We start from the raw sequence: 72,089 nt of genomic DNA, 5'->3' as shown, positions 1-72,089 counted from the left end.
GTTGTGAATTCAAGTAAAATGAAATCCTTGACAACTTCAACGTTTTGTCCTCTGATCATGATGTCGCTTATTGGTCTAGTTGTGAGGATTTTTGTTTTCTTTATGTTGAGGTGTAATCCATACTGCAGGCTGTGGTCTTTGATCTCCATCAGTAAGTGCTTCAAGTCCTCTTCACTTTCAGCAAGTAAGTTTGTGTCATTTGCATAATACAGGTTTTTAATGAGTCTTCTTCCAATCCTGATACCCATTCTTCTTCATACAGTCCACCTTCTTGGATTATTTGCTCAACATGCAGATCGAATAGGTATGGTAAAAGGATACAACTCTGACGCACACCTTTCCTGACTTTAAACCATGCAGTATCCCCCTGTTCTGTTTGAACAACTGCCTCTTGATCCATGTACAGATTCCTCATGAGCAAAATTAAGTGTTCTGGAATTCCCATTCTCCCCAATGTTATCCATAATTTGTTATGATCCACACAGTGGAATGCCTTTGTATCGTCAATAAAGCACAGTAAACATCCTCCTGATATTCTCTGCTTTCAACCAAGATCCATCTGACATTAGCAATGATATCCCTGGTTCCACATCCTCTTCTGAATCCAGCTTGAATTTCTGGCAGTTCCCTGTCAATGTACTGCTGCAGCCACTTTCGAGTGAACTTCAGCCAAATTTTACTTGTGTGTGATATTAATGATGTTGTTTGATAATTTCCACATTTGGTTGGATCATCTTTGTTTGGAACAGGCATAAATACGGATCTCTTCCAGTCAGTTGGTCAGGTAGCTGTCTTCCAAATTTCTTGGCATAGACAAGTGACCACTTCCAGCGCTGCATTCGGTTGTTGAAACATCTCAATTAGCATTCTATCAATTCCTGGAGCCTTGTTTTCTGCCAGTGCCTTCAGTGCAGCTTGGAATTCTTCCTTCGGTACCGTTGGTCCCTGATCATATGTTACCTCCTGAAATGGTTGAATGTCGACCAGTTCTTTTTGATATAGTGACTCTCTGTATTCCTTCCATCTTTTTTTTGATGCTTACTGCATTGTTTAATATTTTCCCCACAGACTCCTTCAGTATTGCAACTCAAGTCTTGAATGTTTTCTTCAGTTCTTTCAGCTTGAGAAATGCTGAGCATGTTCTTTCCTTTTGGCCTTCTATCTCCAGCTCTTTGCACATGTCACCAGTGCAGTGTGTGTGTGTGCGTGTGTGCGTGTGTATATATACATATATATATATACACACACATACATACATACATATGTACGTAGATGTATCCAGAGAGAGAGATTTATCTCCCGGAGATGGCTTACATAGTTGTAGGGGTTGGCAAGTCCCAAGCCCGTGGATCATGTGTCAGGCTGGAGGCTTCTCATGACTTAGTAGCTGCAGGACTGATGAACCCAAGATCTGGAGGTCAGACGGCAGGCCTCTGGCTCACAGGCTGTAGAGGCTGATGAATCCCAAGATTGGCAGTTAAGCTGCTAGCTCAAGTCCCAAGAACTGGAGTCAGATGATGATGAGCCTGATGTAGGATCCAGAGTGACAGAAAGTCTTGCTAGAACATCTATTTATGTACCAGAGGCAGGCCACACCCCCAAGGGAACTTCCTTTCAACTGATTGGCTGTTCATAGCAGAGCTCATCATGGAGTTGATTACATTATTCCATAACTGACAAATTATATCATAACTACCAAACTACATCATAACTGCCAAACCAATGAGAAACATGGCCCAACCAAGTTGACACACAACCTTAACCATCACAGATGGTTAGGGGAAGAGTCCTGTCTGAGAAGATACCATTTGAACAAGGGCCTCAATGTAAAGTGAGTGGCACATATCAGTGTTCAATAAATGTTAGCTAGTATTGTTAATATTAGTACTTGGTACTTTATAATTATTAAACAGGTAGACATAATGTAGAAAATGTAGCTTAAATCCAGCCTCTGTGACTAAACAATTTGTGATCTTCCCTGAGTCCCCTGTAGAATGAGGATGGCAACCAAAACCAGAATGATCGATAGTCCTGATTAGACCAGGACTGGGAGGTTTCCTAGTATGCCAGACTTTCAGTGCTAAACCTAGGCCTTGTCTAGGCACACCAGATCCAACCAGTCACCCTGACAAAGTTGCCTCACAAAGCTGCTGACGGGGTGGATGAGATGGCCCAAGTAGACAGCCCCACCTCACAAGGCACCTGACACACAGTAGGTGCCCAAGGAGTAGTCATTGAGTCTGAATGAAGTAGAGGTTTCTCTGAGGTGCCTTGGGATTTGTCCCATATGCCTGCTGGGTTGGTCTATTTGTTTTCTGACCCCAGGCTAACAGAGGGCACTGTAGTGCTCAGAAGAGCCCTCCATTTTGTTTTGGAGGAGGGCTGCCATTGTTGCTTACCCATTCATCTGTTGATGGACCCTGGAGTTGTTTCCATTTTTTGGATATTATAAATAATGTTGCAAGACCTTTTGATATTTTTAATGAGAACCCATTATATTTATAGGTTAAATAAGGGAGAATTGACATCTTCATAATAGTACTTTTTCCTGTCCAAGAATAGGGAATGTTTTTCTACTAATTAAGACCTCTTTCATGCTAAGGGAAGTTCCATTCTCTGGGTTTTTATTGTTTATTTGTCATATTTTGATTTCTGTTTTTAATAATGAATTATTTCATTCATGTAAAAGAAAATAATAAGATGAACAATTGTGTACCCCACTACCCATGGAGGCCCCTTGGAGGCTCTTCCTGGGCATCCAGCTCTACCTCCTGCCTCCACCCCAGTGGACCACACCCCTGAATACTGTGTTTATAATTTCCTTGTCTTTCTTAGTAATTTTATACACCTCTATTTAATACTGTATTGTTTACTTTTGCTTATTTTTTAAACTTCATAGAAATAAAATCTTATCCTATGCTTTCTTCTAAATTTTCTTTCTTTATTCAACATCAGGTCAGTAAGCAGCTGTCGTTCATTTCTTTCATTTTCACAACAGCAGTGTATTACATTGTGTGACTGTACCAGATACTTTTCACTTGGGTCAATTTGGTGGGTATTAACAGTAGCTCCTTGCTTTAAACTAGCATTTCCCTGTTTACTGAGGTTGGACATCTTTTCAAATATTTATTGGTCATTGTGGCCTTTTCTGTGAAATGTCTTTTTTCAAGTTGTCCATTAAAAAAATTATTTGTTTTGTATTTATTGATTTGTAAGGGTCTTAAAATATTCTGGGTAGTAATCTTTCCTAAGTAGATGAGGCTGGTATCTTCATCCACTTTCAGCCGTATTTTTTGGTTTCCTTATAGTATACTTTGGTGGGGAAAGTTTATTATTTTAATCTAGTCAGATTATCACTCTGTTCCTTTATGGCTTGGACTTTTGTTTCATTGAAGAAATCCTTCCTTACCCTGATGTCGTACAGATTTTCTTCTATAGCACACGTTCTTAACCACTTTCATGTCATGGGCCTTTCGCATGTTTATACATGTATTTTAAATGCATAAAATATAATTAATTGGATTACAAAGAAAACCAATTACGCTGACATACAGTTATCCAAATGTTAAAAAAAAATTGTGGTATACAGTATAACAAATGTGCTTCTTTTTAATGCATTAAATAACAAAATTTAGTGGAAAATCTTATATTCAAAAAACTCATTGCCGTCAAGTCAATTACAACTCATAGTGAGCTGCTGTAATTTCCAAGTAGTGAATAGTGTAAACAATATTTTGAGATACCTGCAGCAACTGAAATGTGATACAAAATGACTGTAGTTTTATTAGTTACAAAATCATGGGTACTGCCAAAGCTACTGTGGTCTGTTGCCTATGCTCATAATTGAATATCTAAATTTTAGAAAATAATAATGACTAATTTTCTTTTATCCACGTTCATGAACCTACTAAATTCTATACACTCACCCACTGGGGAGTCTGTAGAACCCAGGTAGACTCCCTGGGTTCTACAGACTCCCCAGTGGGTGAGTGTATAGAATTCTCTGTAATTTTTTTTTTAATTTAAAAGTATTATCTTTCACATTTTGTCTTTAATCTGGAATTTATTTCTTTCTACACTATATAACTTTATGGAATCTGTAAACCAGTTTTATTTATATCTTTCAAACAAAATTTTGTATATACATTTTTTTCCAGGAAAGGCTTGTACATCTTTTGTTAGATCTATCTCTAGGTTTGTTTTCTCTCTTTCTCTCTCCTCACCCCACTCCCCCCCACCCCGGTCCTTTGTCTATCTACTTAGCTATCTATCTACTTTTTGGTGTTGCAATTAGAAATTGTGGGGTTTTTTTAAATTATATTTTCTAAATTTTGTTGCAATTGCTTTTGAACATTGATCTTTTATCCCTCAATCTTACTAAAACCCTGTTATTAATTCTAATAATTTGTAGATTCCTTGGGATACTTTCTGTGAAAATAATCACAGCACCTACAAATAATGCCTATTTGCTTCTTTGAGTCAAATCCTCATCTCTTTTATTTATTTTTCTTGCTTTACTGCTCTGGCTAGTACCTTCATTACCGTGGTGAATAAAAGGGGTGGTAGTGGACATCTTTGTCTTACTCTTGGTTTTTAAGGAAATACGTTTTAACTTTTCACTTTTAAGTATGGTCTTTGCTATGGGCTTTTGGTAGATACTCTGTGCTGGCTGATTAAATTTCTATTTGAAGCTTGCCAACTTTGCTTTTAAATCACAAGCGGGTATTGTTGGGTTTTTTTTTTTTTAAGGTGATAGATACCAGAGCTTGAGTGTATGTTGATGGAAAACATCCACTATGGAGGAGTGAAATGAGGATTCAAGAGAGAGAGAACACTGAAATCTAAACACTGAAATCCTTCAGAGGCTGAAGGTAAATTTTTATGTATTTCTAAATATATATAAAGTACTTACCGTAATGCTCAGTGTGTTTGCTTCCCATTGCTGCTGCAAAAAATTACCCCAAACACAGTGCCAACAACTTAGTTATCTTTCAGCTTTGGAGGTTGAAAGTCTAAAATAAGTCTTACAGGACTCAAATCTAGGCTCAGCAGGGCTGGTTCTCTCTGGAACCTCCAGGGGAGAATCTGTTTCTCGTCTTTTCCAGCTTGTAGAAGTTGCCAATAATCCTTGGCCTTGGTGCCTTCCTCCATCTTCAAAGCCAGCAACATAGCATCTTCAAACCTTTCTCCTTCTACTGGCACATCGCCTTCCCTTTCATAAGAACCCTTGTGATTACATGATTGGGTCCACCTGAATAACCCAAGGTTATCTCCCCATTTCAAGATTCTTAACATCACATTGGCAAAGTCCCTTTTGCCGTATAAGGTAACATTCACAGGTTCCAGGGATTAAGACATGGACATCTTTGGGGAGCCATCATTCTGCCTGTCACACTCACCAAATATTAGATTGAACCATATATGTCATTGTGTATGTCAAAAGAGGTTGTATTTGGCAATTTCACATGCTCAATATATAGGAGTTGCTATTAATACTAGTAACAAAAGGGGGAGCTGATTTGGCTAATAATCTACTTGCTCCAGGCCTGTCATGGAAACCCTGGTGGCATAGTGGTTAAGCGCTACAGCTGCTAACCAAAAGATCTGCGGTTCGAACCCACCAGGTGCTCCTTGGAAACTCTATTGGGCAGCTCTACTCTGTCCTATAGGGTTGCTATGAGTCGGAATCGACTTGACAGCAGTGGGTTTTGTGGGTCCAGGCCTGTCTACGTTGTCTTAGGAACAATGCGTTGGGCAATTCCCAGCTGATCATATGGGTAGCAGAGCCTTGAGTCTTTAGTACTCCCTGTACCATTGCCCCTGAATCATGGGGTGATGCCCTCCCCCAAGGCCCCTTGCCCCCACCCCAGGTCTTGGAAGAAGTCTGCTGAAAGACTGCAGAAAAAACAAAGCTCTTCCCATAGAATAAGGGAATCCCTCTGCCCAGCTGTAAAGCTCTTTTCTCCACAGCAGCACAAACATTTTCTTGAGGAAAGGTGGTTCTGGAAGCCTTTTTTCTGTGTATGTATGTGAGGCTGTGATGAAGCCTGTGTAGTGTCAACTGAGCAATACTGGAACCCGAGGCCAAAGGAAAAACCAGGAACAGTTAAGCACTCAGATGATAACTGAAAGGTTGGCAGTTCGAACCTACCCAGCACCTTCATGGGAGAAAGACCTGGAGATCTACTCCTATAAAGATTATAGCCAAGAAAACCCTATGGGGCAATTCTGTTCTGTCACATGGGGTCGCTATGAGTTGAAATCCACTTGATTGCACCCAACAACAACAACAACAGCAACATTGATCCTCTCTTTATTTAAAATTTTGTTATTTTGTCCACCATGAATTTTGATTCTTTAAAATATTGCATTAAACTATAGTTCATCTTTTTCTTTTTTTATGCTTTAAGTAAAAGTTTACAAATTAATCAGTCTCTCATATAAAAATTTGTATACACCTTGCTGTGTACTCCTAGTTGTTACCCCACAATGAGACAGCATACTCCTTCTCTCTACCCTGTATTCCTCGTGTCCATTCAACCAGCTTCTGTCCCCCTCTGCCTTCTTATCTCACCTCCAGACAGGAGCTGCCCACATAGCCTCATGTGTATACTTGAGCCAAGAAGCTCATTCCTCATCAGTATCGTTTTCTCTCCCTTAGTCCAGTCCGATCCTTGCCTGAAGAGTTGGCTTTGGGAATGGTTCCAGTCTCGGGCCAACAGAAGGTCTGGGGACCATGACATCCGGGGTCCCTCTAATCTCAGTCAGACCATTAAGTCTGGTCAAACTATAGTTTATCTTGATTACTGAGCTTCTTGGCACTCTATACATTTTGCCCCCAAGGCGTCACTTGCCTCGCCCTAAGGCCAACCCTGGTCTGTGGGTTTATATTTGTAGAAATTTTATCTGGTAGTTTTGAATGAACGCTCCGAGCACAAGTTCAAACTTTATCTGTAGAGAAAAGCACAAGACGGTTACTCAGGATTTACCGAGATAAACAGGAAAGGAAAATCTACCCCCAGCCTCTAAAATCCACGTTGCCCAAGCGACTCTCTTTGCTGCCAATTGCCTTCTCCAAGTGAGAAAGAATAAACTAATTTCATAGCCATTCAGTCCAATAAATCTCATTGTCCTACCTCCACCTCCAGTGATAAGAGACAGGAACAGTTCGTTTTCCATTGCTAAGCAACGAGGAAAACAGCACACGGCATCTGTGCCCGGCCTCACCGGCTGATAGGGATCTGTGTCTAAAGTTCTTGTTTGCATGTTGAAGTCAACAATAATTGCAGTTCTCTATTAGTGTTCATTAAGATGGTTTATGGCTGGGTTAGCTCCAGTCTCCATTCAGAGGTCTGAATGTGTTGTCCTCCTTGGGAAAGAAATATTTAGCCATAAAACCTCTGTACTGATTTACTCAACTCATTTCCCCTGGATGGGCTGGGAAACTATGGTCACCATCCGCCGTTCCCTAACCACGGAGAACAAGGCCTTTGTTGAAGGTTCTGGAAGAGTAGGGTGGAGTGCAGGGCAGGGAGGAAGGCTCTGCTCTCCTTGAGCTGGCTTCCTTCCACTCCATGCTGAAAGTAGGCCAGTGGAGCAGAAGTCTATTATGTGGACGAGGCCTCGCTATTCACTGGGGCAGAGAGCACTACTCTATGTTCCCAGCTCCAGCACTAGTCTGGGAAGGCCTTTCCTCCATGGCCTCAGTGCCAGAAAGAGGCATTACCCAGGGACATGATGAGTTCCTGCCGGCCTGGCTGGGGAATGGCTCAAACAGTGGTCTCAGTGTCATGGCAGAAAGTTCCAGCCTGCTTGAAAGAGCCGCCCTTGGATGCCATTTCCCAGGTGTTGACTCACCCCGGGAGGCTGAAAGGCTGCCAGTCTCGGCTGCGGAGCAGGCCTGGCAGCTTTACGTAACTTCCCCTTTATCCCCAGTTCTCAGGGGCTAGGTCTTCTCTGAAAATAAAACCACACAACAGCCTAAAGTGATTGATAAGGATGTTGTTCTCCTTTTTAGATCTCCTTCCAAAATGTCCTTCCACTCTCAGCACCTTCCCTAGCAAAGAGTGGTGCCTGGCAGTCATCATCTTTTCTCTTCTACAAAAAACTACACTGGTGGGGATTTCTTAAGGCCAAGTTGGATAACAAGCCTGCTTGCGCCCCCTCGTGTACATAGGAGCCAAAGACTGTTCAAAGTTGTGTCTGGATGAGGCTGGGCCACGCAAGTGAGACTGTAGAAATTCATCTGAGTGACTGGGGCAAAAAAAAGAAAAGAAAAAAAAAAAGCCAAACCGTTGCCGTGGACTTGATTCTGACTCATGGCAACCCCATGTGTGTCAGAGCAGAACTGTGCTCCATAGAGTTTTCATGTCTGTGACCTTTTGGAAGCAAATCGCCAGGCCTTTCTTCCAAGGCCCCTCGGGGGGGGTTCAAGCCAGCAGCCTTTTGGTCAGTAGCGCAGCACTTAACCATTTGTGCCACTGATGGGTTCCAGTGATTGGGGCAGGAGAATCTGGATCAGGTAACAGGAAACCATGCTTAGACTCCTGACCCTGGGAATTGCTCTTCTTGAATCCTGGCTCCCGTTTGCTTCTGGTTCTAATTGCTCCTTCCCTGCTCACCATGGAGCAAGAGGCTATTTGTGCCTCTTTCATTGAGGAACAGTGAAGGCCAAGTTGTCAAAATACTTTAACCTCACTGAGAAGCGATAAAGCGACCTGGTCTTGTGGCCAATATATGCAGAAGCCTAATCACTGTAAACCGAGCAACTCTGAAAGTCCAACACCGTTTGTTTTGCTACTTTTGTTAAAATGTGTAGTATCTTCTGTTGGGTACAGAGACACCCTAGGGCAGTCTGTACCTAGATTCAGAGGCTTTACCAATTGTGGAAGGTGAAGAAGATGTGAACAGCAAGTTCCTTGCATCCTGGTGATTCCATAGGTCTTTCCCTCTCCATCTTCTTTCTGAAAAGCAGGCAAGAAAGAGTTCAGGCAAGTGTAAATATGAATCTGTTGTCAGGGTAAGTCAAGGCAGGATGAGGTAGGCTTCAAGAGCCATGGAAATCTTTAAGAGAAGAATTGACAGCCACCTGCTTAGAATAACTGGGAAGTTTACTCTCCTAAAAGCTTGGAATTTCGATCAACTGGTCACCTAAAGCATTTTTCCAGGTTGACTATTTTGATTAAAGAGTCAAGAGCAGGGATGGCAAATAGATTTCATATATCATACCAATTTTAGTTAACTGAAGGGCCTGACGCATTGTATTCAGCGTGTCCCTGGAGGCTCAGTTGGGGGAAAAGTATCACGATTGATTAGTGATGTCTGCCTTGAGCACAGAACAGAGGGGTAGTGGTACACATATCAACCAGGCAAAAAGATCCGAAAGTTTATTATATGTAAGAAAGCTAAGCCATTGTGCCTTTGGTGCGGTTGTTGGTTGTTCTTGTATTCAGGGATCACACTGATGGTGTGGTCTTTCCAACTCCCTGTTTGAGGATACAAGGAGCTTGCTGCTCTCATATACTCCTTCCTTCATTTTTAGAACCTCTCAGATGACCCGAAGGCTATAGAACAACAACAGGATGGAAGTGAGCATGAATCTGATTCTCAGCTCTCCTGGGATTATGGGTTAACGGCTCAATCCTCAAGCACTAATTGAGCATTGTCTATATGCCCAGTAGGCTAGTACCTGCCATATGAGTGTGCAGAGAAAGAGAGGGGGGCACCAAAAAATCTCTAAGTTTACACTCTCCTTACTTACTGGACCCATAGAGGCAATTAGAGAACAACATTGTTGCCTACACACCATGATCTCATGAGAAACAGAAAAGGGAAAAGTGGGCAGAAAGTAAAGTAGCCAGAGTTGGCCTCTGGCTGACCTCGTAGACCCTCACGGAGCCATGGGTCAGAAGGAGGAGAGCTATTAAGGGTCTGGCTCAGCTTCCAGAGCAGTGCACCAGGTGCTCAGAGCTTCCCAGGCTGCCATAGAGCACCAAGGAGGCCCAGTGTGCTGCCTCCAATGTGTCCCTCAGATGGCCCACTTCTCCTCATCACTGCTGCCTCCATTCCTGTCCCAGCTTCTTCACCTCTCCCTGGACAATCACTGGTCTCCTACCGTCTCTCCCTGCATATCTCCCCGTGCTATGGATTTGTGTCCTCCAAAATATATGTTGAAATTCTAACCCCTGAACCTGTAAATGTGACCCTATTGGGAAATAGGGGTTTCCTGTTTTTATGTTAATGAGGCCATACCAGAGCATGGTGGGTCCTAAACCTAGTCACATCTGAATTAAAATAAAAGAGCGGAATAGACACAGAGGCACACACAGGGGGAAGACATCATACCAAGAGAGACACACACGGCAGATGCATCCATGAGCCCGGGAACGCCATGGATTGCTGGAAACCATTAGAAGCTGAAGGATCCCTGGTGGTGAAGTGGTTAAGCCCTCGGCTGCTAACCAAAAGGTGGTGGTTCGAACCCACCAGGTGCTCCGAGCGGGAAAGATGTGGCAGTGTGCTTCCATAAAGGTTTACAGCCTTAGAAACCCTATGTGAAGTTCTACCCTGTCCTGTAGGGTCACTATGAGTCAGAATCAACTCCACGGCCATGGGGTCCTTTTGGCTTATTAGGAGCTGATTTAGACAAGGAAGCACCTCCCCATAGAGCCATGCCCTGAATTTGGACTTCAAGCCTCTTGAACGGTGACAGAATACATTTCTGTTCTTTAAAGCCACCTGCTTGTGGTATCTTTTGTTACGGCAGTGCTAGGAAACTACAAAGCCCCACCCCTCAGCCCACCCTCTCCTCTGCAGTCCCCTCTCCAAACAGCAGTCGAAAGCTTCATCTATTTGTACACAATTATGACTCCAACAGCCATGCTTAACTCTTCCCGGGGCATCCTGTTTTTCTCCTAAATCTTGCACTGTGCAGTCAAGCTTCCCCTTCTAGTTCACCTTGCCCCATAACCCTCTCCCGTTTACTCTTTACCCTTCAGCCACACTGGCCTTTATGCGGTCCTTCAAAGTAAATGCTCTTCCTGTTTCAGGGCCCTTGTGTAGACTGCTTTTGCCTACATAACTCACCCTCCCTCGCCTTTACTTGTTTGCTTTGCTAACACCCACCACCCACTCCTCCATCTCTCAGCTTGAATGTCATCTCCCCAGGGAGCCCAGGCTAGTTTAGGTCCCACTTGTTACAGGCTCACACAGCCCCTTATCAACCCCCATGGAAGCAGCAGTCACAAAATCAAACTACACATTGTATTGTGCAAATCTGCTGCAAAAGTCCTCTTTAAAGTGTTAAAAAGCCAAGATGTCACTTTAAGGACTAAGGTTCGCCTGACCTAAGCCATAGTATTTTCAATCAACTCATATGCATGCAAAAGCTGAATAAAGAATTGATGCCTTTGAATTATGGTGTTGATGAAGAATATTGAATATACCACAGACTGCTGGAAGAATGAACAAATCCATCTTGGAAGTACAGCCAGAAAGCTCCTTAGAAGCGAGGATGACAAGACTTCATCTCTCATCCTTTGGACAAGTTATCAAGAAGGACCAGTCCCTGGAGAAGGACATCATGCTTGGTAAAGTAGAGGGTCAGCGAAAAAGAGAAAGGCCCTCAACCACATGGATTGACACAGTGGCTGCAACAATCGGCTCAAACATAACAATAATTGCTGGGATGGTGCAGGACCAGGCACTGTTTTGTTCTGGTGCACATAGGGTCGCTATGAATTGGAAAAGACTCGATGGCACCCAACAACAACCACAACAGCACCTTATGCCCTCTGTGGGGGCATCTATCAGAATTGTAACTAGGTATTTGTGTAATTGTTTGCACGTCTATTCTCTGCAACAGTGTGAGCTCCAAGAGAGGAGGTCTGAGACTCTCTTATTTGCTGCTGTGTCTTAAGGACTTAGCACAGCCCCTGGTATGGTTCCTGGCATGTAGCAGATGCCTACATAGTTATTGAATAAATGAATAAATAGAGGGAGAGAGGGGCATGTGCATGAATGGATGGATCTTTCTGAGATTAGAGTTCATTTTTTGTAGATCATGAAAAAGATAAAGCGTGTGGATTCGACATGATCAGATATGATCAGGCATGAGTGAGGAAGCGGGGAGATCCTCCCTTGTTTCTCTCAACTGCTGGTAACCTCAGGAGCTTCTTAGCTTGAAGATGAATTGTCACATGGCTGTCTTTCTTCTGCCTGTCTCTCTGTGCTTCTCCTCTTTTATAGGGCACCACTATGATTGGATAAAGACACACCCTACTCCAGTATGACCTCATTTTAACTGATAACATCTTCAAAGGTTCTATTTCCAAACGAGGCCACATTCACAGATACAGATTAGGACTTCAACCTGTCCTTTGGGGGGACACAATTCAGCCCATAATAAACAGGAAGAACAGAAGGCTTGGAGATGCAATATCTGGTACTCTCCCTGCAGGACTGTGTGTGGACAAGGGTCCATCCTTTCCAGAAGCCACACTCCAAGCTCCCACATGACCGTATAAGCTGCTCCCTGGCACAGTGCTCATCAGTCCTGGGAAATAAGCTCTGTGAGGGGCGAGAAGGGCCACTTCTGCCCCATGACCACTGTGTCCCTGTCCATAGCACAGTGCCAGGGCCCTAGATACTAAGGAAAATAGGTTTGCTGATGAGGAATAAACTCACAAAAGAAGTTTCATGAATGTAGATATGGACTGAATCTCAGTCAGAACTTTTTGACCACTGTTATGCCATCCAGTCGACTGCAATTCATAGTGACCCTATAGGACAGATTAGAACTGCCCCATAGGGTTTCCAAGCAGATCACCAGGTCTTTTCTCCCACAGAGCTGCTGGTGGGTTCGAACTGCTGACTTTTGGTTAGCAGTCGAGCCACCACTGTGGCACCATTGTGACACTACAGTTCCTTTCTGATCATTAGAACTGCCCCATGATGGAATGGGCTATCTGGAAAAGTACCAGGCAGGTCAGCAGTTCATCAGCATAAGTTCTGGGTAGATTGGGGCAGCACTCAAGTATTTGGTGGTGGGAGGCAGAATCGCCAAGATGTTGGGTCCATGGGCTTTGGAGCTGGACAAATCTAAGTATGGGTCCTGACTTCAACACTTACCCCAGTGAGACTTTAGGCAATTTGCAAAATAGGGGTAATAATCTAGCCTTGGTTTGAGCTCTCGTGGTTGAACACTTGGCTACTAGCTGAAAGGATGGTGGTTTGAATCCACCCAGTGGTGCTTTGGAGGAAAGTCTGGTGATCTACTTCGAAAAGATCACAGCCATTGAAAACCCTGTGGAACACGGTTCTACTCTGAAACACATGGTCTCGTCATGAGTTGGAATCAACTCGATGACCGTTGGCTTTCAAAGACAATCTCTGAGACAATAACATAGGTGCATGTAGTTTATTTGGGAGGTGATCCAGGACACAGGAGGGAAACAGCAGGGAGAATGAGACAGGGAAGGAGGAAAAGACAATAAAGGGGCGATATTAAGCTGGTTGAGGTCCCTGGATGGTGCAAACAGTTAACACACTAGGCTGTTAATGGAAAGGTTCGAGGTTCGAGTCCACCTAGAGGCACCTCAGAAGAAAGCCTGGTGATCTACTTCTGAAAAGTCAGCCATTGGAAACCCTATGGAACAGCTCTACTCCAACACACATGGGGTTGCCATGAGTCAGTGTCAACTTGGCAACTGGTTCTTTATTAAACTGGTTACTGCCTGGTAAATGGGGCTCAAGTGGGGAGTCTCAGCAAAAGTGCATGGAAGGTGCCTCGAAACTGTCTTTCTGAAGGGTGAAGGTTGAAACCGTCTGCTGCCTTCCATGCCCAGTGTTTCAGGCAAACTACCCTGCACTTCCGGCTGCACCTATTTGTGGGATAAGCCCCCATCCCACTTCCCTCCCAAATCAGAGAGAACTGGAGGTGGAGAACTGTCCATCACAGCCTTGGCAGAAATCAGAGGTGGGCGGAGGGGATGGGGCCTGGGGCACTAAAAGTGTCTGCCTCATATATTTCCATGGTTAGTAGAATGGAATGAGAGCTCCACAAGAGAGGGGCTTGTCAAGACCGTTGTCACTCAAACAATGTATTCTGAATTAATACATAAAGATTAAATAAAAGAATACTCTAAATGTCTTAGCACAGTACCTGAAAATAAAGTGCCGCATACAGCTGTTATTATTGTTATTATTGCTATTATTTTCTTTTTAATTAATAGGTGATGATACTTTCAAGAGGAACAGGAATCGTCTGGATTTGTAACGCTGGGCTAGTATATTCGCTGGGAGGGCTCACTGTTTTGCAGAAGGTTGAAACAGTTCTGGCCTTGACCTGCAGAATGAAAACTCTAGATGAGTGAGGCAGCCTTTCTGACATCTGGGCACGCTGGAATTCCTTGTTTGGCTGTTAGTGCAACCACTACCTTTAATACTCTCTGACATGTGGTCTAATAGTTCTCAGAGTTAAACGGATAGTTTTCAAGCAGGAACAATGGAACTGTGTCTGGGTGAATACCTGGTAACCCCAGATATCCTAAAGGGGTGGCTTAACTGGATGACTTATGAAAAAAAAATGTGCAAAAGTTGTGTAAACACCTCCATGTCTTTGAGCTCAAACCCATTAAAAGTACAAAAAGTACCTCCCTGCCCCCCAAAATCAAACAAAACCAAACTGGTTGCCATGGAGTCAATTACGACTCATGGCAACCCTGTATGTTACAAGATGGAACTGCCCCATAGGGTTTTCTTGGCTGTAATCTTTATGGAAGCAGATTACCAAGCCTTTTTTTTTTTCTTCCATGGTGCCACTGAGGGTGGGGGGAAACACTGCCATTGAGTTGATTCTGACTCATAGTGACTCCATAGGGTTTTCAAGGCTGTAAATCTCTCCAGAAGCAGACTGCCGCTTCTTTCTCCCTCAGAGCTGCTGGTGGTTTCGAACTGCCTATCCTTCTGTTCCCCCACATGTCTGTCAGTTTGTCGTACTGTGGGGGCTTGTGTATTGTTGTGATGCTGGAAGCTATGCCATTGGTATTCAGATACCAGCAGGGTCACCCATGGCAGACAGGTTTCAGCTGAGCTTCCAGACTAAGACAGACTAGGAAGAAGGACCCAGCTGTCTACTTCTGAAAAGCATTAGCCAGTGGAAACCTTATGAATAGCAGCAGAACATTGTCTGATATAGTGCCGGAAGATGAGCCCTCCAGGTTGGAAGGCACTCAAAATATGATTGGGGAAGAGCTGCTTCCTCAAAGTAGAGCTGACCTTAATGACATGGGTGGAGTCACGTTTAGAGAATTTCATTTGCTGATGTGGCATGACTCAAAATGAGAAAAAACAGCTGTAAGCATCCATTAATAATACTAACGTGGAATGTACGAAGATAAATCTAGGAAAATCGGAAATCATCAGAAATGAAATGGAACACAAGAACATCAAAATCCTAGGCCTTAGTGAGCTGAAATGGACTGGTATTGGCTAAAGACCAGAGGAGTCGTGGAATGATATCAAGCTCATCATATATGGAGAAAGCAAAAGGTCATTAAAAAGACGGGAAAGAAAGAAAAGACCAAAATGAATGTCAGAAGAGACTCTGAAACTTTCTCTTGAACGTCAAGTAGCTAAAGCAAAATGAAAAATGATGAAGTAAAAGAGCTCAACAGAAGATTTCAAAGTGTGGCTCAAGAAGACAAAGTATTATAATGACATGCACAAAGGCCTGGAGATAGAAAACCAAGAGGGAAGAACCCGCTCGGCATTTCTCAAGCTGAAAGAACGGAAGAAAAAATTCAAGTCTTGAGTTGCATTAGTGAAGGATTCTATGGGGGAAAATATTAAACCACACAGGAAGCATCAAAAGAAGATGGAAGGAATACACAGTCATACCAAAAAGAATTGGTTGACATTCAAACACTTCAGGAGGTGGCATATGACCAGGAATCGACGGTACTGAAGGAAGAAGTCCAAGCTGCTCTGAAGGCACTGGGGAAAACAAGGCTCTAAGAACTGATGGAATATCAAATGAGATGTTTCAACAAACAATTGCAGTGCAGGAAGTGCTCACTAGTCTATGCCAAGAAATTCGGAAGACAGCTACTTGGCTGACCGACTGGAAGAGATCCATATTTATGCCTATTCCCAAGAAAGGTGATCCAACAGAATGTGGAGATTATCAAACAATATCATTAATATCACACATAAGAAAATTTTGCTGAAGATCATTCAAAAGTGGCTGCAGCAGTATATCCACAGGGAAATGCCAGAAATTCAGGCCAGATTCAGAAGAGGACGTGGAACCAGGGATATCGTTGCTGATGTCAGATGGATCCTGGCTGAAAGCAGAGAATAGCAGAAAGATGTTTACCTGTGTTTCATTGTCTACGGAAAGGCATTCGACTGTGCGGATCATAACAAATTATGGATAACATTGCAAAGAGTGGGAATTCCAGAACACTTAATTGTGCTTATAAGGAACCTATACACAGATCAAGAGGCAGTCGTTCGGACAGAACAAGGGGATACTTGTTCAGGAAAGGTGCGCATCAGGGTTGTATCCTTTCACCATAGCTATTCAGTCTCTATGCTGAGCAAATAGTACGAGAAGCTGGACTCTATAAAGAAGAACGGGGCATCAGGATTGGAGGACGGCTCATTAACCTGCATTATGCAGATGATACAACCTTGCTTGCTGAAAGTGAAGAGGACTTGAAGCACTTACTGGCGAAGATCAAAGATCACAACCTTGAGTATGGATTACACCTCAACATAAAGAAAACAAAGATCCTCACAACTGGACCAATGAGCAACATCGTGATAAATGGAGAAAAGATTGAAGTTGTCAAGGATTTCATTTTACTTGGATCTATAATCAACACCCATTAAAGCAGATAGTCGACAATCAAAAGACACATTGCATTGGGCAAATCTGCTTCAAAAAACCTCTTAAAGTGTTGAAAAGCAAAGATATCACCATGAAGACTAAAGGCTCGCCTGACCTAAGCCATGGTGTTTTCAATAGCCTCATTTGCATGTGAAAGCTGGACAATAAATAACAAAGACCGAAGAAGAATTGACATCTTTGAATTGTGGTGTTGGCAAAGCTGTCTTGGAAGAAGTACAACCAGAATGCTCCTTAGAAGCAAGAATGGCAAGACTACATCTCACATACTTTTGACATGTTGTCAGGAGGGATCAGTCCCTGGAGAAAGACATCATACTTGGTAAAGTAGAGTGTCAGCAAAAAAGAGCAAGGCCCTCAACAAGATAGATTGACACAGTGGCTGCAACAATGGGCTCAAGCATAAGAACGATTGTGAGAGTGCAGGACCAGGCAGTGTTTTGTTCTGTTGTAGTTAGGGTTGCTATGAGTCGGAACCCACTCAACGGCACCTAACAAGAACAACTTTCCAGTTAGCAGTTGAGAGCAAAGTGTTTGCGCCGTCTGGCTCAAATATTTCTCATTCTGTAGATCTCTGTTTTGAAGCCTCCAGGATGATTTCAACTGTGTTAACCATCGTGCACCTCCTGAATGAAGGCAGAGCCCCACGGCAGAAAGAGACGGGTGAGGAGTGAGAGGAACTTATTTTCATACTAGAGAAGGCCCGTAGTGTAGAGCTGCTTTTTGAAATCCTCGGTCTTGATCTGGATTTGTTCAGGAAAGGAAATCTCTTCTCTATCCTAAGTAGACTGCCTCAGGGAAGAATGCAGGTGATACTCTGGGGGCCCCAGGTGTCAGGGATATGATGGAGAGAGAAAACAAAAAGCGATGGCTTAGACTGAATCCCATGGGACCACCCAATGGCAGCTGGGCATGGCTTCCTGCACCATAATTCCCAGGCTACAGGGATGGCGGCTTGGGCTTGGGTGTGAGCCCGTCCTAGCAGGCACTTTCTGGTTCCTGTCACTGTCCAGCTACTGGTTTCATACTGCACATGTTGATACCCTGTGGATGTTGATACCCAACAGAATGGCTACTCTGGAGACAAAAGTTTCTAATTTTCAGGCATTTGACATTCTCCTAACCTGGAGAGGGGTGCCAGGACCCAGCCGTCTTTTCTCTGTGAAATAGGTGGACATCCTTCTGCTGACCAAAACTAATGCACCTGGCTCACACTGGCAAAGGCAACAAAAAAAAGTATTTAAAAATATATCGGCATGATTTGCCCTGTCGATACTAACGCACTCGGGAAGCTGAAGGTGGCTCCCAGAACGGCTGTGTCTGGTCTAGCATTCAAATATTTAGTGACTGAGTAATTACTGTAATAATTAATTTCCGTTGCTTAATCCAGCAATCAGACATGTCACTTTACACATGGGAAAACGTTGGCCCCTGTAGAGTGCGTGATGTGTGTGTAAAACACACTGCAGCAATTGCTATTTAGTTAAGATTTGGATAACGGTTTGTGAAATAAATAAGATCCTTTTAATTTGGTTGATAGTCACAGATTTGGGAGGAAAGAAAAAGGTGAATAAACAGAAGCAAAAATAAAAAAACCCAAACCTTCAAAAGCTACTCGTGTGAATACTTGTACAAAATAGGATTTGATCAATTGATAAATTGTAGCTTTTGAAATGACAACTTAAACCAAAAACCAAACCCAGCCATTGAGTCGGTTCTGACTCACAGCGACCCTATACAACAGAGTAGAACTGCCTCATAGGGTTTTCAGGGGTGTAAACCTTTACGGAAGCAGACTGCCACATCTTTCTCCCTCGGAGAAGCTGGGAAGTACGAACCACCGATCTTACGGTTAGCAGCCAAACACTTTAAGCACTGCACCACCAGGGCTCCCTTAGTGGCAACTTAAAAGAGGGTAATTTTACTCTAATCCTGCCCTGGGCTTTCTAGAGTCATGCTGACCAATACTATGTAATTTAAAATTTTCTAGTAGTCACAGTAGAAAAAAAGTAAAAAAAGAAGTGAAATTATTTTTGATGAAAAATTGTATTTAATCCAATATATCTTAAATATCATTTCAACATGTAATCAATAGAAGAATATTAGCAAGATATCTTACACTTTTTTTTCATACTAAGTCTTTGAAATCTGATGTATATTTTGTGCTTACAGCTCATCTCAATTCAGTTAAAAATTCAGTTCCTCGGTCTCACTAGCCACGTTTCAAATGATCAGTATCCGCGTGTGGCTTTGTTGTTTTTAGTTGCCGTCAAGTTGGCTCCAACTCATGGCGCCCTTATGTGTAACAGAACAAAAGCCTTGCCCAGTCCTGTGCCATTGTCAGGATCCTTGGTATGTTCAAGTCCATTGCTGTGCCTGTTATGTGTATCTATCTTTTTGAGGGTTTCCCTCATTATTGCTGATCCTCTACCAAACATCATGCCCTTTTCTAGGGATTAGTCTTTTCCTGATAACGTATCCAAAGTAAGCAAGCCAAAGCCTTGCCATTCTCGCTTCTAAGGAGCATTCTGGTTGCACTTCTTCTAAGACTGACTTGTTGGTTCTTCTGGCACTCCACAGTATATTTGATATTCTTCACGCATACCACAATTTGAATGCCTCAGTTATTTTTCTGTCTTTCTTTTTCATTGTCCAGTTTTCATATGCATATTAGGCGATTGAAAAGACCATGGCTTGAGTCAGGTGCACCTTAGTAATCAAAGTGACATCTTTGCTTTTTAAAACTTTAAAGCTTCCCAATGCACATCTGGCTAGACTGTTCATATGGGACAACAGAGGGCTATAGGATACTGGACAGATTCACCTCTATGAAGCCATCACTTAAATGGATGAAGCCATCACTTAAATGGATGATAACATTGTCATAAAGGAAATAGACAATGTTGTTTTAAATGTTGAAGGATGATCTGATTTAATTTAAGCATATACTGGGCACCTTGACACTGAGAGTTCCTCCCTGGGACCATCTTTCTCATCCTTAAATCCCCCTTTTGCATTCATTTTTTTGTGATGGTTTTTACCTTCCTGGGGTGGAATACATTATAGGGATCTAATAAGTATCGAGTGAATACCTAGACCCATGCAGTGGGTGATACAGAGACCGATTGGAGATTGACTCTGAACTCAAGGAATTTGTCATGAGGAAGAAGAGACCACATCAAAACACAGCGATGGAAGGATACCACCAGACAGTCTAGAGTATGATATCAGGTTAAAATATATATATATATGGTTAAATACCAATGTGAAAGTGGACAGAAGTAGAAAGCTCAATGCTGGTTGTATTTACCAGGGATAATTTCTAGGAAAGAGGGGTCCTTAAAGGCTAAGTTGGGTTTGGGCAGGCCTAGAAGAAAGGCATTTGGGGAAGAAGAAATGCACCACAGGAGCACCGATGGACATCTTCCTTCCTCCATATTTAAGCCCAGATTGATGCCTACAGTTGCCTTACTCTATTTGAGGCTAACCAAAGATTGGAGCTGCTGTACTTCAAGGACAATCAGATTTGTCTGATTCTCTTAAAGCCTCCATTTCCACCCTTTGCCCCCTGAGATTTCCTTTCTTCACCCCCTGTGATAGTCATTACTGTGGCCTTTACCTTGGGTTTACCTTCTGAGCAGATGGTGGAAATGCACTTCCTGGACCCCTTGTGGTTGGGTTTGGCCATGTGACTAGCTCTGGCCAATGAACTGCGAGTAGAAGTGAAATGAATGCCTCCAGGGCCAGAGCATTTAATTGCCAGCGCGGGCTCCACCAGAGCTCTCTTTCAGGAACGGTATTGAGACAGGGACTGTTCCATCAGCCAAGACCCGACAATGATTCAAGCCCATCTGCTGACTTATAATAGGTATGTCATGGGAGATTTCAAACCATCTTCATGGTTTGAAATCTCATCCCAGAGATGTTGTTACCATGATTTGAGATTATCCTGACCAATATAGCCCCTCCATCATGACAGGGTACAGTCTTCTTGGTGTTCCAGTAAGTTTGAAAGAGGGGCCAAGAGAGTAATATCTCTCAAAAGGCATTTAGAAACTCTGAAATTCCCTGACCCCTCTTTCAAGAGATATCTCCTCTATGGTCACCAAAGATGTTAGGGGCCCCTTTTGGGAAACTAAGGTTTAGGGTTAGGACAAACCCACCTCTAGTGTCCCTTGTTTGGCCCATCCCATGGAAGACAGGGTACAGTTAACATTGGATGACTGTTGGGATGTTAAAGGTAGAGACAGAAGGAGACACAAAGACCTGTCCCAGACAGGGAGAGGGAGAGAGACAGAGAAATAGAAAAAGAGGACGGAGCGGGATCTGGGGTTTGGGGAGCTGGCTTACCAGTTTTAAAGAAAACTAAAGGCTGAGAGCCAATGACTGTCTTGACTGAGCCTGGACCTGCTGCCCAGAAAGTCCCCTTCTTCCATGGCCTGGAAGCTGCATGGTGCCTCTCAAGCCCCGTCCCCCTTTCTTTGTCTGTTCCAGGCATTCCTTTAGTGGGATTTCACCTAGCCAGGCAAGTGATGGAAGTCATTTAACAAACATGCATGGAAGACCTTCTATGTGCTTGTCACTAGGATACAAAACTAAGTCAGATGGGCTCCTGCCCTCGAGGAATTCCACCTAGTGGGGGACAGAGATAAATGAAGCTAATACTACTGAGGTGAGTTTTAAGTGTTAGGATAGACGTGTGCAGAGGGGATAGGGGACCACATAGGTCAGGGAAGGCTTCCCAGAGGAGGTGAGGCATCAACCAACTGCGCAGAGTCAAGGAGAGGCTCTTGAGGCACAGGAGGCAAGGAGTGTGAGGGAACAAAGGAGAGAGCTAAGCTGGGCCCAGTGAGGCAACGGTAAGTGGCTGGGTGTAAATGGCACAGGAGGTGTTATGGGCAACAGTTAGATATCGGGCTGAAAGGAAGGGGGCAGGCCAGGTCACCAAGGGCCCTGTCACCATGGCAATGGTGATGAGCACAGGCTAGAGAAGAGCTACTGCAGGGATTTAAGCAAAGAAATACCCTGATCAGATTTGTGTGTGGTTGGGGAGGGGAAAGAAGTTATTTTGTGAGCTGGCCTTTTTGTGCGCTTGTTTGTGTGCTTATTTGTGTTAAGCAAAATGCCCTGATGGCCCAGTTAGTATGAAAAGATAACCCTAGGGAAATGAACAGAGTGAGGGAGAACGATAGTGGGATAATAAAACCAAAACCAAACCCGTTGCCGTCAAGACAATTCTGACTCATTGGCGACCCTCTAGGATAGAGTACAACTGCCCCATAGGGTTTCCAAGGAGGGCTTGGTAGATTTGAACTGCTGATGGTTAGCAGCCAAACTCTTAACCACTATGCCACCAGGGTTTCCAAGTGGGTTAATAGACATATTTTTTTTTTTTTTATAATAACTTTTATTAAGCTTCAAGTGAACGTTTACAAATCCAATCAGTCTGTCACATATAAGTTTACATACATCTCACTCCCTACTCCCACTTACTCTCCCCGTCTTGAGTCAGCCCTTTCAGTCTCTCCTTTCTTGACCATTTTGCCGGCTTCCCTCTCTCTCTATCCTCCCATCCCCCCTCCAGGCAAGAGTTGCCAACACAATCTCAAGTGTCCACCTGATATAATTAGCTCACTCTTCATCAGCATCTCTCTCCCACCCGCTGACCAGTCCCTTTCATTTCTGATGAGTTGTCTTCGGGGATGGTTCCTGTCCTGTGTCAACTGAAGGTCTGGGGAGCATGGCCGCCGGGATTCCTCCAGTCTCAGTCAGACCATTAAGTTTGGTCTTGTTATGAGAATTTGGGGTCTGCATCCCACTGATCTCCTGCTCCCTCAGGGGTCCTCTGCTGAGCTCCCTGTCAGGGCAGTCATCGATTGTGGCCGGGCACCAACTAGTTCTTCTGGTCTCAGGATGATGTAGGTCTCTGGTTCATGTGGCCCTTTCTGTCTCTTGGGCTCTTAGTTGTCATGTGGGCTTGGTGTTCTTCATTTTCCTTTGCTCCAGGTGGGTTGAGACCAATTGCTGCATCTTAGATGGCTGCTTGTTAGCATTTAAGACCCCAGACGCCACATTTCAAAGTGGGATGCAGAATGATTTCATAATAGAATTATTTTGCCAATTGACTTAGAAGTCCCCGCAAACCATGCTCCCCAGACCCCCGCGCTTGCTCCACTGACATTTGAAGCATTCATTTTATCCCGGAAACTTCTTTGCTTTTGGTCCAGTCCAATTGAGCTGACCTTCCATGTATTGAGTGTTGTCTTTCCCTTCACCTAAAGCAGTTCTTATCTACTGATTGATCAATAAAAAACCCTCTCCCACCCTCCCTCCCTCCCCCCCTCGTAACCACAAAAGTATGTGTTCTTCTCAGGTTTACTATTTCTCAAGATCTTATAATAGTGGTCTTATACAATATTTGTCCTTTTGCCTCTGACTAATTTCGCTCAGCATAATGCCTTCCAGGTTCCTCCATGTTATGAAATGTTTCACAGATTCGTCACTGTTCTTTATCGATGCGTAGTATTCCATTGTGTGAATATACCACAATTTATTTACCCATTCATCCGTTGATGGACACCTTGGTTGCTTCCAACTTTTTGCTATTGTAAACAGAGCTGCAATAAACATGGGTGTGCATATATCTGTTTGTATGAAGGCTCTTGTATCTCTAGGGTATATTCCTAGGAGTGGGATTTCTGGGTTGTATGGTAGTTCTATTTCTAACTGTTTAAGATAACGCCAGATAGATTTCCAAAGTGGTTGTACCATTTTACATTCCCACCAGCAGTGTATGAGAGTTCCAATCTCTCCGCAGCCTCTCCAACATTTATTATTTTGTGTTTTTTGGATTAATGCCAGCCTTGCTGGTGTGAGATGGAATCTCATCGTAGTTTTAATTTGCATTTCTCTAATGGCTAATGATCGAGAGCATTTTCTCATGTATCTGTTGGCTGCCTGAATATCTTCTTTAGAGAAATGTGTGTTCATATCCTTTGCCCACTTCTTGATTGGGTTGTTTGTCTTTTTGTGGTTGAGTTTTGACAGAATCATGTAGATTTTAGAGATCAGGCGCTGGTCGGAGATGTCATAGCTGAAAATTCTTTCCCAATCTGTAGGTGGTCTTTTTACTCTTTTGGTGAAGTCTTTAGATGAGCATAGGTGTTTGATTTTTAGGAGCTCCCAGTTATCGGGTTTCTCTTCATCATTTTTGGTAATGTTTTGTATTCTGTTTATACCTTGTATTAGGGCTCCTAGGGTTGTCCCAATTTTTTCTTCCATGATCTTTATCGTTTTAGTCTTTATGTTTAGGTCTTTGATCCACTTGGAGTTAGTTTTTGTGCATGGTGTGAGGTATGGGTCCTGTTTCATTTTTTTGCAAATGGATATCCAGTTATGCCAGCACCATTTGTTAAAAAGGCTATCTTTTCCCCAGTTAATTGACACTGGTCCTTTGTCAAATATCAGCTGCTCATACGTGGATGGATCTATGTCTGGGTTCTCAATTCTGTTCCATTGGTCTATTTGTCTGTTGTTGTACCAATACCAGGCTGTTTTGACTACTGTGGCTGTATAATAGTTTCTGAAGTCAGGAAAGGTGAGGCCTCCCACTTTCTTCTTCTTTTTCAGTAGTGCTTTGCTTATCCGGGGCTTCTTTCCGTTCCATATGAAATTGGTGATTTGTTTCTCTATCCCCTTAAAATATGACATTGGAATTTGGATCGGAAGTGCGTTAAATGTATAGATGGCTTTTGGTAGAATAGACATTTTTACTATGTTAAGTCTTCCTATCCATGAGCAAGGTATGTTTTTCCACTTAAGTATGTCCTTTTGAATTTCTTGTAGTAGAGCTTTGTAGTTTTCTTTGTATAGGTCTTTTACATCCTTGGTAAGATTTATTCCTAAGTATCTTATCTTCTTGGGGGCTATTGTGAATGGTATTGATTTGGTTATTTCCTCTTCGGTGTTCTTTTTGTTGATGTAGAGGAATCCAAGTGATTTTTGTATGTTTATTTTATAACCTGAGACTCTGCCAAACTCTTCTATTAGTTTCAGTAGTTTTCTGGAGGATTCCTTAGGGTTTTCTGTGTATATAATCATGTCATCTGCAAATAGTGATAACTTTACTTCTTCCTTGCCAATCCGGATACCTTTTATTTCTTTGTCTAGCCTGATTGCCCTGGCTAAGACTTCCAACACGATGTTGAATAAGAGCGGTGATAAAGGGCATCCTTGTCTGGTTCCCGTTCTCAAGGGAAATGCTTTCAGGTTCTCTCCATTTAGAGTGACATTGGCTGTTGGCTTTGCATAGATGCCCTTTATTATGTTGAGGAATTTTCCTTCAATTCCTATTTTGGTAAGAGTTTTTATCATAAATGGGTGGTGGACTTTGTCAAATGCCTTTTCTGCATCAATTGAAAAGATCATGTGGTTTTTGTCTTTTGTTTTATTTATGTGATGGATTACATTAATGGTTTTTCTGATATTAAACCAGCCTTGCATACCTGGTATAAATCCCACTTGATCAGGGTGAATTATTTTTTTTATGTGTTGTTGGATTCTATTGGCTAGAATTTTGTTGAGGATTTTTGCATCAATGTTCATGAGGGATATAGGTCTATAATTTTCTTTTTTTGTAATGTCTTTACCTGGTTTTGGTATCAGGGAGATGGTGGCTTCATAGAATGAGTTGGGTAGTATTCCGTCATTTTCTATGCTTTGGAATACCTTTAGTAGTAGTGGTGTTAACTCTTCTCTGAAAATTTGGTAGAACTCTGCAGTGAAGCCGTCCGGGCCAGGACTTTTTTTTGTTGGGAGTTTTTTGATTACCGTTTCAATCTCTTTTTTTGTTATGGGTCTATTTAGTTGTTCTACTTCTGAATGTGTTAGTTTAGGTAGGTAGTGTTTTTCCAGGAATTCATCCATTTCTTCTAGGTTTTCAAATTTGTTAGAGTACAATTTTTCATAATAATCTGAAATGATTCTTTTAATTTCATTTGGTTCTGTTGTGATGTGGTCCTTCTCATTTCTTATTCGGGTTATTTGTTTCCTTTCCTGTATTTCTTTAGTCAGTCTAGCCAATGGTTTATCAATTTTGTTAATTTTTTCAAAGAACCAGCTTTTGGCTTTGTTAATTCTTTCAATTGTTTTTCTGTTCTCTAATTCATTTAGTTCAGCTCTAATTTTTATTATTTGTTTTCTTCTGGTGCCTGATGGATTCTTTTGTTGCTCACTTTCTATTTGTTCAAGTTGTAGGGACAGTTCTCTGATTTTGGCTCTTTCTTCTTTTTGTATGTGTGCATTTATTGATATAAATTGGCCTCTGAGCACTGCTTTTGCTGTGTCCCAGAGGTTTTGATAGGAAGTATTTTCATTCTCGTTGCTTTCTATGAATTTCCTTATTCCCTCCTTGATGTCTTCTATAACCCAGTCTTTTTTCAGGAGGGTATTGTTCATTTTCCAAGTATTTGATTTCTTTTCCCTCGTTTTTCTGTTATTGATCTCTAGTTTTATTGCCTTGTGATCTGAGAAGATGCTTTGTAATATTTCGATGTTTTGGACTCTGCAAAGGTTTGTTTTATGACCTAATATGTGGTCTATTCTAGAGAATGTTCCATGTGCGCTGGAAAAAAAAGTATATTTTGCAGCAGTTGGGTGGAGAGTTCTGTATAAGTCAATGAGGTCAAGTTGGTTGATTGTTGTAATTAGATCTTCCGTGTCTCTGTTGAGCTTCTTACTGGATGTCCTGTCCTTCTCCGAAAGTGGTGTGTTGAAGTCTCCTACTATAATTGTGGAGGTATCTATCTCGCTTTTCAGTTCTGTTAAAATTTGATTTATGTATCTTGCAGCCCTGTCATTGGGTGCGTAAATATTTAATATGGTTATGTCTTCCTGATCAATTGTCCCTTTTATCATTATATAGTGTCCTTCTTTATCCTTTGTGGTGGATTTAAGTCTAAAGTCTATTTTGTCAGAAATTAATATTGCTACTCCTCTTCTTTTTTGCTTATTGTTTGCTTGATATACTTTTTTCCATCCTTTGAGTTTTAGTTTGTTTGAGTCTCTAAGTCTAAGGTGTGTCTCTTGTAGGCAGCATATAGATGGATCGTGTTTCTTTATCCAGTCTGTGACTCTCTGTCTCTTTATTGGTGCATTTAGTCCATTTACATTCAGGGTAATTATAGATAAATAAGTTTTTAGTGCTGTCATTTTGATGCCTTTTTATGTGTGTTGTTGACAATTTCATTTTTCCACATACTTTTTTGTGCTGAGGCGTTTTTCTTAGTAAATTGTGAGATCCTCATTTTCATAGTGTTTGACTTTATGTTAGTTGAGTCGTTACGTTTTTCTTGGTTTTTGTCTTGAGTTATAGAGTTGTTATACCTTTTTGTGGTTACCTCATTATATACCCCTATTTTTCTAAGTAAAAACCTAACTTGTATTGTTCTATATCGCCTTGTATCACTCTCCATATGGCAGTTCAATGCCTCCTGTATTTAGTCCCTCTTTTTGATTATTGTGATCTTTTACCTATTGACTTCCATGATTCCCTGTTATGTGTATTTTTTTTTTTTTAATTAACCTTAATTTGTTTGTTTTTGTGATTTCCCTGTTTGAGTTGATATCAGGACGTTCTGTTTTGTGACCTTGTGTTGTGCTGATATCTGATATTATTGGTTCTCTGACCAAACAATATCCTTTAGTATTTCTTGTAGCTTTGGTTTGGTTTTTGCAAATTCTCTAAACTTGTGTTTGTCTGTAAATATCTTAATTTCGCCTTCATATTTCAGAGAGAGTTTTGCTGGATATATGATCCTTGGCTGGCAGTTTTTCTCCTTCAGTGTTCTGTATATGTCGTCCCATTCCCTTCTTGCCTGCATGGTTTCTGCTGAGTAGTCAGAACATATTCTTATTGATTCTCCCTTGAAGGAAACCTTTCTTTTCTCCCTGGCTGCTTTTAAAATTTTCTGTTTATCTTTGGTTTTGGTGAGTTTGATGATAATATGTCTTGGTGTTTTTCTTTTTGGATCAATCTTAAATGGGGTTCGATGAGCATCTTGGATAGATATCCTTTCGTCTTTCATGATGTCAGGGAAGTTTTCTGTCAGAAGTTCTTCAACTATTTTCTCTGTGTTTTCTGTCCCCCCTCCCTGTTCTGGGACTCCAATCACCCGCAGGTTATCCTTCTTGATAGAGTCCCACATAATTCTTAGGGTTTCTTCATTTTTTTTAATTCTTTTATCTGATTTTTTTTCAGCTATGTTGGTGTTGATTCCCTGGTCCTCCAGATGTCCCAGTCTGCATTCTAATTGCTCGAGTCTGCTCCTCTGACTTCCTAGTGTGTTGTCTAATTCTGTTATTTTATTGTTAATCTTTTGGATTTCTACATGTTGTCTCTCTATGGATTCTTGCAACTTATTAATTTTTCCAGTATGTTCTTGAATAATCTTTTTGAGTTCTTCAACAGTTTTATCAGTGTGTTCCTTGGCTTTTTCTGCAGATATCCTAATTTCATTTGTGATATCATTAAGCATTCTGTAAATTAGTTTTTTATATTCTGTATCTGATAATTCCAAAATTGTATCTTCATTTGGGAAAGATTTTGATTCTTTTGTTTGGGGGGTTGGAGAAGCTGTCCCGGTCTGCTTCTTTAAGTGGTTTGATATGGATTGTTGTCTCCGAGCCATCACTGGGAAACTAGTTTTTCCAGAAAATCCGCTAAAAAAAAACTGCAGTCAGATCCCTATCAGAGTTCTCCCTTTGGCTCAGGCTATTCAGATGTTAATGAAGCCGCCTGGGAAGGGTGGGGGAGGGAACAGAGAGATAGGAGAGTAGCACCTCAGAATATAGCCAGAGTTGCTTGTCTTGCTTGGAATGACTGTTATATCTGAGATTCCCGCGGGCGCGTCGCCTATGTGTGCTGGCTGTGTGGAGATTGCCCCCAGGGGGTCTGGCCCGCTGGAGTCACGGTCAGATCCTCCGCTTCCAGCCCCACGCCCAGCGTCAAGGCTCCCCTACTGGGACGGTGCACTCTCAACTCCAAAATCAGTCGCTGCCTCCCGGGGACTTCTTGTCTCTCCAGCCGCGTGGCCGTGCCGCCCCCGTGAACTAGGTGGGCCCCCTCCCGGGGTTAGTTCAGATGGGTGGAGTAGCTCCCTGTGCTTGTGCCGCGACCGAGTGTCCTGGCTGGAACGCTGTTCTCCCCACTCCAATACCAGTCGCTGCCTCCCGGGGACTTCTCCTACCGGCTGCGTCCCACGCCGCCCGCGCGACCCGGCTGGTCCCCTTCCCGGGGTTAGTTCAGGGGGTGGAGCAACTCTCCGTGTTTATGGCGTACCTGCGTGCAGTCCAAATCCCTGCGGGATGGTTCCCCGGCTCGGATGCTGCTCTTTCTGCTCCAAGATCAGTCACTGCCTCCCGGGGACTTCTCCTACCGGCTGCGTCCCACGCCGCCCGTGGAACCGGCTGGTCCCCCTCCCGGGGTTAGTTCAGGGGGGTGGAGCAGGTCTCTGTGCTTGTGCCGTACCTGACTGGTACGCTGGCTCCAGGCTCTGGAAACAATCGCTGCTTCCCCGTATTGTTCGTTCTCCGTCTCTAAATCTGTGTTTGTTGTTCAGGGTTCGTAGATTGTTATGTATGTGATCGATTCACTTGTTTTTCCGTGTCTTTGTTGTAAGAGGGATCCGAGGTAACGTCTGCCTAGTCCGCCATCTTGGCTCCGCCCTCTCAAAAATCCTAATAGACATATTTTAACATGTCAGAGGTACTTGGTTTGTTCTGGCTAAGTGGCCACAGTGCAGTGGGAGGGGTGGGTGTCAGACGAAGAGAAACCATAGATACATGGAGGCAGAGTGAGAGAGAACCCTGCTAGGAAGTGAGAGAACTTAGCTAAGGAGATGGCACACCAGTGAGAAATACCCTGAAGGGAAGATGACTGAAGGATTCCACAAATAAGGATGTCCAGTATTAAAGTATTAAATAATTTGTGCCACCACACTGCCATGCAAACCCCCAACGCCCACCATTATGCTCCAGTCCTTACCAGAAGTGATGTGGGGCAGAGAGAGGAGAAAACCACAGGGCAAGAGGCCCCAGTGTGGAGCCGTAGAGAATCAGGAGGAGCAAGAAATGGGGGAACAAAGTGTTAAGGACAATGTAGGCCCCCTGTCTTAGTCATCTAGTGCTGCTATAACAGAAGTACCACAAGTGGATGGCTTTAAGAAAGAGAAGTTTATTCTCTCACAGTCCAGTAGGTTAGAAGTCCAAATTCAGGACACTGGCCCCGGGGAAGGCTTTCTCCCTCTGTCAGCTCTGGAGGAAGGTTCTTGTCATCAGTCTTCCCCTGGAGTGGGAGTTTCTCAGAGCAGGAACCTCAGGTCGAAAGCTGGTGTTCTGCTCCCAGCACTGCTTTCTTGGTGGTACGAGGTCCCCCGTCTCTCTGCTCGCTTCTCTCATTTGTATCTCAAGAGGGATTGGCTTAAGGCTCTATCTAATGTTGAAAAAAAAAAAAAATTTTTTTTTTTTTTAATGTTGTAAATCTCATCAATATAACTGCCACTGATCCATCTCATTACATCATAGGGATAGGATTTATAACACATAAAGAAATCACATCAGACGACAAAATGGTAGACAATCATACAATACAGGGACCTAGCCAAGGTGACAGATATTTTGGGGGGACACAATTCAATCCATGACAGCCCCACACAGAATTCTTAGAAATATGGAGGGCAGGGGATTTCCATCATAACTGAAATGGAGCCTGAGCCAGATTTCTTTAAAGTAATAAAGGAAATGAGGAGAGGGGAGCTAAGTAGCCACTCAGGCCGTTGTTGCAGCATACTGAATGAGAAAAAACTTCTGTCAGTGACTTTAAAATGCCTAAGTAAAGGTATCGGAGGTGTGTTGTTGTTGTTGTTAGGTGCTGTTGAGTCGATTCCAACTCAGCCACCCTGTGTTAAACAGAACGAAACACTGCCCGGTCCTGCACCATCCTCACAATCACTGTCATGTTTTAGCCCACTGTTGCAGCCGCTGTGTCAATCCATCTCGTTGAGGGTCTTCCTCTTTTTCACTGACCCTCTAACATGCATGATATCCTTCTCCAGGGACTGATCCCTCCTGATAACATGTCCAAAGTATGTGAGACATGGTCTCCCCATCCTTGCTTTTAAGGAGCATTCTGGCTGTACTTCTTCCAAGACAGATTTGTTTGTTCTTCTAGCAGTCCATGGTATATTCAATATCCTTCGCCGACACCACAATTCAAAGATGTCAGTTCTTCTTCAGTCTTTCTTATTCGGCATCCACTATTGTATGCATCTGAGGCTATTGAAAACACCGTGGCTTGAGTCAAGTGCAACTTAGTCTTCAAGGTGACATCTTGCTTTTTAAGACTTTAAAGAGGTCTTTTGCAGCAGATTTTGCCCAATGCAATGCATCTTTTGATATCCTCAGTGCTACAGGAGGTATGCGTGCATGTTAGTTACAGTTAAGGGATGTCCAAGTGGGCAGGGACAATTAGTGAATATGGGAAGGAACCCACACTTCAAAAGTTACTTTCTAAATCAACCCTAGAGGGTTGGTTAATTGAGAGCTATTAAAATATTTTTTGTCGGTGAAATGAGTGGTGTTAATGGTATGTGGATAACTAGAAAGATATAGCTAGAAAGTAGCATTAGACTCTAATATCTTCGGTCTAAGATTTGGTCCTATTTTCCCTTCCTCCCTCCACACACTTAACAGAGAATTCTGTCTTCTAATCGGATGAAAAATTTAGTTTATTCTGCCATCAGAATATTGTTGCATTTGCCTCGGAGGAACTTAGATAACTCATTGTTGTTGCTGTTAGCTGCTATCTAGTTGGCTCTGACTCATGGTGACTCTGTGGATAAAAGAACAAAACATTGCCTCATCTTGAATCATCTTCATGATTGTTGGCATATTTCAGTTCAATCATACAATATTCTGTTCTAATCAATGGGGTTTTCATTGGCTAATTTTTAGGCCTTTCTTCCTAGTCTGCTTTAGTCTGGAAACTCTGCTAAAACCTGTCCAACATGGGTGACCCTGCTGGTATTCGAAATACTGGTGGCGTAGCTTCCAGCATCGATGAGGCAGCTCTGCTCTATGCAATGATTCGGAGATCCGGCTTCCTTCTCTCTCGTTGCTGTGTCATCCCCTAGGGCATTGTCTTTCCCTGCAAGGGCAGAGCTGAGCTATAAAAAAACAAAACCAAACCCGCTGAGCTATAAAAAAACAAAACCAAACCCGCTGCAGTCGATTCTGGCTCAGAGCTGAGCGACAGGCCTTCCATTTTTCTGCCTGTGTTGTTGTTGTAAGGTGCCATCGAGTCGGTTCTGACTCATAGCGAGCCTATGGACAACAGAACGAAACACTGCCCCGTCCTGCGCCATTCCCACAATCGTTGTCATGCTCGAGCTCATTGTTGCAGCCACTGTCAATCCACCTTGTTGAGGGTCTTCCTCTTTTCCACTGACCCTGTACTCTGCCTAGCATGATGTCCTTCTCCAGGGACTGATCCCTCATGACAACACGTCCTAAGTATGTAAGACGCAGTCTCGCCATCCTTGCCTCTAAGGAGCATTCTGGCCACACTTCTTCCAAGACTTCGTTTTTTTGGCAGTCCATGGTCTATTCAATATTCTTCACCAACACCACAATTCAAAGGCGTCTACTCTTCTTCGGCCTTCCTTATTCATTGTCCAGCTTTTACACGCATATAATGTGATTGAAAATACCATGGCTTGGGTCAGGCGCACCTTAGTCTTCAGGGTGACATCTTTGCTCTTCAACATTTTGAAGAGGTCCTTTGCAGCAGATTTGCCCAATGCAACGCGTCTTTTGATTTCTCGACTGCTGCTTCCATGGCTGTTGATTGTGGATCCAAGTAAAATGAAATCCTTAACAACGTCAATCTTTTCTCCATTTATCATGATGTTGCTCGTTAGTCCAGTTGTGAGGATTTCTGTTTCTTTATGTTGAGGTGTAATCCATACTGAAGGCTGTGATCTTTGATCTTCATTAGTAAGTGCTTCAATGTCTTCAGAGCAGCTTGGACGTCTTCCTTCAGTACCATTGGTTCTCGATCATGTGCCACCTCTTGAAATGGTTGAATATCGACTAATTCTTTTCTGCCTGTAGGAAGGCAAAAGAAGGAAACACAGGAACACATGGCTTGAGTTTTAACTTGGAAATGGCTGGGAGTTGTATACTTCCTTTCTGCTCACACCCCATTGGCTCTATCTTCATCCTGGATGAAGGGAGCCTGCAAAGTGAGGTCCCTGGCTCAGCAGCATCTGCCTACCACAGAAGAAGGGGAGAGTGGATTTTGGCCACTCTCTGCCATAGGCCATAAAAGGGATGAGGGTTGAAGGTCTTAAAAGGACAGAAGGCAGGGACTCACAAGGACAGGCTTATTAATAAATGTTTGTGTGTTTGGCAGAGTTTGATCTCAGAATTGTAACACATTTGATGGTGAGGTCCTGGGGGAGACTTGGCCAGTCTGACTGTGGCATGGTCAGCATCATCAGGGAACTTGTTAGAAATGTAGGACTCAGGCCCCATCCAGATGTACTGAGTCAGGATCTGCCCTTTAAAGACATCCCCAGGCGATTCGTGTGCACATCAGTCTCCTGGTCTTGACTTTGGCCTCCTACATAGACAACTCTCCGCTGACTTTTACAGTTAAAGATCCCAGCTAGCACCTGTGATTGTGGCTTTCACACTGTGGCTAAGGACCATTAGTGAGCAGTGTTATCGTCTTCCTGGACAACAACCACCACTGAAAGAAAGGGAGGAAGAAAGACAAGACATAGTATAATAGAAAATAGAGTTCACGGTACCAATTAAGGACGTGGTGTTCTCAGTTATACATACCTGCGTGTGTGAGTGTGAGTGAGTGTGTGTGTGTGTGAGTGTGTATAGGGTAGAAATGTAAAACACAACTCTCATTGTAAGTCACTCTCAAACAATGAAAAGGCATCTTAAAGCCAGGAATGTAGGAGGCAGGGAAACCTTAGCAGAAGAGTTCTTCAAACAGCCCTGGGGTTGAATGCCAGCTCTGAACAGTGTGGTTTTGCCATATATTGAGCCTCATTTCCTCACATGCAAAACGGGGTTAACTTGGACTTCCCAGGGTGTTGTGTCCATTACCAGGACAAGGCTCATCAAGTTCCAAATCCCTTCGGGCTCGTCCCTCCCGTTCTTTTTATGGCCAGGACACGGGCTTGCGTGCCTCTCAACTAAGACTAACCCGGATTCCTGATTCTGTGGGCCTCAGTTTTCCTATCCATAAAAGAAGAACCCAAGGGGCTCAGCTCCGGGGTCACTGTAAGCAAATGTGTCCAGAAGGCATGTGTGGCTACGTTGCGGTGTAGCGGTGGTGGAATGATTCACACCTTGCTTCGGAGTCTTGCAGGCGCCGGTGCTCCCGGACTAGCCCCTAGGGAGGAACAAGGTGGGGGTGGGTGGGTTGGGAGGAGAGCCACGTACGAACTCTAGACAACCCCGCCTGGGGGGCACCCCTCTCCCCGCGGCCTCCACCAGCGAGCGGTGCGGCAGCGCCACCGTGTGGCCTGTCGACATCAAAGCGCCTCCGGCCAGCTCCCGGGTCCTGCGCTGGCGGAGCGGCGGGGCATGTATGTGACTCGTAAGGAAGGGGAGCAGTGGGGGACCCATCTGGTTCAGTGCCCCCCTCCCGCCCCAAGCTTCTTTGCAGTCCCCTCTAGCGTCACCAGGTGCAGTGTGGACGGAGCAGAGACGGCACCCCTCTCCTGGTGCCTGCTGGTGCTCGTATGGCGTGCACAGTTCAGAGGGCATCGCGGCCAGACACGGCTCCGCTCCCGAAGGAGGACATCCGGTGGCGCGGCGCACATCCAAGCGTCCTAGACCGTCATCTATATAGTCGTAGACCGTCAAAGCGTTACGAGAACTCGGGTCTTGTAAAGGGTCATGAGTTCGAGTCTCCCTGGGGCCGCAAGGATGCTTGCTCCCTGTGCCCAGCCACCTGGGGGCGCTGCTGTTTTTCCCTCGCCTCCTCCCTGGCTAGCGGATCGACCCATCCGGGTCTAGCTTGTGTCCGGAGGGCCAGGGAGAGGGAAATAGCCGGCAGCTCCGGAGGAGGGGTGTCCAGATGGTTAGGGGTGATGGGCAGCAAGGAGCATCCTGAGGACAGTGGCTGCCGCACCTTGACATCTTGTCCCAGTCTTCACCAGGGTATGCGATCCTAGGAATGACCCCAGGGGGCTGGCCTTAGCGCTTACACTGTCGAGACCCTGGAATTTTCCAGCGCTTTGCCCATGAGGTCCTGGGATGGTGGAAAGATAGTTAAGCAACACCCCGAGCATCCCTCGTTCCTGAGGCATCCCTCCTCGCCCCTCTCAATTTTAAGCTCTTATTTATGCGGCTCACTTGAGTTAGGCTTTGTGCTAAACTCCTGTTAGAAACTAACCTTATGGGCGGTTTACTATTTATACCTGCAGAAAATGAGGCCAAAAGAGACTAATTTGCCCAAGGTCATTCTGTTAATAAGTGATGGGAAAAGCCAGGTCTGTTTGTCTCCCAAATCCATCCATTGGGAGGAGACGCGGCCCCCAGATCTCTTTTGCTTCTCTCTTCCAGCCTTGGAGGGAAGGGGGTGGGGAGAGCTTTTTTATTGAGCGGGACAGGGAAAGCTGGGGACGTGGGAAGATAACGCACTTCCAGCGGTTCTTCCAAACGCTCCCTGTTGCCACCACGCCCTCTGCTGGGCTCCCGGACTGCTTCCTTCTCTGTAAAATAGGGTCGCAGGAGGGGTCCAGCTCCCTGTCTTTGAGGCGCATCCTTGTGTCCCACAGCTTTTTATCTTCACTATTTCAACGCCACCACGTGAAGGAATAGGGGCAGAGGGGAGGCTTTCACTGAGAGCCCGAGGTTAATTTTTCTGGCCTGCTGAGAGGATTGTAGGGGTGTGCAGGGTTATGGTGACCATCATAAAGTCTGAATTTTGTGCAAGCTACTTCCAACTTTCTAAAACCGCATGTTCTCGCTCTTGCGATTACTAATAACAGCGAACGCTTTTAAAGCACTTGTGACGTCTAAGTAGGATCCATCAACTACACATTTAGTGTTTAAAAAAAATTGTAAGTAAATGATATTATTAGTCCCACTATCCAGATGAGAAAAGTGAGGCACAGAGACGTTATCTTGTCTAGGGTCACACACACACCTGCGGAGTCAGGAATCTGTAACATTTAGTGGAATTTGTCATTTCTTTCTTTCTTTCTTTCTTTTTTAAAGAAAATGAAGGTCTGAAGCATCTGGGTAGGGAGTAAAAAAAAAAAAAAAATACCTGGGCCTTATTATTTTTAAATGTTCTTTATATTTCTTATATACGTTATATATGAATATTATGCTAGTTATTTTTCTGTTAGTGTTGTTATTGGAAATGGAAACGTATCAACTCAAATAAAATTATGGTCACAGTAATTTTGTCTTGTGATCTGTGTTTTATATGTTTAATCACACAACCGATTAAAGCAAGAACTTTGATCAGCTGATGGTTCAGTTCAAATAGCACCCCTTTCCTGTCATTCACCATCCGTATCAATCACACCAAATGACTCTGAGATTAATCAGTCCTCCGTTAGTGTCCCTGACTTTACACGAGCTTGTCCCTCTGCCTGGGATAATAATCCCAGAGATTTAGTGTCGCAAATGATTCCCACACCTCACGTTTCATTCGATCCTCACAAGCTCATTGTAATAGTCATACCGGTTCAGCAATTACTGGGTGCATAATGTGTACCAAGGGGCCCTGGTGGTGCAGTGGTTAAACACTGGGCTGTTAACTGAAAGGTCAGCGCTTCAAACCTACCAGTTGCTCTGGGGGAGAAAGATGTGGCAGTCTGCTTCCATAAGGATTACAGACTTGGGGCAGTTTGACTCTGTCCTATAGGGTCACTATGAGTTGGAATCGACTCTACTATAACGGGTTTGGTCTTTTAATATGTGCTAAGTGTTGTGTCAGATGCTTTACATGGGTCATCTTTTCTAATCCTCACGACAAAACTCTGTGAGGTAGGTTCTGTTATCAGAGTCACCTTTTTTGTCCATGAAACACTAGGGCTTAACTGTTAGCTGCTATTAGGATAGTTTTCCCAACGTCTCAGAGCCACTAGGCAGAGGTCCTCGCCCTTGGTCAGGCTCTCCTGCCTCCTGTGAGGAAGCTGTTCTTTTTATCTTCAAATTACAGATAAAGAAACAGATTCTGAGAGTGTTTTTCTCCTGGCTGCCTGATGAATTATTTATCCTTCTAGATCCACTCAAATGTCACCCATTTAGGAAGGCCCCTCCCTCAGAGCAGCCCACACACTCCACCATGGAGTGACTTGTTTACCTCCTGCCGCTAGTCAGTCAGCGCCTCAGAGGCAGAGACTGGCCTACGCGTATTGGTATCACCCGCACCTAGAACAGCACCAGGTGCCGTTAGGGACTCCCAGTCTTTCCAGGAATGAATATTGACTGACACCTGCCTTGCTCGAGTCCCTGAGCCACAAACATGCCCATTAACTTCGATGAACAACTCATTTCACTTGTGTGCAGAGTGGGACACCTCGTACAAAATGGTTTACAGCCACCAGATTATTTCTCTACAACAAAAACAAGAAAGCCCCACTCATCTTTACCGAGGAAACCCAGTGTAAAAAATTACCCAATTTGAGGGCTTAGTTTTACAGGTAGACACTCTCAAAGCTCTGTAACAGTAATAACAGTAATAGAACAATGCTGTTGTGAGTTGCTGTCGAGTCAGTTTTGACTCATGGCAGCTCCATGTACAACAGAACCAAATGAGGTCCATCTTAGAGACCAGGGGTACGTTCGAGTCCATTGTTGCGGCCACTGTGTATTTTCAGTTCAACCTAGGGGACTCATCTTCCAGCACTGTATCGGACAGTATTCTATTGTGATCCATAGGGTTTTCAATGGCTAATTTTCAGAAGTAGATCACCATGCCTTTCCTCATACTCTGTTTTAGTCTGGAAGCTCCACTCAAACCTGTTTGCCATGCGTGATCCTGTTGGTATCTGAAATACCAGTGGCATAGCTTTCAGCATCACAGCAAAACACAAGCCATCACAATCTGACAAACTGACTGACAGGTGGTGGAACAGAACAACAGCAAGTGTGTATCGGGCATTTAGGATGCGCCAGGGTCTGTGCTAAATGATTGCTGTTGATTTAGATTTTTTGCAAATACAACGAGCTATTGCTTTTCTGTCTTTGGTGAGCAGTGTGTTCTCGGTGCTATGTTAGTGATGCCCCAAATGGGAATTTGGGGTGCAGGTTTGAAGAAGAGGATAGAATATCTGAACTCAAAGCTTTTGTCATGTCGTCTTCACTGGTGAGAAGAAGACTGCTGGCAGCACAGCTTCTCCGAGCCGAGGATGGTGTTTGTCATACCCTGGGGGGCACGTGTGGCAGTGCCATCTGCTGATGCCAAACGACATGCTTTGTCAATATCTCTTTTCAAACAGCATCAGGGAGTGACAGGCAATGAATGCTATGTGGAGTGATCTGCTTTGTGACATTAGATATCGACAAAGTCTCTTTTGTCGATCTCACTTTTCCCACAGAGTTTTGAAAAAAATATCGGCATGGCAGGCTTTCTTCTCTTTCAACACCACATTCAGCTCACTCATTTAAACCCTTCTGTCACATCATGCAAAGGCAACTGTCAAGCCACATGGGGCAGCTGAAACCAGGGACTCAGGTGACCCCAGGCCTTTGGGCCTCAGTTTTTTGTCTTATCTAAGTGTTTGTTGCCCTCGTTCCCTTCTCCCGCTGCTTAGGGAATGTGGTGGTGGACAAGCCGAGCCTCAAATCTGACAATTTTACAAAAGGGTAGAAATTAAGGTAAAGTGTTATGAATTGAGTTGTTCCCCCAAATATGTGTTGGAATCCTAACCCTTATACCTGTGGATGTAATCCCCTTTGGGAATAGGGTTTTTCTTGTTATGTTAATGAGGCCACATGAGTGTAGAATATGTCCTAAGCCTAATCACTTCTGAGTTTTAACGAGAGTGGATTAGATACAGGAACAAACACAAATGGGGAAAATAGGCACCATGTGACGATTGCCAAGGAACCAAGGAACGCCAGGGCTATAGAAGCTGAGAGAAGAATCTTCCCCCAGAGACTTCCCCTAGAGCCAGTGCCCTGAGTCCGGAGCCCTGGTGGTGCGGTGGTTAAGCGGTTGGCTGCTGACCATAGGACTGGCAGTTTGAATCCACCCGCCATTCCTTGGAAACCCTACAGGGCAGCTGTACTCTGTCCTATAGCGTCGCTGTGAGTCAGAATCAACTCAATGGCAACAGGTTTGTTTTTTTGGTTGGTTAGCCTCCTAAACTATGAGAAAATAATTTTCTTTTTTTTAAAGCCACCCACTTTGGTATTTCTGTTACAGCAGCAGTAGGAAGCTAAGACAGAAGTAAATTGTGTTTGTCAGGTCTGTTCTATGTGACAAATATTTTCCCTGCTTCTGTGGAAGATTCAAAAGGAATTTAAGGCTTGGTCTCTGTCCTCAAAGAGCTTGACTATAAAGACAGAATAAAAACCTATGAAAAACTTAGAAAACATTTGAGAGTATGTCTTATGCCTGGGTTCAAATACCTAGGAATAGAAATTATGGCTTGGCAAAGACTAATGAGGAAAAAAAAAAGTGCCCATCCTAAACAACCCCTCACCCCAAGGGCAAAGAAGGAATCTGATTGTCAGGTAACCAGACCCTTGAACTTTATTTATGCCGCTAGCCTTCAGGCAGGAGGCTTAATGGCAGAGAGGGGTGTCTCCAGGCACTTGGTAGAGCTAGGCTTGCCTACCCACAGAGAGAGAGTTGAGCACCTTCCAGCCAAGGCTTATTGGCAGAGTGGAATACCTCCCGGCACTTATTGGCAGAGCTAAAGATCTTCATAACACTTGCCCGAGCAGGGCAGAGGCTGGCCCAAGAGGCCAAGGGCCAGAGAGAGGCCTGCCTGCCCGCAGGCTGAGAAGAGGCTGTCCTGATCAAAGACCTGTATCCTGAGTCAATTCTATCCTGAAATGTAATCTGTTTTTTCCCTAATAAACCCCATAACTGTGAGTATGGTCTGTGAATTCTGTGTGGCCATTGCAATGAATTGTTGAACCCAGCAGAGAATTAGAGTGTTGCAGGACGGACAATTGGTGTCAGAATTGGTAAAAAAAAAAAAAAAAAAAAAAAAGTTGGAGAGTGGAGGTATGTTTGACTTCTGCCTCGTAGGGATCCGCCTTGGGCTGTTGGTCATGATGCTCTCCCCCCTCATGAAGTTAGAGGAGGTTGTCATACCACTTTTATAGTTGACGAGGACGTGGAGAATTGGAACCCTCCTACACTGCTGGTGGGAATGTAAAACGGCACAGTTGCTTTGGAACACAGTCTGACAATTAAAGCATAGAATGATTATATGACCGAGAAATTCCACTCCTGGGTATGTTGCTATTAGGAGCCATTGAGTTGGTTCCAACTCATAGTGACCGTATTTACAACAGAATGAAATGCTGCCTGGCCTTGCACCATCCTCACAATCATTGCTATGTTTGAGCCCATTGTTGCAGCCACTGTGTCACTCCATCTCATTGAGGGTCTTCCTCTTTTTCACTATCTACTTTACTAAGCATGATGTCCTTCTCCAGGGACTGGTCCCTCCTGATAACATGTCCAAAGTACATGAGATGAAGATCTACCCCTCTCCACCCAAATGAAAGCATATGTCCATGCAAAGACTTGCACACGAATGTTCATAGCAGTATTATTCAAGACAGCCAAAAAGAGGAAAGAACCATCATGGATAATATGGATAAGCATGATGTGGTATATCCAGATGTCATGGATTGAATTGTGTCCCCCAAGGTATCCATCAGCTTGGGTAGGTCATGATTCCCTTGTATGATTGTCTACCATTTTTTATCTTCTGGTGTGATTTCCCTTTACATTGTAAATCTTTCACTACGATGTAATAAGATGGCTTAGTGGCAGTTATATTGATGAGATCTACAAGATTCGGTAGTGTCTTAAGCCAACGTCTTTTGAGATATAAAAGAGAGAAACGAGCAGAGAGACTTGGGAACCTCATTCCACCAAGAAAGCAGCACCAGGAGCAGAGCACATCCTTTGGACCTGAGGTTCCTGTGCTGAGATACTCCCAGACCAAGGGAAGACTGATGACAAGAACCTTCCTCCAGAGTCAACAGAGAGAGAAAACCTTCCCCGGAACCCGGCATCCTGAATTCGGACTTATAGCCTGCTGGTCTGTGAGAGAATAAACTTCTCTTTGTTAAAGCCACCCACTTGTGGTATTTCTGTTATAGCAGCACTAGATGACTAAGACACCATACAATGGAATATTATTGGGCAATAAGAAGAAACAAAGTGCTGATATATCCTACGACATGGACAAATCTTGAAAACATCATGACACATGAAAGAGGCCAGTCACAAAGAATTAATTAATTGCATGATTCCATTTATATGGAGTGTCCAGAATAGGTAAATCTACACAGACAGAAAATAGGTTAGTGCTTACATAGGGCTGGGAGCTTTTGGGAAAATGGTGAGTGACTGCCAATGGGTACAGTTTCTTTTTGGGGTGATGAAAATGTTCAGAAGCTGATTGTAGTGATAATGGTTGTACAATGCTAAGAAAAACCATTGAACTGTACAATTTAAACTGGTAAATTGTATGGTATGTGAATAAAGCTATTAATATTAATAAAGCTATTAAAAAAGAAATATCAATTATATTGCAGGAGTCTGGGAATAATAGAAGCAGAAGTAAATTAAATATACACTTTAATTATAAGACCCAGCTTGATTTCAGAAATGTTGAAAATCACCATCTTGGAATTGAGGAAACTTGGTATTATCCACATTTTGTAGATGTGGAAACCAAGGCTTAGAGAGTTTAATAACTTACTCAAGGTCACCTAGTTAGCAAATGGCGGGGTTAGAACTTCCTTACACAACCACTGTAACACCAACTACAGGGAGAGTGGATTCTTCACTTCGAATTGAGTCTAAGGAAACTGAAGAGCATTTATCTTTTCAGAAGCTATGTGAAGTGTTGTTTTGACCTGGCACAATGAATATGGGGGAAAATGTAAGAGATGCTGTCCTCCCTTTCAGCCTGGGATGGTGTTGATACCGCCCAGTATGGTGTTGACATTGAATTTAACCTGAACCCTGTGATACTGGAAAAAAAGAAAAAAACCCGCTGCCATTGAGTTGATTCTGACTCATAGCAACCTTGTAGGACAGAGTAGAGCTGCCGTATAGGGCTTCCAAAGCTGTAATCTTTATGGAGGCAGGCTGCCACATCTTTCTCCCTCAGAGCGGCTGGTGAGTTCCAACCACTGACCTTTCGGTTAGCAGCTGAGAGCTTCACCACTGCAACACCAGGGCTCCTTTGCCGGAAAATAGTCATGGTTAAAGAAATCTCCCCATCCTTTGTGTTCAGGAAAATGGCGTATTGCATGTCTTAGTCATCTAGTGCTGCTATAACAGAAATACCACAAGTGGATGACTTCAACAAACAGAAGTTTATTCTCTCACAGTCTAATAGGCTAGAAGTCTGAATTCAGGGTGCCAGCTCCAGGCGAAGCCACTCTCTCTGGAGGAAGATCCTTGCTGTCAATCTTTCCTTGGTCTAGGAGCTTCTTCGAGCAGGAACCCTGGGTCCAAAGGATGAGCTTTGCTCCCAGCACTGCTTTCTTGGTGGTATGAGGGCCCCCTGTCTCTCTGCTCACCTCTCTCTTTCATATCTCAAAAGAGATTGGCTTAAGACACAATCCAGTCTTGTAGACTGAGTCTTGCCTTATTAAAATAACTGTCCCTAATACCATCTCATAAACACCTTAGAGATGGGATTTACAACACATAGCAAAATACATCAGATGACAAAATAGTGGGCAATCACACGACACTGGGCATCATGGCCTAGCCAAATTGATACACATATTTTGGGGGGACAAAATTCAAGCCATGACACTGCAAATAACCATCCTTCCCATAGGAGTTAGTTAAGACTCAAGGATGGCCATTGTTTACCTGTGTGACAAGGCTAGAGGACCCACAGGGTTTCCAAGGCTGTAGGCTTTATGGGAGCAGACTGCCACATCCTTCTCCTGAGGAGCGACTGGGGGGTTCAAACCGCTGATCTTTCTTTCTTTTTTTTTTAAATTTTATTGTTTCAGGTGAAAGTTTATAGCATGAATTAATTTCTCATTAAAAAATTTATACACTAATTGTTTTGTGACTTTGGTTGCAGTCCCCACATTGTGTCAGCACTCTCCTCCTTTCCCTTTCCACCCCAGGTTCCCTGTGTCCACTTGTCCAGGTTTTCTGTCCCTTCCTGCCTTCTTGTCTGTGCTTTTGGGCAAGGGCTGCCCATTTGATCTCATATTCTTGAATGAACTAAGAAGCACGTTTCTTACCTGTGTTACTGTTTGTTTTATAGGCCTGTCTAGTCTTTGGCTGAAAGGTAGACTTTGGAAGTGGTTTCTGTTCTGAGTTAGCAGGAAGCCCAGGGGCCATATTCTTGGAGATTCCGCTAGTCTCTGTCAAACCAGTAAGTCTGGTCATTTTTTGTGAATTTGAATTTTGTTCTACATTTTTCTTCCACTCTGTCTGGGACGCTCTGTTGTGATCCCTGTCAGAGCACAAAACCAAAAAAAAAAAAAAAAAAATTGTCAATTTCGACTCAGGGCAACTCTATAGGAAAGAGTAGAACTGCCTCTCTCAGGGTTTTCAAGGATGTAATCTTTACGGAAGCAGACTGCCACATCTTTCTCCCGCAGAGCAACTGTTGGGTTCAAACTGCCAACCTTTGGTTAGTAGCTGAAGACTTTAACCACTGCACCACCACAGCAGACCTCGTTCCTTGCCTCATAAATGAGTAACTGAATTGCTTACCCCCACTGATAATCAGAAACAAAATGCTTCATTTCTTAACAAAACTTGGGTTAAGTTTTCTCCTTCTCCTAAGTCCCTGAACCTTGGCCCAGGCCCAGCCTGAGCCAGCATAAACCACTTGCCTTCAAGGCAATTCCAACTCATGATGACCCCCATGTGTTGAAGAGTAGGACCGTGCTCCTTAGGGTTTTAGCCAGGCCTTTCTTCTGAGGTGCCTCTGGGTGACCTGGAACCTATGTCCTTTTGGCTAGCAGCTGAGCATGTTAACCAGTTGTACCTCTCAGGGACCCTGAGCCTATATACTACCCCTCTTCAAAGGCACCTCTTATAGACTAGGCTGGCTTCAGAGTCAAACGTTCTGATTCACTATTGTATGATGTCAGCCACTCATCCCACTTCCCCACACCTGGGTTTTTTAGCCTTGTTTACTTTCAGTCTCTGTAAAAGAGAACACTTTTCCCTCACTCTCAGAGATGCTTGAAGATCTTATGGTCAGAGTGTTCCCCGTATGATAGTAGCCTCCCTTCCCAACTGCTGCAATAGTCCCTCCCCTTTTCTTTTGGAATAAAGCTTCTCCCTATCAAAGTCTGGATGTGTTTTTAGTTGGCAAGGGTGTAATGTAGTGACTGGCCCAAACCCAGCCACAGAGGGAATGGGAAGCTTTGAGCCTGCCCATTAGCCTGCAGAAGAGCTTGCTTGCCTCCAGCGGCTGTGGCTTTATCTCCAATTCTTCTGCCAGCCCCTGCCCATAGACCAGGCTGATTTACACAGTGCACAGCCGTCTTTTACATTTATTCCACCTCTGGCTCAGGTACACAGTCTTGCAGTGCTTTCAGTGTCTGAGCCAAGAAAGGGTGATTTTGTTCGAGTCGGGGCAGCACTGTTGGTTCAGCATCTGTAGTCAAGAGACCACGGCTTCCTAATAGACATTTTTTTTTTTTAAAGAAGTTCTCCATGTACCACAATGTTAATTAAACCCTGCACAACCTTGTCTATTAACTTTATGTTTTGTGAACTCTGTTTTATAGACTAGAAACCCAGGCACACAGAACATATTCTGGGTAATAGAACCAGGCAGCCATGAGCTCTCAAGATTCTGTAGGACGAGCCCTGTTGGTCTACACTCCTCAGGCAGAGGTCTTCCACCCACCCAGGGGTCTAAGGTGGAATCAGGACCATCCCCCAGGAGGGGAGTGCATTAGGGTTTCCAGGAGCCCTGGTGGCTCAACAGTTAAGCACTTGGCTGCTAACCAAAAGGTTGGCAGTTCCAACCCACCCAGTGCCTCCACTGGAGAAAGACCTGGCAATCTGCTCCTGTAATAGAAAACCCTGTGGGGCAGTTCTACTCTGTCACATGGGGCTGCCATGACTTGGAATTGACCTGACAGCGCCTAACAACATCTGGGTTTTCCAAAGCACCGTCTCCTAGATTCTCACTTTTTATTTTGAATCTCACTGCAACCCTCCACGGTCGGTGCTGTAAATCGTGCTATCCCCGCCTCTCAGATGAACGACTTGAGCCTCAGAGTGGTTAGGTGACTTGCTCAAGGTCGCATAGCCAAGATTTGAACCCTGGACTGTTTGACTGTGGGCTGAGGGTTGTGCTGCTTTGGTTTGTGCCTGGAACAAATCACTGATGGTCCTCCCACAACCCCACCCCCACCCCATCAAACCCTTGCTGTAGAGTTGATTCCAGATGGTGACCCCGTGAGTGTCAGAGGAGAACTGTGCTCCACAGGGTTTTCAATGGCTGATTTTTTGGAATGAGATCTCCAGGCCTTTCTTCTGAGGCACCTCTGAGTGGACTGGAACCACCAATCTTGCAGTTAGAAGCCAAGCACATTAACCATTTGCACTGCATAGGGACTCCTCACACTCACACACCTCCATTCATAACCTGGTGAGATCAGTCTGCCTTAAGAGGACATACACAGGGCCTCGAGGGAGAACAGGATGGGAGTGGGCAATACCAGCCTGTGGGGCGTGTGGGAAAGCCGGATCCAGTACCTTGGCTTTGGCAGTAGGGATACGGGGGCTGGGGGACAAGATCAAGGACTGTGGGTGCCTTTGGCAGGCTAATAATTTGTCAGCTCTTTCAAACCAATGTTTGTTCTCTTTCTCTTTTTATTAACTTTTTTTTAACTGAACAAATAATAAATGCCCATAGTAAAAAATTTAAAACAATTTCTACTTCATACCTCCAACCTCCCAGGCACCATCCCAGACAAACTTTCCTCTCTCTCCTTCAGGTATATTCCAGGCGCACACACACACGCACACACACATACACCCGATTCTCTACTTTTGTGTTCACAAATGAGAACATACTCTGTACACTGCCCTATGCCTGATTTTATTCCCTCATTTTGAAGAGGATTCCACACCAGCTCACAATGATCTCTCATTGTCCAACCAGCCCCCATTGCTGGGGTCATTGACATTGTTCACAAATTTAGGTCGTCGTAAGCAATGCTGGAGAAAACCTCCTTGCACGTACATCTTTGCGTAAGTATACCTATATGATGAGTTCCTAGAAGCTGAATTGGTGAATTCTTAGAAATTGTTGAGTCCAGGAGAAAGTATATTTTATTCTTGATAGAGACTGCCAAACTGTCCTGTACTGATTTGAACTCCTACCATGAGAGAGTGTCTGCTTCCCCCTAATCAATAAGCTGGACATACTTTCAATCTATATTTGGAGGGAAGGCTTAGTGGTCTGTCAAGGGTCAGCTGCTGCCTCCCCGAGTAGTCCACAGTAATTTCCCTCTGGCCCCAGGCCTGTGCTCCTCACCCAGTAGAACAAAAGCCTTGCAATAATCTCAAGGGTTTCTTACGGTCTCAGTGGGCCCAGTAAGTATGGATTCTTTGAGAATTTGAAGTTCTGTTCCACATTTTTCTCCCTCTCTATCAGGATCCAGCTATTACGACCCTGATCAGAACGGTCACTAGTGGTAGCCAGGCACCATCTAGTTCTTCTGATCTCAAGGTGGAGGAGACCTTGATTCATGGCCCCACGCTCTTGAGAAGGTGGCTTAAACACCAGCAGTTGCAGGCAGCATATTAAAATATTTCTTCCCTGAGAAATACTGACAAAAAAACATTTTCTTCATCTCATTGTATTTCCAATGGTGTTTGTTACCCCTTACAGATCGGCTCTGGGCACCACATGTGTACATAAACATAGGATTTTTACGGCACCAGTTTTTCGACTCCCTGCCCCAAAGCAAGAAGGACCCACTTCTCCCAAGCAGCATATGGGAAACCAAAGCAGTTGCCACTGAGCCAACTCCGACTCATGGTGACCTCATGCGTGTCAGAGTAGAACTGTGCTCCACAGGGTTCTCAGTGGCTGGCTTTTTTGGAAGCAGACCATTAAGCCTTTCTTCCCGGGTACCTCTGGGTAGGCTCAAGCCTTCAACCTTTCAGGAAGCTGCTGGGTGTGTTAACTGTTTGCACTACCCAGGGACTTCAAATTATAGATAACACTGCGAAGAATGGGAATTCCAGAATGCTTAATTGTGCCCGTGAAGAACATGTACATAAATCAAGGGGCAGTCATTCGTACAGAACAAGGGGATAAAGTGTGGTTTAAAGTCAGGAAAGGTGTGCATCAGGGCTGTATTCTTTCACCATACCCATTCAACCTGTATGCTGAGCAAATAATCCAAGAAGCTGGACTATATGAAGAAGAATGTGGCATCAGGATTGGAGGAAGACTTATTAACAACCCGCATTATGCAGATGACACAATCTTGCTTGCTGAAAGTGAAGAGGAAGCACTTACTGATGAAGATCAGAGACTACAGCCTTCAGTATGGATTACACCTCAACTTAAAGAAAACAAAAATCTTCACAACTGGACCAATAAGCAACACTGTGATAAATGCAGAAAAGATTGAAGTTGTCAAGGATTTCATTTGACTTGGATCCACAATCAACACCCATGGAAGCATGAGTCAAGAAATCAAAAGATGCTTTCCATTGGGCAAATCTGCTGCAAAAGACCTCTTTAAAGTGTTGAAAAGCAGAAGTGTTACCTTGAAGACTGTCTTGGTCATCTAGGGCTGCTATAACAGAAGTACCACAAGTGGATAGCTTCAACAAAGAGAAATTTATTCTCTCACAGCCCAGTGGGATACAAGTCCAAATTCAGGGCGTCAGCTCCAGGGGAAGGCTTTCTCTCTCTGTGGGCTCTGGAGAAAGGTCCTTGTTGTCAATCTTCCCTTGGTCTAGAGCTTCTCAGTGCAGGAACCTCAGGTCCAAAGGACACACTCTGCTCCGGACACTGCTTTCTTGGTAGTATGAGGATCCCTGTTTCTCCGCTAGCTTCTCTATTTTATATCTCAAAAGAGATTGACTTAAGACACTATCTAATCTTGTAGGTCTCATCAATATAACTGCCACTACTCCATCTCATTACATCATAGTGAACAGGATTTACATATAACACATAGGGAAATCACATCCAATGACAAAATGGTAGACAATCATACAATACTGGGAATCATGACCTAGGCAACTTGACAGATATTTTGGGGGGACACAATTCAATCCATGACAAAGACTAAGGTGCATCTGAACCAAGCCATGGTGTTCTCAATGGCCTCATATGCATAGGAAAGCTGGACGATGAATAAGGGAAACTGAAGAACAATTGATATCTTTGAATTGTGGTGTTGGCAAGGAATATTGAACATAACGTGGACTGCCAAAAGAACGAACAAATCTGTGTCGGAAGAAGTACAACCAGAATGCTCATTAGAAGCAAGGATGGCAAGACTACATCTCACATACTTTGGACATGTTATCATGAGGGATCAGTTCATGAAGAAGGACATCATGCTTGGTAAAGTAGAGGGTCAGGGAAAAAGAGGAAGACCCTCAATGAGATGGATTGACACAGCGGCTGCAACAATGGGCTCAAGCATAGCAATTGTGAGGATGGCGCAGGACTGAGCAGGGCTTCATTCTGTCGTACATAGGGTCGCTATGAGTCAGAACTAACTTGACGGCACCTAACAACAACAGGGACTCCAGAGCGAGGGGAAAAAGGGGCCTAATTCACCATAAACTAGAAACAGCTCAGCTGGTTATTTGTTGCTAGGAGCTGTGAGGTCTCTTTCAGTTGGGTCTCTCTTGGCCTCTGGGAAAAGGTCCCTGAGAGTTGCAAATGGCTAGCATTTGACTACTAACCTAAAGGTTGCCGGTTTGAACCCACCCAACAGCACAGCAGAAGAAAGTCCTGATGATCTGCTTCCATAAAGATGACAGCCAAGAATACCCTACGGAGCCGTTCTACTGTAACACATAGGGTCTCCAGGAGTTAGAATTGACTAGACAGCAACTAGTTTTGGTTTTAGTCTCTGGGGTGAGGAGGGTAGTCATTGTTCATGGGGATTTCTGTGGACTGACTGGGAAGAGGTGTAGGTTGGGAGGAATCAAATCTGAATGTGAGACTTGCTTTAAAAAGTTCAGATCCGATTGTGGGGGCTCCCTGAGGAAAGGCAAGTAAATAGCTGGGCACGTAAACTCTGTTTCCAACAAATCCTCACTCCCGTACCCCCCGGGTAGATGAGTTGTTGAATGTACCCGTGGTTTGCAAGCCTAGCGGGTTGCTTGATTGGAGTCCACTTTGGCTACTTTTAGATGTCTGGACAATCCACCCCCGGTCTCCCTCTTCAACATTCAATGGCTGCTCTGGACCAAGCAGGTGAGCCTTCCAGGTGAGTCTGCTCCCTCAACTACCTGTTAAAATACTCCTGGGCAACAGAAAGGGCCACAGGAACTAGAGACTACATCATCCTGAGACCAGAAGAACTAGATGGTGCCCAGCCACAACCAATGACTGCCCTCCCAGGGATCACAACAGAGAACTCCTGAGAAAGCAGGAAAACAGTGGGATGCAGACCCCAAATTCTCATAAAAAGACCAGACTTAATGGTCTGACTAAGACTAGAAGAATCCCAGCGGTCATGGTTCCCAAACCTTCTGTTGGCCCAGACAGGAGCCATTTCTGAAGCCAACTCAGCAGAAGTGGATTGGACTGGACAATGGGCTGGAGAGAGATGCTGATGAGGAGTGAGCTACTTGCATCAGGTGGACACTTGAGACTATGTTGGCATCTCCCCTATGGAGGGGAGATGGGAGGGTAGAGGGAGGTTAGAAACTGGCAAAACGGTCACAAGAAGAGAGACTGGAAGGAGGGAGCGGGCTGACTCATTAGGGGGAGAGTAAGTGGGAGTAAGGAGTAAGGTGTATATAAGTTGATATGCAAGAGACTGACTTGATTTGTAAACTTTCACTTAAAGCAAAATCAAAATTATTAAAAAAAAAATACTCCTGGGCACCTCCCAATCCCCCTCCCCAGCAAGCACCTCAGGCCCTGCAGCGAGATGACAGTGTAATTATCCAGCCATCAGAAACTCCTTCTGTGTCTTGAATCTACCTTGACAATCTGGTGGTTTGTCATTTCCAGGCGTCTTAATTGGCTGCATGATTGACACAAGGGCGGAGGGGCGTTTTATTTTAAGAATCGAGGAGAGCCTTTGCCTTCAAAATTAGCTCAGGTACATGATGCCAGAGACCTAGTTCGTACCCATCATGGGCTAGAATCGGATTTTTGCACTCACTCTGATTCTAGGTAGCAAGAATGACAAGGAGAGAAAGCCAAACAGCGTTCTGTGTTTATTATTTACCTTTCACCAAAAGTTTCATCAGCTCCTCAGTTGATCTGACACCCTTTTTCAACAGCATTGTGAGAGACACCTGTTGAGTTTCCTGGGAAGAATATACCTTGATACCCAGTTTCGACTGGACTCTGTGTTAGGAGCTGTTGCATGTGACAGAAATCTAATTACTTTTTTTCAGTTTACATAGCTCAGAAGTCCTCGTGTTGAGGTGTTTTCAGTCATAACTTGTCATGGACTGAATTATGTCCCCCCAAAAATGTGTTTATCAACTTGGTTACGCCATGATTCCCAGCATTGTGTGGTTGTCCTCCATTTTGTGATTGTAATTTTATGTTGAGAGGATTACGGTGGGATTGTAACACCACCCTTACTCAGGTCACCTCCCTGATCCAACGTAAAGGGAGTTTCCCTGGGGTGTGGCCTGCACCACCTCTTATCTCCTAAGAGATGAAAGGAAAGAGAAGCAAGCAGAGATTTGGGGACCTCATACCACCAAGAAACCGGCACCAGGAGCAGAGCGTGTCCTTTGGACATGGGGTCCCTATGCCTGAGAAGCTCCTCGGGGAAGACTGAGGACAAAGACATTCCTCCAGAGCTGCCAAAGAGAGAAAGCCTTCCCCTGGAGGTGACACCCTGAATTTGGACTTGTAACCTACTAGACTGAGAAAATAAATTTCTCTTTGTTAAAGCCATCCATTTGTGGTATTTGTTATGGCAGTACTAGATGACTAAGACATAGCTGGATTAGGGTGCTTAAACAATATGGACAGGTCTCTGTCATTATCTTTCCAACTCTCAGCTTTGCTTTCCTCTGAGTTTGTTTCCTTCTCAGAGGTTCTTCTCTGCATGAGGTGGGAAAGATGGCCTCCAGCAGCGCTGGATTTCCACTACTCCAGAGAAAGAGTAACAACCTCTCTGTCAGGGTTCATAGCATCACAGCATTCATGCAAGACTCTGATTGGTCCTGCTTGGGTCATGTTCCCTCCTCTTGACTAAATAGCTGGAGGCAAGAGAATGGAATTCTATGATTGGTCAGGCCTCAGCCATGTGACCAGGGGGATGCGGAAGGTGCTATGATTGGATCTTTCAGGACCAAGTGAAGTAGAAAGAGCGGTTCTCCAATGACTGAGGGAGTCAGCCAGACCAAGAAAACAAATATCATCCACAGACATTCTAAATGAAAATCTATAATAGAGTGTATCTCTAAGTTTCCCTTCTCAGTAGCCTTCCTTTGACAGATGAGCTTGTTTGGACAATCAGCTGGGAGCTGTCAGAAGCGATGGTTCTGAGCGTATGGAAAGTTGGTTCAGCCTTCCACCTCTCAGAGATTGGCGCTGGCAAAGGGGAATCTGCGTCAGCCATTGGGACCCCACTCACCAGAAGGTTTATTGCTTCCTCCAGAGTGATAAAAATGGCTGGGGGTTCCTTGGACAGGAGTTGATAAGCACAGTGGGGGAAGCCTCTACCCCTCCTGACTGGCCTTTTTCTGGCCTGCAAGCCCTGCTCATGCCTTCCCCATTCTTTGTCTTCCTGTACAGTTTGTCTGGTTCTAGCACAACCTCAGTTAAACCAAAACCAAATCAATTGCCAGTTGACTGAACACCAACTCATAGCAACTTCGTCTGTTTCAGAGCAAAACTGCACCCCCATAGTGTCTTCAGTGGCTGTATTTTGGAATATTTTGGAAGTAGATTGCCAGGTCTTTCTTCTTAGGCACCTCTGGGTAGATTTGAAACTCCAACTTTTCTGTTAGCAACTGAGTGTGTTAACCTTTTGCACCACCTAGGGTAATTATTCTGGAAGTGGTAAATAAAAGATTCAAGCATGTAGCCTGCTTTCCTGTATGAAAATAACCAGGTAAGCCAAATATAGTTGGTCTTCATTATGTGTGGATTTGATATTTGCAAATTCACCCACTCTCTAAAATTCATTTATAACCACAAGAACCAGTTTCTGACAACATTGACTTCTGAGACCTGTAAAGAGTCATCCAGAAACCTGTGATGTGACGGATGACTGTCTTAGTTATCTAGTGCTGCCGTAACAGAAATACCAAAAATTGATGACTTTAAGGGACAGAAATTAATTTTCTCAGTTGTTGTCAGGTGCTTTTGAGTTGGTTCCAACTTATAGCTACCCTATAATGAAACACTGCCCCATCCTGTGCCATCCTCAATCATTGTTATGCTTGAGCCCATTGTTGCAGCCACTGTGTCAATCCATCTCGTTGAGGGTCTTCCTCTTTTTCATTGACACTCCACTTTACCAAGCGTGATGTCCTTCTCCAGGGACAGATCCATCTTGATAACATGCTCAAAGTATGTGAGATGTAGTCTCGCCATCCTTGCTTCTAAGGAGCATTCTGGTTGTACTTCCTCCAAGACAAATTTGTTTGTTCTTTGGCAGGCCATGGTATATTCAGTATTCTTTGCCAACACCACAATTCAAAGATAACGATTCTTCTTCAGTTTCTCTTATTCATCGTCTAGCTTTCCCATGCATATGAGGAAATTGAAAACGCCATGGCTTGGGTCAGACAGACCTTAGTCTTCAAGTTAACTTCTTTGCTTTTTAATACTTTAAAGAGGTCTTTTGTAGCAGATTTGCCCAGTGCAACGCATCTTTTGATTTCTTGACTGTTGCTTCCATGGATGGTAATTGTGGAGCCAAGTAAAATGACATCCTTGACGGCTTCTATCTTTTTTCCTTTTATCATGATGTTGCTTATTGGCCTAGTTGTGAGGATTTTTGTTTTCTTTATGTTGAGCTGTAATCGATACTGAAGGCTGTGGTCTTTGATCTTTATCAGTGTTTCAAGTTCTCTTCACTTTCAGCAAGCAAGATGGTGTCATCTGCATAACATAGGTTGTTAATAAGTCTTCCTCCAATCTTGATGCCACATTCTTCTTCATATAGTCCAGCTTCTCAGATTATTTGCTCAGGATACAGATTGAATAAGTATGGTGACAGGATACAACCCTGATGTACACTTTCCTGACTTTAAACCACACAGTATCCCCTTGTTCTGTTTGAACGACTGCCTCTTAATCCGTGTGCAAATTCCTCATGAGTACAATTAAGCATTCTGGAAATCTCATTCTTCTCAATGTTACCCATAATCTGTTATGATCCACACAGTTGAATGCCTTTGCATAGTCAATAAAACACAGGTAAACATCCTTCTGGTATTCTCTGCTTTCAGCCAAGATCCATCTGACAACAGCAGTGATATCCCTGGTTGCATGTCTTCTTCTAAGTCGGGCTTGAATTTCTGGCAGTTCCATGTCGGTGTACCGCTGCAACTGCTTTTGAATGATCTTCAGCAAAATTTTACTGTGTATGATATTAATGATCTTGTTCAATAATTTCCACATCCATTGGATCACCTTTCTTTGGAATAAGCATAAATACGGATCTCTTCCAGTTGGTTGGCCAGGTAGCTGTCTTCCAAATTTCTTGGCATAGGCTATGCCAAGAAATTCTCACAGTTAGGAGGCTAGAAGCCTAAATTCAGGGTGTCAGCTCTAGAGGCAGGCTTTGGAGAAAAGTCCCTGTCTCTTTTGAGCTTCTGTTCCTTGGCGACCTCCATGTGACTTGGCATCTACCTATCCCCCATCTCTGCTTGTTTATTCTGCTCCTTTTATATCTCCAAAGAGATTGGCTCAAAAGACACCATATGCTAATATAGCCTCGTTAACATAACAGAGAAAACCCATTCCCAAATGAGATTATAACCACAGGTATAGGGGTTAAGATTTACAACACATATTTTGGGTGGACATAATTCAATCCATAACAGGTATCTTCTTGGGTATAGACTGTCAGCTGTCCATCCACAGAAGGCAGTGATGGTGATGGGCCTGGGAGGAGGGAACACTTTGTCTAATGAAAACACCTCTTCTCTTCACATGTGTGTAAATGAATGTGTTTTGCCATCCTTGCCTTCTCTGATGACTCTCTGAGTGTTGATTTGATGACAATTTGTTTGTAACTTAATCTATGTGACTGGAACAGTTAATGTCTGGGCTCATTGCTGTATTTGCTCTCTCTTTCCCCACTGGGAAAACTTATCTGTCCATAATCTAACTATTTAGCATAGTGTGTGTACGGATTAACCTTCCGCCAGCATTCCTTTCATCCTGGAATTCTGTGACGCTCCCTGCAAAATAAAGTGTAACTTCCTCAATGTCCCAGCCTCAACAATCTGTTCCTGTCCTTCCTTTCCCATATCATCTCCCACTTCTCTCCTACAGGAGCTGTTTTTAGGCCTTAAAGGAGGCATCCCAGCTTTAGAATTCAGGTGCCAAGCTGGGAGCGAGATGCTGATGCTGTGGCAAGCAGGCTCCCCTCATCCATGGATAGAAAAGCCACTGCACAGCATCTGACAGCCCAGCGACAGGATCTGCTGCTAAAATAAAGGCTTCTGATCTTCTGGAAAGCGGAGAAAGTCTACACAGAGAAGCATCTGATCAAAGAAATCTCTGGGTGAAGATTACACTTAGGGATCTGAGCCCAGCCAGGTTTGTACATACGCTGTCATAGACTGGGTTGCTGGTCATTGAAGTACTGATTGGCGGAGGGCATGGAAAACCTCTCCGGTGAAGGAAAAAGTAACGCCAAAGGTAATAAGAGGGGATTTACATGCTTGCTTGAGACACTGCATGGGATGCTGTTAGAGGGAGGGCAAGGGTAAGGAAAGGAGGTTGGACCAGAGCAGGGAAGACCCTAATGCCACGAGCAGGGGTTGGGAGGGCTTTTGGTGGGGATTTGGGTCGGGACATGATCCTTTCCACAGCGGTACCTATGGCCTGGAGGAAGGCAGCCTTGGAGACCGGGAGGCCATTTAGGAGGCTCTCGTGAGAGTCCAGGTAAGGCAGACAAGGGCCCTGTTTTAGCTTCCTAGTGCTGCCGTAAGAGAAATAGTACAAGCGCGTGGTTTTAAAGAACAGAAATTTATTTTCTCACAGTTCTGGAGGCTAATGGTCCAGATTCAGGGAGTAGCTCTAGGGGAAGTTCCTTCCTTGTTGGTAGCTGAGGAGTTCCTTGGTGGTCCTTTGCATCTGTCTTGCCCCTGTGTCTATCTCTGTGTCTATTGTGCTATTTCTATAACTCAGAAGTGATTAGGTTTAGGACACACTTTACTCTAGTACAACCTCATTAACATAACAAAAGAAAACATCTATTTCCAAACATGATCAATGTTGTGGATTGAATTGTGTCCCGCCAAAATATGTGTCAACTTGGCTAGGCCATGATTCCCAATGTTGTGTGGTTGTCCACCATTTTGTGGTTTGATGTGATTATCCTATGTGTTGTAAATCCTAACCTCTATGATAATGGGAAACCCTGGTGGTGTGGTGGTTAAGAGCTACAGCTGCTAACCAAAAGGTCAGCAGTTCGAATCCACCAGGTGTTCCTTGGAAACTCTATGGGGCAGTTCTACTCTGTCCTATAGGGCTGCTATGAGTCTGAATCAACTTGATGGCCATGGGTTTTTTTTTTTATGATGTTAATGAGGCAGTATTAGAGGCAGTTACATTAATGAGGCAGGACTCAATCTATAGGATTAGGTTATATCTTGAGTCAATCTCTTTTGAGATATAAAAGAGAATTAAGCAGAGAGGAGAGGAACCCCATGCCACTAAGAAAGAAGAGCTGGGAGCAGAACTCGTCTTTTGGACCTGAGGTCCCTGTGCTAAGAAGCTCCTGGGCCAGGGGAAGACTGATGACAAGAACATTTCCTCAGAGCTGAAAAAGACAGAAAGCATTGCCCTAGAGCTAGTGCCCAGAAATTGGACTTCTAACCTCCTAAACTGTGAGAGAATAAAGTTCTCTTTGTTGAAGCCATCCACTTGTGGTATTTCTGTTATAGCAGCACTAGATAACTAAGACAGTCATATTTACAGGCACAGGGCTTAGGACTTCAACACTACTTGGGAAACAAAATTCAGTCCACAACAGGCCCAGACTAGAGCCGTGAGAATGGAAAGGTGGAGAAGGATGAGGGAACTATCTCACCTGTGGAACCAACATGACTCAGCAGCAGGTTGAATGGAGTGATGAGTAGGTACTGACCATGATTTTGCTGGGTGCCGTTTACCAGAAAGAAGACCCTAGAAAGAAGGCAAATTTAGGGGGAAGAATGTAAATTCAGAGTTGTCCACAGTGTTAGCCTGAGCAACTCCAGCTTTTGAATCAATTGGACATTTGGTGCCTGCTTATGATATCAACAACAAAGAGCTAAAAAACTTACCAGAAGATAAAGATGCTTAATCAAAAGTACTGCTGCCTCTTAGGGTATGATCTAATGTCTGACAGTTCAGACAGAGCAATTAAAATTCAGTCTCAGGGACTGAATAGCTGTTCCCCTTTCTGGAACTGAGCTTTTGTAACTCACTCTCCATACACAAGTGGGGCCAGCCTGTGGCCTTAGCTGATACCTGGGGTGCAATGGCAGGGGCTGTGCCAGAGTTGGGAGTGCATCTAACTAAAGGCTAAGGAAATGTTCAGCCATTTCTTCTCTTTTCTTCCCAGAAGTCGTCCTTTGGTCTGAAGACACCCAGACCTTGGACCTCAGTCCAGCTATAAGAACACTTTTCCAAATTTTGTTCCTTGTGGCAGCAAACCCATTGCCATCGAGTTGATATGACTCATAGTGACCCTATAGGACAGAGTAGAACTGCTCCATAGGGTTTCCAAGGCTATAAATCTTTATGGAAGCAGGCTGCCACATCTTCTTCCCAAGGAGTGGCTGGTGGGTTCAAACCTCTTGGTTAGCAGCTGAGCACTTAACCACTGTACCACCAGGGCCCCTCCTTGTGACAGTGACAGGTTAAAAATACCATCTTAAGCTGAAAGGAAGCTCAAAAATGAAAACAGGACAGTAGGATTGTCAGAGATTTTTGTCCTCCTTCAAATGTTTTCATTATTGCCGTAAAATCAATTATGCGAAAAGTACAATCTGTCCTGGCTTAAACACCGTCCTGAGAGTTTTCGTGGACAGTGCAAGGTCCCTGATGGACTCGGAGGCTCGAGGTTTCTCCTCAGCCATGCGGGGTCTTTGACCCCACCATGTCACCTTGCACCCTCGCAGTGGCTGCCACCTGGTTCTGGGTAATTCATCTCACCTTATTATAGATTTGACCTTGAACATCCTGAGTGAAGAGGCAGAATTTACCAACCACTTTTGCTATCGTTATTATTATTATATTCCCTACGTATTTGGAGACCCTGTGGTCCAGACTAAGAACAGAATTGCAATAGCAAGCAAAAGTAATTAAGACATAATTAAAATCCTATATTTGCATCCGAGAGAACACCAAAGGTTGCACCCAATCTTAATCTATCACAACACTTCGTAAGCTTCTCTTTCTTCAACTACCAACACTCCCATGTAGCTTTTCTGTCTCACTCCCCTTGGTCTCTTTTTCCATCCGCTTATCAGAGTCCCTAGATGGAGCAAACAGTTAACCCAATTGGCTGTTAATCGAAAGGCTGGAGGTTCCAGTCCACCCAGAGGTAGCTTAGAAGCAGGGCCTGGTAATTACTTCTGAAAAATGAGCCATTGAAAACCTATGGATCACAGTGTTATTGTGACACCCAAAGGGCCACCATGAGTTGGGACTGGCTCGACAGCAACGAGTTGGTATTATGAATTATATGGCCTCTCTCCTAACATGAAATAACCCTTCCTTGTTAGGAAGGAAATGAGCAAATGCAGAGTTCAATAAGCAGATGAAGGCAAAGAGACATGGGAAAAATCCCAGCTTAAAAATCTTTCCTACTACTTAATTATATATTATAATTTATTATTTATATTATTAAAAATGAATAATAATATCCAACATTTACATAATACTTTGTCATTTCCAAAGCACTTTTATATCCATGACTATTTTCCATTCTCACAACAAGAAAGTATGATTATTGCCCCTCTTTTACAGATGAAGAAACTAGGACCAGGAGAGGTCGAATGGACTTCCCAAAGTCGCAGAGCTGGAAAGAAGAACCTGGAATCCAATCCAGGTTCTATGGCTTAAAAGGGTCCCTATAACACAACCATGGGGTGCCTCAGCTTCCCCGCACTTATCCCAGCCTCAGAAGATTCACTTCTTAGGGTCCTTGGAAATTCTGCCAGGGAGTCTTCAAGAAACTTCTTTTTTTTTTTTTTAAACTGTGCTTTAGATGAGGGTTTACAGGCCAAATTAATTTCTCATTAAACCGTTAATACACTATTGTTTTGCAACATTGGTTGCCAACCCCGTGACACGTCAACACTCTCTCCCTCTCAACGTTGGGTTCCCTGTTACCAGCTTTCCTGATCTCTCCTGCCTTCTAGTCCTTGCCCCTGGGCTGGTGTGCCCTTTTGGTCTCATTTTGTCTGATCTTTGGCTGACGGGTGAATCTCAGGAATGGCTTCATTACTGAGTTAAAAGGGTGTCTGGGAGCCATACTCTAGGGGTTTCCCCAGTCTCTGTCAGGCCAGTAAGTCTGGTCTCTTTTTGTGAGTTAGTATTTTGTTCTACATTTTTCACCAGCCCTGTCTGGGACCCTCTATTGTGATCCTTGTCAAAGCAGTTGGTGGTGGTAGCTGGACACCATTTAGTTGTGCTGGACTCAGTCTTGTGGAGGCCGTGGTAGATGTGGTCCATTTGTCCTTTGGACTAATCTTTCCCTTGTGTCTTTGGTTTTCTTCATTCTCCCTTGCTCCAGAAAGGGTGGGACCAGTAGAGTATCTTAGATGGCCGCTCACAATGTCTTCAGCAAACTTTTCTCTGGAGTACAGGACTGGGACCAGGGTGAGGCAAGGGAGGTACCTAGGGTCCAAAATTTCAGAAGGTGCTCACCCTCACCCTAGTCCTGCCCCTGCCAGGCTCAGCCAAGGAGACTGAAAATAATCCAAGTCCCTCTACCCTCCTTTCCACAACAAGGACAAACAGAAAAAACAAAAACAAAAACCTGTTGTTATCAAGTTGATTCCATCTCATGGTGACCGCATGTGTGCAGAGTAGAACTGCCCCCAAGGGGTTTTCAAGGATGCAAACTTTCAGAAGCGTATCTTCAGGCCTTTCTTCCAAGGAGCCTCTGGGTAGGTTCAAACCGCCAACCTTTCAGTCAGTAGTTGAGCACTTAACCAATTGCACCACCCAACAACCACAACCAGATTCTTAAAACAGACCTGAGAGAGTGAGAACAGTGTCTCTTCAGCCTTCACAGCCCAACAGCAGGCCTCTATAGGCACCAATGGCTTTTGGCATCTGCAGGAAGGTGGCAAGGGGAAGCAAGTGTGGCTGACTTAACTGAACACAGAATAGATGTCTGTAGTGCTGTCTTAAATAGTTAGCCTGGTGCAGGAGCTTGTCGGTGGCTGTGAGTTTTTGTCTCTGTGCTTTCCAGAGGTAAATGATTCACGTTCCTAATCTCCCTGGAGCAGGACACGGAGTTCAGGCTCAGTGGTCAGAAAGCGAGACCAAAAGAGTGTAGCTACCACTGATGTTTCTAAAAGAAAATAACTGTCCCCCTGTTTCTCTTTTACTTTCTGGCATGTGAGTGAAGGGTGAGAAAATGGCTCAGCCCCATAGCCTCAGCCAATGGTCCTCTCCTTGTCTGGTAGCAAAGATGATGGAGAAATTCCATCATGGGCAAGAGCAAGGACCCCAGCTTAAGAATGTCTCTGACTCAGGTTGAGAGGTGAGCTTCAAGTTCTTTAGCCCAAAGGGTAAGGGATGTACCTAGCAAGATAAAAGACAAAAGGCCTCACTTCTAGGCCTGATTCTGCCACTATTGGGTAATCTCAGGCAATTCTCTGCACCTCAGTGATCTCATCTGTAAAAATGAGAGCGTTGGTTTGGCGTAGAGATGGCAAATAGACATGGCTATTGGATCAGAACATTCATTCTGGCTGAGTTGGTTCCAGCCAATAGAGTGCTGCAGAAATGTAGGACTCCTGGGCTAGGTCATAAAAAGGATACAACTTCTGCCTGGTTCTCTTTTTCTTGTGGGATACTTGCTATTAGAACCCAGCCACCGTGTTGTAAGGAAGCTCAGGCCACTTGGAGAGGCAATAAATAGGTGTTTCAACCAACTACCCAGCTGAGGTCTCTGCCCACAGCCAGCACCAACCTCCAGCCATGTGAGTCTACAACCCTTCAGATGGTAGACTCCAACCGCTATCTTTGGAGTCTTCCAGCTGAGTGCTGGGCATGGTGGACTAGAGACAAGCTACCCCATTGCACCCTGTCCAAATTACTAACCCCCAAAAATTCCTGAGAGATCATAAATATTAATGTTGTTTCAAACCACTAAGTTTTGGGGTGATTTGTTTCACAGAAACATAACTAATATAGTAGCCATCATGCTTCTTATGTATGTCCCTTTATAGCCCTTGTTTTCCAGGTTGAAGAGTCCTCACTTGGTAAATCTGTCTTCACACAGATAGTAGCCCCTTGGAATCCCTATCTGGTTGTCTTTACTTGTGGGTAAAACTAGTTCTAGCATAGCTCTGAGGACCAGTATGAGGGCACACAGTGCCTGTGGAAGCACTCCCAAGTTTTTGACAGACGCGGAGAGTGGGGAAACTTGGACAGGAGAAAGAAAAGAAATGAAGGAGGAGGAAGGAGCTAGAAAGAGAAAAGGAGGGGGCAGGTGATGGAGGAGAGGAGCATATGGCTGAGGAGGCTGGTGGACCATACCAGGTGGTCTCAGATTGCCCAATCATATTGCTGACTCACTTTCTGGGAGGCCCTGGCTGCCCTTCTCTCAGCAGGAACCTGGTGAGTCACACACACAGCCAGACAGAGTGTGGGAAGGTGTCTGCCTTTCTACCTCATGGCTGTGCATGCCGGCTGGGCATTGTCAAGTCTCTCTCTGATGGAACCACCACTGGGTGTCAGACTGTGTGCTAGGCTCTGGGAATATGAGAAGACCTAAATCCTGCCCTCAAGGAATCAGAGTCCATTTGGAAAATAGAGTTAAAAACAGTTAAGGTGCTTCTTGTTTTTTCCAAGGGAGACCTCAGTGAAAATGTAGGTGGAAGTTCTGAAATACTGTTTGGAAAGAAGGGAGGAAGAATCTTACTGTGTGGATTTAACTCAAACAAAAATACTACTCTTTGAAAGCACTTGTTGACATTTATTAACTGTCTGGGACCAATTTTATGGTTGACTCTAGGGACTTTGGTAAATAAAATGTAAAGAAATATTTCCAAATCAAGCTTGTTTCCAGTCTGATGGTTGTACTTGAGTTAAGATAAATACATACTAGCTGTGTGACTTTGATCAAGCGACTTCACCTCTCTGAACATCTCTGTTTCCTTATCTGTAAAAGGCAGTTAAAAATACTTGAGAACATTTTGCATATTAAATGAATAGTATATACTAAAAAAAGCCAAAAGACCAAACCCATTGCTGTCTAGTTGATTTTGACTGATAGTGACCCTATAGGACAGAATAGAACCACCCCACAGGGTTTCCAAGGAGTGCCTGGTGGATTCGAACTGCCAGCCTTTTGGTTAGCAGCCTGAGCTCTTAACCACTGTGCCACCTGGGCCCCAGTATGTACTAACTACCTAGCAAAATGCTCAATAATTGTTACCTGTCCTTAGACCAGCAGGTAAATGAGAGTTTGTTTTAGGCTAGAGTTCACGTTAAGTTAATAATTTTTTTTCTGTAAAAATCAATAATAAATTTTTTTTTAGTGAACTTGCTCATTCTTCTATTATTATCTCCCTGGATACCAATTGTTGAATTTTCAGGGATTTTATTTGGATGAGCTCTCTAATTTGCAAATTCCTCTCCTTTGCTTACTTTCTTCTGTTTAACAACTATATAACCTTTAACGACTACGTCTAACCTATCTATTTTCACTTGGCCATTGGATCAAATATTCTATAGAAGAATCCTGATCAAAAAAGAGAAAATACAGAACAAAATTTCAAATTCTCATGGAATCTAGACTTTCTGGTGCCATGGGAAAAAAAAAAAAAGTTTTTTGTTTTTTTTTTTAGGCTGGATAAATCCCTAAAATTATTACCCTGAGATAATCTTTAAACCTTAAATAAAAAACATTCCCTGAAGCTTTCATAAAACCAAACAACAGTTTAGCTTCACTAGTAAAGAACGTCTACCTTGAGCATCGTGCTCTCTCAAAATCTGTCCATATGGGATCAATCGACAACAGCAACTTGAAAGATTATATAGGAAACTTAGTGGGCGGTGAGTTTATGTTAACGGAGAAGGAACAATTCCGAAGGGGAGAGTAAGGAGGTTACACAACTTTAAAAAAATGTAATCAATGTCACTAAATTGTACATGTAGAAACTGTTGAATTGGTATATGTTTTCTGCATATATTCTCAACAACAACAAGTAAATAAAAATATTCCACTATACACTACTGAGACAATGAAAGTGAAAAAGGCAAATAACGTCCTACATAGTTTTGAGCCACAGACTCCTCACAGTCTCCATGATCCCCAAGGTTCCCCAGACCCAGCACAGTTACTAATGAGCTGATATGGGCTGGACCGAGCTGAGTAGCTCTGCTTCAGGCTGAGGGGACTGTGAGTTGAATTCAAGTCTATTCCATGTGTGTTTATTCTGGAGAACAAGGTGAAGGGACAGCGGTTTCCTAGTGCTTTCCATGATAGATTCATCAACACACCAGAAGCCAGCCAAGCCTCGCAAGCACATTTTAAAAACCTCTGCTTGTATCACATCTGCTCACCCTCCACTGGCCAAGCAAGTGAGCTGGCTAAGCCCAAGGTCAATGTGATGGGGAATTATGCTCAGCCCACAGTGGGTGCATTGCATGGCAAAGGGCGTACGTGCATAATTCTATTACAGGGGAGTGAAGAATTGGGAACAATAATTTAACTTACCACACACAAAAAAACCTGTTGCCATCAAGTTAATACCAACTCATAGCGACCCTATAGGACACAGTAGAACTGCCCCATAGAGTTTCCAAGGAGCAACTGGTGGATTTGAACTGCCGACCCTTTGGTTAGCAGCCGTAGCTCTTAACCACTGCTCCACCAGAGCTCCGTCCTACCCCAGACAGCTGGCGATGTATGCTTATAGAACGTTGGTGAATGGGAGGAAGGAGGAAAGAAAGGAGAATCTATGATTTATGTTTTGGTGATGTCTTTCTACATGGCAGGAATCCTCACTATTCCTACTTTTGTAAGTCCAGATCTATAAAATGAAAATAGGAGCAGAAGTGATTAAAAAAAAAAAAAAAAAAGACCCCTGGCTGTCCTTAAGTGATTGCTTTTAACAAAAGCACAATATCACTCTAAATACCCAGATGAGTTCACTGTTTTAAATAACATTTCTATAGACATGTAATGCTAATGTGGAGAGGTGCACAAAACATAAATGTGCAAGATTAATTAATTATTACAAAGTGAGGTACTCATGGTCTCATCACTTGGGTCAAGAAAAACATTGTCCTTATTCTACTAGTTTCCTGCCTTTTGCCACACACAGCCACTTAAAATGCACAACAAGTTTCCCATTCTAAGTTTAATATAGGATGCAGGTGTGTCTAAGTACTTTAGTCAATGTACTGACAGATTGGAAAAGGTCGTGAGAAATATCCTTTTAATGGTTTTGTTTGTTTTAAGCTTACAGAGCAACTTTTTGCTTTAAGATGTTTTCCAATCCCAGCTAAGATTTTTCAGGCTTTGGATGAGGAAAGGGTGGGGGGGTGGCGGGAAGGCAGAAGTTAAATTTTGTTCTATCTCTTGTTCAGGAATCTGATCTTGATAAGCAAAGAATATAATTAAAATGGATTATAGACTATTAAAAACAAACAAGAACAAAATGATGGCAGTGTGTGCAAGCCAGTAATTAAAGCTTTAAAAGAGGACAAAGTCACCATCACTTAAAATGTTTATTTGTCAAGGTTGGTAACAAATATTGACATGAGAGCTTTTTTCTTTTATTTTCCTCTGAGCATCAGACTCTCAGCAATTAGTGGTGCATATTTCAGAATCAATATGACCTCAGGTCTGAAGCAGCAAGATCCATACGTTTTTAAATGAGTTGGCATAATAGCAAACTAGCTCCATAAAGCAGACCTGCTTGCAGCTTCATTCAATTACTGCTTATTAAAAGACAAAGAACAGTGAGTCAGGACAGGAGCAGCATGCCCTTAAATTAGTTTTATCTTGAAGATGCTCTTATGATAATCATTAAAAAGGATTTCATATTTTATCTTTTCTATTGAAAAACCTTAACCCACAATGTGGAATATTTCTTAAAAGTATGGTGGAGTGATTAAAAGCATGATCAAAAGGGGGAAAAAATAGAACAGAATTGTAAATTCTCAATGTAATACAGATTTTCTGGAGCCATTGAGGCTGGATGAACACCCAAAAATATTCCTCTGAGATAATCTTTAAACCTTAAGCCTCAAACGAAAACTTTTCTGGGAAGTCTACTTTGAAACAAACATGTTAGCTTGTTTAGTAAAGTATGTATGTCTTGAGAACTGTGCTCTTTGGAAGATTTATCTATGTAGAATCAAATTGACAACAATATCTTAAAAGGTTAGATGAGAAGCTTAGAGGCCAGTGACTATATGTTGGTGGAATAATTTGGAAAGGGATAGTAAAAATAGTTATACAACTTGAATGTAAACAATGTCACTGAATTATATATATAGAATTTGTTGAAATGGTATATTCTTTGCTGTGTATATTGTCATGTACAAAAGAATTAAATAAAAACATTTTTTAAAAGCATGGGCTCTGGGGCCTGACAGCTTGGATTGAAATCAGAATTTCCTGCCTCATGGCTGTGCATGCCGGCTGGGCATTGTCAAGTCTCGCTCTGATGGAACTACCCCTGGGTGTCAGGCTCTGTGCTACGCTCTGGGAACATGATATGCTCTAAGTCCTGCCCTCGAGGAGTCAGAGTCCACTTGGAATATACAGTTAAAAACAGTTAAGGTGCTTCTTGTTTTTTCCAAGTGAGACCTCAGTGAAAATGTAGGTGGAAACTCTGAAATACCAAGTGCTTGGGAGAGTAGGCAGGAGGAATGTTAACTCAAACAAAAATGTCACTTTTTATTCTGAAAAAATTTGGTTGACACTGATTAACCATCTGGGACTAATTTGATGGTTGACTCTAGGGACTTCGGGAAATAGAATGAAAATAAATATTTCCAAATTGAGTGTGTCTCCAGTATGATGGTAGTACTTTAGTCAGGAACTTTCAGTTGGAAGGGACTGAAACCCAAGTCAAACTGGCTTGAGCGAAAAGAGAATTTATTGGCGGATGTAGCACAAGTCCAGATCTAACTGGGGGTGACTTCAAGGAAGTTGTTCAACCTCTCTGTATCTTCAGCTTCCTCATCTGTAAAATGAGAATAACAATTATATCCATCATATAAGGTTGCTATAAAGAGTGAGATAATATAAGCAAAGGTCCTGTCATGCAATAACTCATAACGTGTGAGGTATTGCATTAGTCAGGATAGGTTAGGTGTGGTACAGTAACACATAAGCCCCCATATCTCAGTGGCTTTACTCACTGAACTTAATTTCTCATTCAAGCTATGTCTCCTCCTGTCTTAGTCAATTAGCGCTGCTACAACAGAAATACCACAAATGGATGGCTTCAACAAATAAAAGTTTATTCTCTCACAGTCTAGTAGGTTGGAAGTCCGAGTTCAGGTCCTCAGTTCTAGGGGAAGGCTTTCTCTCTCTGTCAGCTCTGAGGGAAGGTCCTTGTCATCAATCTTCCCCTGATTAGGGGGCTTCTCAGTGCAGGAACCCCAGATCCAAAGGATGCACTCTGCTCCTGTTGCTACTTTCTTGGTGGTATGAGGTTCCCATGACTCTCTGCTCACTTCTGTCTTTTATATCTCAAAAGAGATTGATTTAAGACACAATCTAATCTTGTAGATTGAGTCCTGCATCATTAATGTTAACTGCCACTAGTCCCACCTCATTAACATCACAGAGGTAGGATATACAACAGGTAGGAAAATTACATCAGATGACAAAATGGTAGACAATCACATAATACTGGGAATCAAGACCTAGCCAAGGTGACAACAATTTTTGGGGAATACAGTTCAATCCATAACATCTCCATAGGTCGAGGAGACAAGAGGAAAGAGGGCTGTACTCCACAGTCAGGACCCACCACTTCATAGCTATGTCCAGTGGAACATATAACAGTAAGGGAAGAAAGGCAGCAGAAACCCATCCAGGCTTTTCATTACCACCACCCAGAAGTGACACACATTACTTCTAACATGTTTCACTGTTGAGAACTAGTGTACTGAACCTCAAGGATCCTGGGAAATGTTAGGGGCAGGTGGAATATTTAGTAAGCACTTTGTCTCTACCATATGTATTGTTATTATTATCATTATTGTTAACATTATAGATTCTACAAGAGTTTTATCTTGTGAAATTTGGAGGACACATTTCAACACATTTGGACTCCACCTTTTTATCTTTAGACAACTCTGTCATTCAACAGCTTTTCATTGAGCACATACTATGAGGTGATCCCATTTTAGGTGCTAGGGACACAGGAATAAACTTGACAAGATAAGGATTCTCCTCCCGTGTACCTTACAATACAAAAAAATGATGTAAGCCAGATAATATCGGATAGCACTTAAGTTCTAGCAATGGGAACGAGTGGTTGGTGGGGATGGGGAGACCTGGATTTGTCCTAAGACCTGAATGACAAGGAGGAGCCAGCAAGAGGGAGATCTGGAGGAAGAACTTTCCAGGTAGAGGAAAACCAAGTGGGTTTCAAAGGTTGGAAAGGAGAACGGCATGGCTGGAGGGCAGAGAGCGAGGGGAGGAAGATGGTAGGAGAGAAGGTCACAGAAGGAGGCAGGAAGCAGCTTATGTCTGACTTCATGGGTGAGGGTTTAGAATTCAGTGGGAAATGGAACCTCTTGGAGGATTTTAAGCAGGGGAGGGGAAGAATCTGGCTTAGTCTCTCTGGCCACTGTGCATGGAAGGCAGGTAAGAATGAAAGCAGATGAACTAATGGGGAGGCTGATGAAGCCATCCAGGTGAGAAGTGGTAGCAACTTGGATGAAGTTGGAGGCAATAGAGGGAATCGGTCAGGTTCAGCTTAGATTTTGGTGGCAGAGCCTTATGGTAGTGAATCTGCTTCACAAGGGCCTCTCCTCATTGTCCAGTGCCTGGATCAGCTGACCTAAGGATCCATGGACGCTTTCCTTCCTTGGGTATAAACAGACAGTACCTCTTAAACCTTCCCACCCTTTAGAGACTGCCCATATATTCCTAGACAAAAGCGTGACCGAGTCTTTGCAAATCTCACCCTGCAGTGAAAAACAAGTCAGGTCAATGCTGTTGTTGTTGCTATTAGGTGCCGTCGAGTCAGTTCCAACAGAATGAGATCAATGCTAGTTGAATGAATAAAGATGCTGTCTTAGTCTCCTAGGGCTGTGCTAACAAAATACCATGAAGTGGGGGGTTTAAAGAACAGAAGTTTGTTTTCTCACAGTTCTGGAGGCTAGAAGTCCAAATCAGGGTTGATTCCTCCTAAGGGCTTTGGGAAAGGAACTGTTCCGTGCCTCTTGCCTTGTTTCTGGTGGCTGCTGGCAATCCTTGGCATTCTTTTCCTGCTTATAGATGCATCTGCCTCTATTGTCACTTGGTGCTTGTCTTCCACCTGTGTGTGTGTGTCTTTCTCTGTGTCTATCCTCCCCTTTTGTAAGACACCAGTCATAGAGGACTAGGGCCCACCCTACTCCAGTATGACCTAACTGATATCTTCAAAGAAAGATATTATTTAAAAAAAAAAAAAAAATCACATTCACAGGTACAGGAGTCAGTCACAGGGTTTCCAAGGCTGTAAGATTTTGAAGCAGATTGCCGGGACTGTCTTCTGAGGCATCTCTAGGTGAGTCAGAACTTCAGCATATCCTTTTCGGGAACATAATTCAATCCATAATGATTGCGTAATATAAATCTCTCATGCTTTCACATTTATAGTCTAAAGCCTTTTGACTCCCTATATTGTACTGCCAGAGATCTATTATTGAGAACTTTGTGTAGATTTGTCTTCTTTGGGATCACATGCCTCTTGAAGGTTTCCATCCTGGCTCGCCAAGTACTGGTTTTATCAGAGGTGGAGCCTGGCATCTCAGGCCGGGGGTCAGGAGTCTGGGCCTCTGGTTCACACTCTCACCTGCTGAGGGCTTGGGCAACATACCTGACTTCTCTGGAATACCTTCTGCTACAAATATATTCGAGTGGCAGGCCCAGGGCATAGGGAGACACATACAACAGAATTTCTTGGCCTCAAGTAGTTTACAAGGATTAAGTCTAACTGACCCTAACATCCCTTCCAGCTCTAACCCCTGTGATTTTTCCAGTATTGCAAACACTCCCCATCAGGCTTCTAAAAGGTGATCTGTGGAGCCTGGGATGTCTGACTGTTGACAAACCTGTGAGCTGGTTCTCACACCAGCAACTTGCCCATCCACACCATAAAATGCCTGTGAGACCCTCCTGCTTGTGAGTTTGTACAGTGCAGGTTATAAATAGCCTTCTCTCTCAGGGGCTATAATGAGGAGTAATGAGGCTTCACATCTATAAGGTCTCACCAAGCAGGGGGCAGGCGGCGTGGAGTTTTTATGATTCACAGAACAAATCATGTTCATTGGGAGTGGTCTCTTCAGACCACCAGGGCAAAGGGCAGCAGCCAGTTCTGCCAAGAGCCAAGAACGCTGAGGCTGGGGTGACCGAAGCCCAGAGCCACCCATGTGCAGAAGGGGTGCTCTGACCTTAGCCCCAGGGCCTGGACCACCCAGAAGCTGCTGACAGACCAAGACCAGACCCAGAAGGTGAACATAGGCCAAGGATCAAGGGAGAGGTGAGCTGCAGTCCAGATGTCTGGAGGGGCTCTGCTGCAGACAGCAAAGGACCCAATCTTGGGGGCAGAAGGGTAGGAATGAAACACAAGATGGGGTCTGAAGTGAGCAAGAGAGGTTTGCACTGTTGTTAGTTGCCATGAGGTCGATTCTGACTCAAGGTGGCCCCGTGTGTGCAGAGTAGAACTGTTTCATAGAGTTTCCAAGGCTGTGACCTTTTGAAGCAGACTGCCAGGACTGCCTTCCAAGGTGTCTGTAGGTGGGTTCCAACTACCAACCTTTCACCTACTAGTCAAGTGCTTAACTGTTTGAGCCACCCAGAGACTCTGAGATTTCCACTAGGAGTTTCTACTCATTCAACTAGCATTGACCTGACATGTTTTCCACTATTGGGTGAGATTTGCAAAGACTCTGTCACAACTATTATCTCAGAGGAGTAGGAGGACTTAGGGGTAAAGTTTGTTTCCATGGCATACCCCAAGGGTGGGAGGTGTCTGTGATCCTTAACTCAGCTGATCCAGGCCCTGGATAATGAAGGGAGGCCCTCCTGAAACCAACTCCATTATTGCCCAGCTCTGCCTCTAAAATGGACCCCAAACCTGGCCACTTTTCAAGGCCAGTGACTGCACCAAGCAGAAGCAGCCGCACCCAACACCAAACAGCCCTTGCTTCTGCTTCTGGCTAGAGGGAATCTCTAGGGATGCTCAGAGCCAGAGGGGCAGCAGCAGTTTCTCCAGAGTAAGTCCTGAAAGTGGGATCCCTTAGCCTGAGTTGCAAGCCAACTAGCTGGGAAAGGATGTAAGAGCAAATAAAATCAAATTAAATTAACATTAAAAAATTCAGTTACAGGAGGAGGAGAAAAGATGGTGGAATAGACAGATGCTTCTGGTGAGCCCTCTTTACAACGAAGACCTGAAAAAACAAGTGAAACGAGTATATTTGTGACAAGCTGGGAGCCCTGAGCTTCAAAGGCAAGCTTAGAAAATGAACTGAGGGGCAGGGGGAAGAAGAGACCGTTCAGAAGCAGAGAGGAGTTACCGGACCTGAATCACCGGGAGCCCTCAGGCACCATTCCTGGAGCAGCAATGGTGGACTGATACTATCATTCGGCTGCAGTTTCCTCAGGGAGAAGCAGCCAGCCACACAGCCTACTCACCCCTCCGGAACCTGAGAAGAAGGGTGCTCTCGGCAAAAGCTAAGTACTTCCGTATATTTTACCACGCCCCCCCACCCCCAAGCTGGCTTCAGCAGCTGAATTCCCTGGGCCTAAGATAGGCACTGTTGAGCACCTAGAGCCATTCTCCTGTCCTTGGGAAAGAAAAAAATTTGCAATTGGAGGAAGAGATAATTTGCTAGCTCCACTAACTGGGGGAGCTCAGGACAGAAGCAGCTCCTGCCCAGGCATAAACAGTCCATGTACTTTGAGCACCTTCTCCCTCTGCATGGATCTGTGTGGGCCTATTTTGGGAGAATAGGCCCTTGTTGGCAGACTCCAACCATTTCAGCTGTGCAGTGGAGAGGTGGGTGTTTGATGTTTGACATTGCTTTACCTATTAAACAAGGTCCTCACCTTCCCACATCAGGAACCTAAGGACTGGTAGCTCCACTCAGGTCACCCAGCCACCCGCGACAAGGGTCCAAGGATAACTGGTACTTCCCAGTCCTTACAACCAAAAAATTTTGGGTGCCCATGGTCCGTCTGCAGAACCCACCCACCTGCACGTTCTGGGGAACAAGGAAGCGCTTTCCTCAGAGACACTTGGGGGTCGGTTCTCAGCCCCCTGCCTTGTTCAGAGCGTGACCCCTGCTGCAATCAGATACCGGTATATACGCCAATCACCCCTGCCCCTCTAAGACTGTAGGACAGAGCCTGTACCACACACTTGATGATCAGCTACCTGGAAACCTGAGCTGAATTCATACAAGAAAACTGAATGGATTCCTAGACTGAAATACCTGAAAACAGCTCTAGCCATCTGGGGACAGAACGTCAGAGCTCCGAAGGCAAAAATAATCAAGCTAGCTCACTCAAGCAACCCATTTGGGTACATCAAAACAAAACAAAGCAAGAAGCTACGACACAGTAAGCAAACATAAACTAATACAATAACTTACAGAGGGCTCAGAGACAACAGTCAATATCAAGTGACAGACCATGATCACCTCAACAAACTCCAAAAACAAACAATCCAGGGACTTTCTAGATGAAAGTGCATTCCTGGAATTACCAGAGCCAGAATACAAAAGTTTAATATACAGAGCTCTTCAAGACATCAGGAAGAAAATGAGATGATATGCAGAACAAGCCAAGGAACACACACAAAGCAATTGAAGAAATTAGAATGATTATTCAGGAACATAAGGAAAAGTTTAATAAGCTGGAAAAATCCATAGACAGACAGCAATCAGAAATTCAGAAGATTAACAGTAAAATTACAGAAGTAGACAACTCAGTAGAAAGTCAGAGGAGCAGAATTGAGCAAGTAGAAGCCAGAATTTCTGAACTCGAAGATAAATCACTTGGCATTAATATATTTGAAGAAAAATCAGATAAAAGAATTAAAAAAAATGAAGAAACCTTAAGAATCATGTGGGACTCTATCAAGAGAAATAACTGACGAGTGATT

The sequence above is a fragment of the Elephas maximus genome, chromosome 10 (genome assembly GCF_024166365.1).
Source record: "Elephas maximus indicus isolate mEleMax1 chromosome 10, mEleMax1 primary haplotype, whole genome shotgun sequence".
In the NCBI taxonomy this organism is placed as follows: domain Eukaryota; kingdom Metazoa; phylum Chordata; class Mammalia; order Proboscidea; family Elephantidae; genus Elephas; species Elephas maximus.
Note: the sequence above shows the minus strand (reverse complement) of the source record.